At 39.0% G+C, this 72,089-nt stretch overlaps 1 protein-coding gene, 3 long non-coding RNA genes and 3 pseudogenes across 7 annotated transcripts; 4 read left to right on the top strand and 3 right to left on the bottom strand.

The window, feature by feature from the left end:
• Positions 1–1,956: 1,956 nt before the first annotated feature.
• On the top strand, positions 1,957–9,716 carry LOC137728160 (cysteine proteinase COT44-like; annotated as a pseudogene). Its single transcript, XR_015952439.1, has 4 exons — positions 1,957–2,586; positions 8,666–8,897; positions 8,987–9,130; positions 9,347–9,716. The product of XR_015952439.1 is annotated as a cysteine proteinase COT44-like (transcript).
• Positions 9,717–10,478: 762 nt separating this feature from the next.
• LOC148693544 (uncharacterized) lies at positions 10,479–12,651 on the bottom strand. The gene is made up of 4 exons (XR_015952765.1): positions 12,252–12,651; positions 11,770–12,140; positions 11,595–11,668; positions 10,479–10,667 (listed from the first exon to the last, which is right to left on the bottom strand). It is a non-coding gene; the product is annotated as an uncharacterized LOC148693544 (long non-coding RNA).
• A 4,448-nt stretch (positions 12,652–17,099) lies between these two features.
• On the bottom strand, positions 17,100–19,378 carry LOC148693545 (uncharacterized). Its single transcript, XR_015952709.1, has 4 exons — positions 18,979–19,378; positions 18,497–18,867; positions 18,322–18,395; positions 17,100–17,394 (listed from the first exon to the last, which is right to left on the bottom strand). It is a non-coding gene; the product is annotated as an uncharacterized LOC148693545 (long non-coding RNA).
• A 739-nt stretch (positions 19,379–20,117) lies between these two features.
• On the top strand, positions 20,118–22,704 carry LOC148693546 (phosphatidylinositol 3,4,5-trisphosphate 3-phosphatase and protein-tyrosine-phosphatase PTEN2A pseudogene; annotated as a pseudogene). The gene is made up of 3 exons (XR_015952440.1): positions 20,118–20,388; positions 21,844–22,365; positions 22,563–22,704. The product of XR_015952440.1 is annotated as a phosphatidylinositol 3,4,5-trisphosphate 3-phosphatase and protein-tyrosine-phosphatase PTEN2A pseudogene (transcript).
• Positions 22,705–23,386: 682 nt separating this feature from the next.
• LOC137729438 (phosphatidylinositol 3,4,5-trisphosphate 3-phosphatase and protein-tyrosine-phosphatase PTEN2A-like) lies at positions 23,387–43,145 on the top strand (annotated as a pseudogene). The gene is made up of 9 exons (XR_015952441.1): positions 23,387–23,485; positions 39,763–39,939; positions 40,063–40,149; positions 40,264–40,328; positions 40,409–40,485; positions 41,199–41,245; positions 41,367–41,497; positions 41,577–41,646; positions 42,361–43,145. The product of XR_015952441.1 is annotated as a phosphatidylinositol 3,4,5-trisphosphate 3-phosphatase and protein-tyrosine-phosphatase PTEN2A-like (transcript).
• An 11,766-nt stretch (positions 43,146–54,911) lies between these two features.
• Positions 54,912–57,986, top strand: LOC137728842 (uncharacterized). The gene is made up of 7 exons (XM_068467619.2): positions 54,912–55,326; positions 55,472–55,576; positions 55,717–55,843; positions 55,967–56,038; positions 57,051–57,096; positions 57,203–57,518; positions 57,621–57,986. The coding sequence occupies exons 1-7, from the start codon at positions 55,218–55,220 to the stop codon at positions 57,656–57,658; spliced, it is 813 nt and encodes a 270-aa protein (XP_068323720.2). The 5' UTR covers positions 54,912–55,217; the 3' UTR covers positions 57,659–57,986.
• Positions 57,987–66,574: 8,588 nt separating this feature from the next.
• LOC148693547 (uncharacterized) lies at positions 66,575–67,579 on the bottom strand. The gene is made up of 2 exons (XR_015952702.1): positions 67,370–67,579; positions 66,575–66,824 (listed from the first exon to the last, which is right to left on the bottom strand). It is a non-coding gene; the product is annotated as an uncharacterized LOC148693547 (long non-coding RNA).
• Between the last annotated feature and the right edge of the window lie 4,510 nt (positions 67,580–72,089).

Consider the following 72,089-nt stretch of genomic DNA (forward strand, 5'->3'; position numbering starts at 1 on the left):
TCGATTTGACTTCCTCGGTGCTCCAACGTCCCTCTAACCAGTTGGGTCTTGTTCCTGGGTCCAAGGGGAGTTGATTGATGGTGGGTGGTGAAACTCGCCGGATTAGAGGAATCATCGTGGAGCACCTCCGGTGCTCTGGTGGGGTTCTACACGAATTGGACCTTAAAAATCCTCAAATTTGGGTGGAGATAGAAGAGGGAAAGTTGAGGAAGAGGTTGTAGGAGATGAATGGTGATGAATTGACGGAAAGAATGGCGGAAACCGCCGGAAATGTAGTCGGGTTGGTGCACGGGTGCACGAGAAGCTGGGCTTTTTTCCTTCTTCTTTCTTTTTTTTTTTTTTTTGTGTTTTTCCTTTCCTTCCCCCCCCCCCCAACACACACACACATTTTCTGATTGGTTGCTCCTTCCTTTCTTTTTTTTGATTGGTCATTCCTTAATTTGATTGGTCCCTTATTCTTTGCTTAAAACTGATTGGGCTTTCTTTCCCACAAGGTGGGAGTTCAAATAATTTATAACTAAACTTTAAATAACCAATTTCAAATACCCGTAATTATACCGTTATAACCCGGACTCGCAAACAGCTTTTGCCTATGCGTTCGTGGCAATAATTACTATGCAAATACTCCAAAAGAATGACTCATACATCTCTCTAAACAATGCCCAACGGAAGTCAAAATCCTTCTCTAGGGCATTTTCGACAATTCATACTTTTAAAATTTATAAAACATAAAATTAGGGACGGGTGGTCACATAAATTATGCATCTTTGATACATTGAATCGGTTATTTGTTGTTATTGTGAATCTATGTTAGGAAACATTGTGGTTTATATGAATGATAAATGACAATCCTGGTCGTGAATTGGTTGCTTTAAGTAGTTTGAATCCAACAAATCATGCTCGTTGAGTTCCATTGAGTGATTCTAGAATTCTATATTTTTCTACTACATATTACTATGATAAATGTCAGAGTCTATTGAATGGAGAACTTCAATTGGCTTAATTCCGTTTGAATGTACGTAGGCAATCTAACACAAAGTTTAGTTGCAGCCATTAAGTAAACAAAAAGTTACTACACTATTGGACCTTAAGTTATGTTTTGTTCATATCTCAGAGGTGAGACATGATAGATGAACATGTACGTGGCGATGTCACGTGTTGATATTGGATGAATCTCGGGATCAGAATGTGACACCACTAATGGTCAAATACGATCCAAGAATCAAGATCGCTTAGGCGCCTGAGCAGTGCATGTGTTGAGATCATTGTGCAAGGGCTAAAAACACTTTCGATAGTAAAAATCACATATGATTGTGTTTGGAAGATAGAGTTATAAGTACTTTTGACTCATGAAAGCGTTTTCTAGAAACACATTTGACATAATTTTTATGAAAGTATTTGAATTTTTAATAAAATTTTCAACATTTAGAACAAACTTTTAGTAACAACGTTTATTAACAAGTGCTTTTCTAGAGAAAAAATCCAAACGAGCGGAAAAACATAAATTTCCAGAAAGTATACTAACCTAGTAGATAATTGTAACGTTTAGTAGTATTTTTTTTACTTTATATTGAAAAATTTTTAGTTCGAAACAAGTTAAATATCAATTAATTTTCACTTTTCTTAAGAAAAAAACCAAAATTTATAGGGGGTGGTCACCACCAAGTCTCCAACCCAACCAAAGCGCGACACGGCACAACATGACTCTCTCATTCCCAATTTAACACATGAGTAGGATTTTTTACCCTCTTAATCTCTTTGTCATTCTATCCCCTCCTATCTGAACGATCACGGTTAAGGCACATCAATATTTTATATTGATTTTTTTATAAAGATAATAAGATAAAAAGTAATGTTTTAGAGTGAAGAGATAAAAAGTAATGTTTTAGAGGAAGGGATGAAAATGAATAAGAACACCAAGGTAGAGAATTATCCTCCTTCAACGCAACTTCGGTATTCTGAACCTTTCATTCTGTTCAGACTTCTGTCATCATCCAGCCTTTCAAAATCCTCCTCCCTATCTCCCCTGTTTGTCCTCTTATACCCACCAACCCCAATTCAACCCATCCCATTCTCTCTCAAACCTTCGTCAAACAATGAAACGACAATCCTCAAGATCTTCTGGGGCCACGGCTTCATTGGCCGGCATGGCCCTCCTTGTCCTCCTCCCCCTCGCGGCCGCCATGGACCTGTCCATCATCGACTTCAATGACAAGCACGGCTTGACCGCGACCGAGACGGAGGCAAAAGCCATCTACGAGTCCTGGCTCATCAAGCATGGCAAAAATTACAACGCTTTGGGCGAGAAGGAGCGGAGATTCGAGATCTTTAAGGATAATCTGAGGTTCATCGACGAGCACAACATACAGAGCCGGACTTACAAGGTGGGTCTAAACTGGTTCGCCGATCTGACCAACGAGGAGTAACGGTCTGTTTACTTGGGCGCCAAGGTGGACCGGGGTTCCAGGCTTTCTGAGTCGAGGAAGAGCGACCGGTACACTTTCCGGGCTGGCGACGAGTTGCCGGAGTCCGTCGATTGGAGAGCTAAGGGCGCTGTTGCTGCGGTGAAGGATCAAGGCCAATGCGGTGAGATTTTGGTTTTCGTTTTTGTGGTTTTTATTTTGTGCGTATGCGTTTTGTTGTTAAGGATGTTTATGGGGTCGTATTATTGTCCGGTTGAACAGAATTTGACCCTGGAATGTAGTGAAACATCGTTATGGGTCGGTTTGTTTGGAGAGAAAAGTGATGCTGTTTTCCCGGAAAATATCTTTGGCCAAAGATCCTTAACTTATTTATTTTTCTTCTGATTTGTCGTTGTTATTATTGGAAGAACGTGCACAGACAGAACGTGCACAGCGTGCACAGACAGAACGTGCTCAGACAGCACAGCAAGAACATCACAGCAAGGTCATCACAGACAGAACGTGCTCAGACAGCACAGCAAGAACATCACAGCAAGGAAAGTGCAAGTGCATGTGTGCTGTCAGATTACAAGTGTGTAGGGTGTAAAGCTTTCAGCTTTCTTTGTATTATGTATAAATATGCCTTCCCATAAGGCTTTCAAAATATGAAATACATTACAATTAAAATCAGAAAAATCAATATGGTATCAGAGCAGGAAAAATAACCTGCTTCTGCATCATCTTATCCATGTCGTTCGCTCGGGTAGTATCCTTAGAGGCCTGGCTCCGTAGCTCGGGTTGTATCCTTCGTCAACCACTCTGTCTCTGAACCTCTCCGTCACTTGAAGCTCTATCTTCTTCTTCTTCAACCTTTCGAATATGGTTGAGCATTATATCTGCTATATCCTTTACCTTGGTATAGTATTGTTTTAGTTCCTCTGTCACCAAGCTCCGACACGACAGCCTCCGATTCCGAAGAACATCAGACAGAGCAGAATCCGAAAAAGGGTAACGAAAGCAAACGGCAGCAAGAGCAGGAACAGAGCAAAGGCGGGACCTTGGTGACCGTCGACGGCGCAAAGGAGCTAGAACTCGAGACGCTGCTCAAAGCCTCGGCGTACATGGGCATTCTGCAACTGCCAGATACAAACTAACTCCGTGGTGGTGTCGCAGCCGAACCGGTTCACCGTGTGCAGGAAACGGGTCGGGTTGACTGGGTTCAAGTGCAGGTGCGGGACCACGTTCTGCGGGGTTCACAGGTACCCCGAGAAGCACGCGTGCTTGTTCGATTTCAAGACCCTCGGGAGGGAGGAGAACGCCAGCCGAGAAGCTCGAGAAGATTTGATTCGGGCAGTTCATCGAGCACGCGTGGGAATTAAGCTGATATAAATATATTTTCTGTATATGGCGGAAGAGAATTCTTATTCGTTTGGAGATTCCCAGATACCTTCCTCCTCAACCGTGTCTGAGGTGGATGTCAATCCAAATCAAAGATTAAGCTCGGTCTTGTTAAATGAGTTTAATTACTTACCTTGGTCAAGAGCAGTGAGTCTTGCCCTAGGTGGAAGGTCCAAGCTAGGGTTCATAAATGGAAGCATCGAAGTTCCTGATGTTTCTTCACCAACTTATGAAATCTGGCTTTGCAAAGATCAGCTAGTTATGTTATGGCTCCTAAATTCCATGGAACGTAAACTAGCTGAAATATTCAGTTATTCTGAATCATCATTCAAACTATGGCAGACAGTCAAAGAAATGTATGGCAGCCAGAACAATGCTGCACGTGTGTTTCAATTGAAGAAGAACATTTCCAACATACAACAAGAAGGAAAGCCCTTTGTTCAACTTCTAGGCAGCATGAAGAGCATGTGGAATGAGCTGGAAATGTATCGGCCTCACACAACTGAGGCGTCTTTACTACTGAAAAGGGCAGAAGAAAACAAGATATTTCAACTCTTGTCAAGTCTCGATCCAGGATACGAAGGCCTACGAAGCCACATACTCATGAACCCCGAACTACCTTCCTTCACCAGCGTATGTGCAACAATCCAACGTGAAGAAGTACGAAGGAAAGTCATGAACACTGGCACAAAAACCAGTGTAACTGAAGCAAGGGCTTATCTAGCCAACGAAAAAAAATACAAAGTGAAGAATCCACACTTAAAGTGCCAACACTGCAACTATACTGGTCACGTTAAGGAGACATGCTGGATTTTACATCCAGAATTAAAGCCAGAGTTCATGAAGGATAACAAGGGCTCACAAAGACTGAACCGTGCACCACATAGAGCCAACAATGCAACTACCTCAACCTCTCATAGGTCTGATGCACTCAAGAGCTTCACTGCAAATCCAGCTGCACTTATAAATGAGTTTGCAGTGTATCTTCAAAGCAAGAAAGAAAGGATTAAGAGTGACCAAACGGTTGGCTTTGAAGATGGAAGTTCAAAAACTTTGCTAGGCAAGTTTGCTGGATTTCTGACAGAAACGCAACACATGGCCCAAGATGACATGCAAGGTATCATGACTGCTTTTAAAACTGCTCTTAATGTAAATATGATGCATGATTTGTGGATTGTTGATTCGGGTGCCACAGATCATATGACCAACCATGTTTCTAAGTTTCACAAGTTTGAAAAATTTTCAAAACCGTCTCAAGTCTCAACTGCCAATGGTGAGAGTTCTAAGGTTTTAGGGAAGGGAAATGTCAACTTAATATCGGACAAAATTGAGTCAGTAGCCTTATTTGTTCCTTCTTTTCCATTTCAACTTCTATCTGTGGGAAAAATCACCAATACCTTAAATTGTTTGGCCATTTTCTCTCCTCACAATGTCATTTTTCAGGATTGCCTCACCAAGAAGACGATTGGTGAAGGGTTTTACCTTGATGGCCTCTATTACATATCAAAAAACAGTCCCAGAGGATTTCAAGCCAAGTCCAGTCCATCCCAAGATAGTCAATTATGGCATCAACGTTTAGCTCATCCTTCCCAACCTGTTTTGTCTTCCTTGTTTCCAAACTTAGGTAATGATTTAATTTCGTGTGAAACATGTCATTTGTCTAAAGCCACCAGATTGTCTTTTACCTCATCCTTATCTAGGACTAGTAAAGTTTTCGAACTAGTTCACTCAGATGTATGGGGACCAACGTTTGAATCTTTTGATGGTTATAAGTATTATGTAACTTTTGTTGATGATTTCTCTAGAGCCACATGGTTGTACCTTTTAAAGTCTAAGAGTGAAGTGATTGAAGTTTTTAAGGATTTTCACAATCTTGTTAAGAACCATTTTTCCTCTCAAATTCAAACCTTAAGATCTGACAATGGCACCGAATATATGTCCCATATCATGTCATTATATTTGAGCAAACATGGTATCATGCATCAAACAAGTTGTGTCGGCACACCTCAACAAAATGGTGTAGCTGAAAGGAAAAATCGTGACATTCTAGAAAAAACAAGAGCATTAATGTTACAAATGAACGTACCAAAGAGATTTTGGTCACAAGGAGTCATGGCGGCTGTGTACATCATCAATAGACTTCCTAGCCGAGTCTTGGGTTTTAAATCTCCACTTGAAGTCATGAAAGGAAGAAAAATCGACCTTTCACATCTTAGAGTCTTTGGCTGTGTCTGTTTTGTTCATATACAGTCACACCATCGAGATAAGTTGGACCCTAGAGCTCTCAAATGTATTTTTCTTGGTTATTCATCAACACAAAAAGGATATAAGTGCTATGATCCTCAACTAAGAAAAATAATTGTATCTAAAGATGTACAATTCCATGAAGCTAACCCTTTTTTCAGCAAATCACATGAAGCCACAAGTCAGGGGGAGTGCATCTTAGACCTAATTCCTCTACCAAGAATCTGTACTTCTACACCTCCCATTGAAGTCAATAATGAAGGTACTCATCCTGATAATTCTGTGCATGATGATGACTCGGTGCATAATGATGACAACGGCAACATAGAAAATCCTCAAGGAGTGGATGACAATTTGAATGAGGATGAGACAAACCTCCTAGTACCTCGACGCAATCCTCAGCGTGATAGACAACCTCCCACAAGGTTTCAAGATTTTGTCACATATAAACCGAGGCATCCAATTTCAAATTGCGTGTCGTATCAAAAGGTAACTCCATCTCATGCTGCCTTTCTTAACAACATTTCAAGTCACAGTGAGCCTCAAAACTTTTATGAGGCTAATAATCAAGTTGTGTGGAAAGAAGCAATGAGAGAAGAACTTAAAGCACTAGACCAACACAAAACCTGGAGCATCACCAAACTTCCACAAGGAAAAAAGGCAGTGGGCTGTAAGTGGATCTATAAGATCAAGTTTAATTCTGATGGTTCGATTGAGAGGCATAAAGCCAGGCTGGTGGCTCAAGGATTCACTCAAACATTTGAGGTGGATTACAAGGAAACATTTGCTCCTGTTGCAAAAATGAACTCAGTAAGGGTTCTATTGTCTGTTGCCGTCAATAAAGGTTGGTCTATGTATCAAATGGACGTGAAGAACGCCTTTCTACATGGTGATCTTGAAGAAGAAGTCTATATGAGATTGCCACCAGGACACCCTCAAAGCCAAGAGCCTAATTTGGTGTGTAAGTTACATAAGTCAATTTATGGACTGAAGCAATCACCACGTGCTTGGTATGCAAAACTAAGTACCGTTCTTCATAGCATTGGTTTCAAAAGGAGTAATGCAGATTCATCATTATTTGTTCGCACAAGAGCTGCAAGCAAATTAGTTGTGTTGATATATGTGGATGACTTAATAATTACAGGTGATAATGCTGCTGAAATCACCACACTCAAACAGTCACTTCAACAACAATTTGCGATTAAAGATCTTGGGGTGTTGAAGTATTTTCTTGGAATCGAAATGGCATCTTCTTACAAGGGACTATTTCTTAATCAACGAAAGTACGTCATGGACCTACTTAAAGATGCCAATATGAGTGATGCCAAGCCTGCACTTACCCCTCTTGATAGCAAGCTCAAGCTTGACTTGGGAGGCACGCCACTCTCGGATATCAGCTTATATCAGAGGCTTGTCGGCAAGCTGATCTACCTAACGATCACCAGACCAGACATCTCACATTCAGTAAGTATTGCCAGTCAGTTCATGCACTCTCCCACCATCGAGCATCTGAATCTTGTCAAAAGAATCTTACGTTACTTAAAAGGGTCTGTTGGTCGTGGCATCCTCATGGCAAAGAATGACAACACTCAAATCATGGGGTACTGTGATGCTGATTGGGCAGGAAACGCAATCGATCGCAAGTCCACCACTGGTTATTGTACCTTTGTTGGTGGAAACCTGGTCACGTGGAAGAGCAAGAAACAAACTGTCATCGCAAGATCAAGTGCCGAAGCTGAATATCGTGCAATGGCCTCAACCGCGTGTGAGCTAATATGGCTAAAAGGACTTTTATGTGACTTAGGTGTGTTCACAGCTCAACCAATGACCTTATTTTGTGACAACCAGGCTGCCATGCACATAGCATCAAACCCTGTCTTTCACGAAAGGACGAAGCATATTGAAGTCGACTGTCATTATGTCCGTGAACAAGTACAGTCGCAGGTGATTCAGACACATTATGTAAAAAGCCTCGATCAGCTGGCTGATATATTCACCAAACCTCTGGCTTCTCATCAATTTCAAAGACTCCTCTCCAAGCTTGGATCCATCAACCTACTGGATCCAGCTTGAGGGGGAGTATTGGAAGAACGTGCACAGACAGAACGTGCACAGCGTGCACAGACAGAACGTGCTCAGACAGCACAGCAAGAACATCACAGCAAGGTCATCACAGACAGAACGTGCTCAGACAGCACAGCAAGAACATCACAGCAAGGAAAGTGCAAGTGCATGTGTGCTGTCAGATTACAAGTGTGTAGGGTGTAAAGCTTTCAACTTTCTTTGTATTATGTATAAATATGCCTTCCCATAAGGCTTTCAAAATATGAAATACATTACAATTAAAATCAGAAAAATCAATAGTTATGGAAGTATTCATGTCTGCATTGAGATTATATTATCGGAAAGTTAACATGATCGGTTAATTTTTCGTTGTGATGTTTGCTTTAGCTTCTTGTTTAATCTGTAGATAGAAATGTGTGAACTTATATTAGCATGATGAGATTTTTTTCATGTCTGCATGCATATTATCGTAGAATTCGGGATCCGATGTATTGTTGTGCTCATCTGCTGCTGCATTTAGTTTCTTACTAATAATTTTTATGTGTTTTGCATTGAAGGGAGTTGCTGGGCGTTCTCAACAGTCGGCACAGTGGAAGGAATAAACAAGATTGTGACTGGTGAGCTCATCTCTTTGTCTGAGCAAGAACTAGTGGATTGTGACAGATCATACAACCAGGGATGCAATGGAGGTCTTATGGACTATGCCTTCCAATTCATCATCAACAATGGCCGCATTGATGCTGAAGCAGATTACCCTTACCATGCTCGAGATGGTTTGTGTGATCCTAACAGGGTATGCATCCAGGTTCAACCTTTTTTGGCTTTCGTTTGTGTACGACATGTTTCATCATTGTGTGAATGTTTCTTTTTCTATTTTGTAGAAAAAATGCCCGGGCTGTGTCCATTGATGGGTATGAAGATGTTCCAGAAAATGATGAGAAATCATTGAAGAAGGCTGTGGCACATCAACCAGTTAGTGCTGCCATTGAAGCTGGTGGCAGGGAATTCCAGCTTTACCAATCGGTAATCCTTTCCTTCTATCTTACTTTAGATTTTCTACAACATAATATGAATGTGTACATGTCTTGGAAAGTCGGTGTCTTGGAAAACCGGTAGAGTTCTCTTTGTGGACAGTTTGGTATGCTACGTTGTTTAGCTATGAATATTAATCATTTGATTTTGGAACAATGTTCGCCCCAATTTATAGTCTGACAACATTGAAATTTTCTGTCCATTCGGGGTGTCTTCACTGTACGTTGTGGAACAGATCTAGATCACGGTGTGGTTGCTGTTGGTTATGGTACCGAAAATGGTGTAGACTACTGGATCGTGAGGAACTCATGGGGTCCCAGCTGGGGCGAGGCTGGTTACATCAGGTTGGAACGGAATGTGGCTAGCGCCAATACTGGCAAATGTGGTATTGCCTCAATTAATCTCACCATGACTTTATTTATTTCCTCTTCAATTCAAAATTCCTCTAATTCTAAGTACGAGTTAGCAAACGAGTCATTAGCTTCGTTTAAAATTGCTTTTGTAGGTAACACCTCCTACTCGTTTAAGTTATTTGCTTCACAACAAATTTTTATTAGAATTTCAAGTGATTTATGACATTAATTAAGAAAATGTGGGTGAGTATAAGTCGCAATGACCGACTGATCCAATGGCATACTACAGACACATAATGAAAATGAGAACTTTTTAAGGCAATGAGAATGACAATTTTAGATCCAATTTATTGTATTCAAACCCATTAATATATTCAAATTGAATACCAAACCCAACCCTCTAATGTTACTAATTAAAAGGAAAACGATGAAAAACCCCTTTGCCCAAAAAAAAAACAATGAAAAGAATGCTACGAGCATTACGAACCTTACCGTTTTAAGCCGCTACTCAACTTCCATGACATGCCCAACATCCTGACTCTAATTCCCACGAGATGACAATCAAACCGAAGATCTTCATCCTGTTCAAACGGTAAACCCATATCACCACCGTCAATCGCGTTGACCAAAATCCAAGCACGTGAAAAATGATAGCCCAAATGAATAAGCAATTATTATAATTGGTTTAGAGCTCGTTTGAATGTACTTTTAAAATGACTGAAAACGCCTTTGATGAAAATGTTTTTGGAACTAATTCTTAGTAAAAATGCAAGTAAATTCTGGAAAAGCACTTAAAGTGCTTCTTGGAACCCAAAAATATTTTCTTTAAAAACGCTTTCAGTCATTTTAAAAACACATTCGACAAGTCCTTAATGAATAGTGGCTGCTAGTTGCCCGAACAACAGGGTGATGTACTCGGACAATTATTATTCACAAAGGCAATAATAATTGTCCGAATGCATCTTCATCCCATAAATCAATTGACACACCCCGTCCCGAAGGAGGGCATGCTGGCCGTCACGTGAGAGTGACGTAACCATTTACACAGTACGGAAGCTTTAAAGATACAATTTCTAAGATGAAACACCCAAAGGTGAGTCCTAATTTTTTGGCCATTCTGTCAGAACACCGTTGAATTTCCTCGTAGTCACCACACCTTTGCATTTCCTTAAACCTGGAGGGGCGCAAAACAAAATTGAGTGGGTCAGCAAAACGAACGTATTCAAAACCTTCTTTTCTCTTTTGCATATACTAACCCCTCGCTGTAAAACAAGTATAGTTTCCCAGAAAATAACATATATACGTATGTATAGATATGCCAGTCATGCTCAAAGATATATCATTCATGCTCATAAATATGCCATTCATGCTCGAGAATATGCCACAACGGAAACTCATAATCAAATGTAAGTGCTCAAGCGTAATTCACATCAATAACATATAATCTGGCAGCCGGGAGTCACCTAACGTGACCTGTACGGCTGCAGATAGAGCTCCAATCTCAACTCAATATCTGAATCTGCACACGAGTCGGAACCACCTAATGTGGTCTGTACGACAGGACTGGGTGTAATATATACGCTCTAGTGCTACGATCACGTGAAGACTGTGCGAATAATCGCGGGTCACCTACGAGTCGGAACCACCTAATGTGGTCTGTACGACAAGGCTTGCACCTACTTGGATCCAAGGCGAGCGTGTGGTGCTGGTGAACATCACGTGAAGGACTGTGCCCTGGCCCTGGGCGGGAGCACTAACACCGGGGGTGCAGATTATGAGCTCTCTAAACATCTCAAACTACTACTGCATAACAACATGAATACCACTTACCTGGCACTTACCTGTGCGTCCACAACACCAAATACACATATATAAATGTATGCCACTACTAATGCATGTGATGATAGTATTTCAATCGTAGCTTACCTGGGCCTCCTCAGCACCATGCAACAGTATGCATAATTATGGTAATGCACATATTAAAATATGATGCATATATGACAAGATATTTAATTCGTATTTCTTTTAAAATACGTTTTCTGGGAAATACGTCAAGCATACGTATATATATATATATACTGAAAAATAACTGCCCACTCACTGATCACATCGGCGTCTCATAGGTTCCTGAACCTCCCCTAGCTTGGTTACATTCTTCCTCTGTATAATTTTCACCTATACAAAAAGTAACCAAATTGACGTTATTTAACGTGCATACACCAAACATTCGTCCATAACTTTCTCATACGTTGCTCAATTTGGGTGTATGAATATACCACGGTGATCTACACGACGTCACGAACGCGTGACAATTTTCAGAACTCAATTTGGAGCTCTCACGCGCCCCCACGCGCACTGTTCACGCGCTGCCCACGCGCGCATCTTCTTCCTCGCGTCGCCGGACTGGTTTCGCCGGAAATAGTGTTTTGCCGGAATTTCTGGGTAAATTTCAAAGTGTCATAACTTCTTCATTTCTTAACCATTTTCGACGTACTATATATCAAAATGAAGGTATTGATGAGACGAACACATCCATACCTACCTTGACCCCTAACTGGCCGTGGATTCGCCGGAAAAAGCCCCGAAAGCTCCGGCCAAACTTTGAACTTGTCATTCTCCTTGTTCTTTCGTCCATTTTTCACGTAATCTATACCAAAATGAAGCCCTAATCATAATCTACCACGTTGGACTAGTTTTAGGGCCTAAAAACAACGGAATCAAACTTTTCCAAAAATCACGAAAATTCGGCCGGACTTACAGTTCGTGATCCCGACGTCCAAATCCTTCAAACGAAGCACTCCGAGCTTCCTTAGGACCTCACCAAGCTTCCTACAAGCTTCAAAATCCCAAAAAACATCAATCTTTACGTGTGCATGAACAGTGCACACGCACAGTGAAATTGAAATCCATGTTTTCCGAAGTGAAACTCACCTGAAATTGGTACCATCGTGTTCGTGTGGTCTTCAGGAGTACGATGGTGGTCTTAGATCCTTCGTTGGCATAGTTTTGGGGTGGTTTGTGGGTGGTCTGTGTGAGTTCGAAGGAGAGAGAGAGAACTCTCAGAGAATGAGAGATTTGTGAGGGAGGAGAGAGAGAGAGACAAGGCACGGGAATGAGGGAGAGATTTGAGGGAGGTGGGATCCTACCCAATCCCTAAATCATCAAGTTACAACATATTTTACGCCCCTTAGTCCCGTTTAAGGGCATTTTCATAACTTCACATCCTCGGAATTAAAATTCCGGGACGGGTTGTGACAACCTTCCCTCCTTATAGAATTTCGTCCCCGAAATTCCAACAACCAACTTAATCATCTAAACTCATACAATAGCTTCGGATAAATCTCTCTCATCCGATTCTCTTTCTCCCACGTAATTTCTTCCACTGAATGCTTTCTTCACAAATTCTTTACCAATTACACTGTCTTAATTCTCAATACATTCTTTTTCCAATCCAAAATCGTCCTTGGTTCCTCAACCAGTTTAATCCAGATTAATTCTCAATAGTTGCACCAGAACTCCATGTGACGAATCTGCCACCTAGTGACAACGCATCGAAATATAATACATTATGCACCTTAGCCAATTTTGAAAACATCACCACTTGTATGCAACTTCATCGATTCCTTTAGTGGTCAAAAACGGTCTGATGTGTTTAAGTCTTATTTTGTCTCCTTTCCAAATCTCACTATTTCTTTTCGTGAAGAAATTTCTAAAAATGTTGAATCATGAAACACATCATGCTCTTACAAACTCTGGAAGTAAATCAAGCAACTTCACCTACTCTTCGATGATCACATAAAGTCCGAGATACTTAGGACTTAATTTGCTTTCCTTTCCAAGCCGTATCATACTTTTCTAAAGTGAAAACTTCAAAATTATAAGATCATCTACGTTAAACACTCGATTAGTGACATGTTCAACTATTAATCTCTTTTGCCATTCCTGGCTACTCTCTGGTTAAACTTAATTACCTGAATACTTTGAGAAGACTCATCCATAGTTTCAGGGCCTACCAAAACTCTTTCGTGATCGAATCTTCTCTATCCAGAAGCATTTCTTCCACAAATCAACAAAAATCGACACATTTCATGGTCCTTATGGCGTTACTTCGGAAACTGCGCAACTAACATACTTAAGAAACTCAGCAATTCCGTAACCCAAATCTCTTCTCCATAAAACATATAAGTACTGTTGCACTGTGGTTGTTACTCAACACTGGAGTAAATGTACTAACTTGGTACATTGATCAATTATCACTTCAAGTTCAATCATAACCATCCTATTCTCAAATTCAGCAATCTTTCTTTTTCCCTTCTTTCTTTACCTTGGTTAATTCTTAATTTTCTTTGTTAACCATTTGAGTCTTGAGTACGACCTTACTAAAAAGACTTAACTTGAAAATTAGCAATTACAACTTCTTCTCAAACTTCCATTCTCAACTTTACTTCAGTTGATTTCCAATCCACAAGAAGATAATCTTGGCAAGCGTGCCAGACATCAACTCCTACCACAGTCTTTTCACCAAGTGCATCAGCTAGAACAATTTTACGATCACCCTGGTCGTACAATTATGTTCATTAAACAATTCAATCCATCTTCGCTGTCTCATATCAAAATCCTTCCAAGTAATGGATATTGGAGACTTTTTGGATTCGTAAAAATCTTGCATTCTTACCAAATATAATGTCTTCATAACTTCACAGCAAGAATGGTAATCATGACTTCCAAATCACCAGTAGGGTAATTCATTTCATGAGGTTCCTTTTGTCGTGAAATGTATGTAATCACCCTAACATTTGCATCAACATGCATCCAATACCATTCAAGAAACATCACTAAAATTTATGATTACCACTAATCTCTGGGAATACTAAAATACGTGCATGAGTGAGGAAATACTTCAGTTGTTGAATTCTTTGCTCACAATTTCCTTCCCACTCATACATAACCTCTTTTCTCAACAATCTCATCAATGACAAAGCAATGACTGAAAAATCTTTCACGAACCGTCCATGATAGCTTGCTAAGCTAGGATAACTCCGAATCCCAATCACGATTCGTGATTGTTCTAAATTCTCAATTTCTGCTACCTTTTATGAATTAACTTGAATACCTGAAGCAGATATAACATATCTCAAAATGCTACTTGATTCATCCAACATTGGCATTTGCTAAACTTAGCATACAACCAACGTTCTAACAATCTTTACTTCACCGACTTAATATGTTTACATGCTCTGCTCTGGCTCAGAATGTACCAGAATATCGTCCATGAAAATGATAACAATTTATCAAGGCATTCCTGGAATACTTCATCCATCAAATTCATAAAGTAGTAGATGCATTCGTCACTCCGAATGGCATCACCAAAACTTGAAATGAACTTAACAAGTCCTGAAAGTTATCATAAGGGCATCCTCACCGATAATCTTCAACTAATAATATCCAGACCTCAAATCAAACTTAGAAAATATACAACCACCTAGAAGCTGATCAAACAACCATCAATGTGAGGTTACGAATAACGGTTTTCAATTGTTACTCGATTCAACTGCTTATAATCAAAGCACAGTCTTAACGTCCATTTTCTTTCTCACCAATAAACTGAGGTTCCCCCAACGTAATGTACTAGGTTGAATAAAAACCTTTATCAACCAATTTCCAATTCTCTTAGTTCAAAAGGTAACATTCTATAATATATGGTTTGTACCTGGAGACAAATCCATAGTGAACTCTACATCTTTAACTGGCGGCCATCCAGGTAAATTCTCAGGGAAAACGTCCGGTAAATGTTTGACTACTCCCACTTCTTCCACACTACTAAAAGTGACATCTCTTAGCACCACATGAGATAAGTATCCTTGGCAGCCTTTTGATAATAATCTCTTTGCTCTCACAGCATAATTAACGGTCTGCCTCACTTCACTTTGCATACTAACAAAAGTAATCTCTAGTCATCCAGACCGATGGAAAATAACATATAATCAATTCAACATTCGGCTATAAACATAGCTCATACTCTTTCATTCTAATCAACTCAGCCCTCGGCTGCATATATAACTCATCATATCATGTATATAACATAATATGCTCTAGAATAACATCGAAATCTACAATCTAATGAAACAAAAATAGCTGGCAACAATACATACTCTACTAATACTGAGCACTCTAAATAAGTACGATACTAACATAGGATAACCTATCGGTTTACTTGCTTAACGAATCCACGAATAAGTTATTAATATTACGGTCTGCAGCCCGCAATACTGATAAATCATCGTTGTCTCGATAAGTAAGCAACAACTCTCGAGGGTGTAGTATTACTATTTTGCCACTCATTGGGAAATACATACACACGTCTCAACCGCGTTTAATTAATACTTTCTAGGCAATAACATTAATAACGTAAAATTTCTACATTATTACCAAATAGACTCTAGCTAAGTCATTAAGAATAATTATCGTACTCCTAATCAAATCCAAATAATTCTGAGTATCTTGCAGTGATGTGTGGTTAACACATCCCTGGGCTTATTGTCGTCTCCCACAACCTTTATTAGTGTAAATACTTCGCTCGTGTACACCACGGCCTAACTGACCATAATTAATAGATCCAGGAACTTGCTGGATCGGCGCCAGTTATGGCAAAGAAAACTGCTAGGGCTTCTGTTGGTTTTGGACATAATTTGCAGTTCTATGTCCCATCTATCCACTTGTAAAGTGTCCACTGCTTTCTTGCCTACATTCTCAAAGGTGTCCATTATTGTACCTACAGCCCAAAGGTACATTTCCTTTACCAAAATCACCTTGTCTCTGAGATCTGGGATTACCAATACATCTATCACTTCGCTTCTGGTCAATGACATTAAAACCTTTGCCAAAAGAACTAGAATTAGCTTCACTTCTTTTGAAGCTCTGAATCTTTCTATATTCTTGATATGACGAATCATTAACTTTATCGTCCTCTTTTGATTCCCATTCTTTTATCATTCTTCTTTACTCTCGCTGAACATGTTCTCAGAGTCCTTAAGGCTCAACAACATCTTGTATACTCCTGGTAAGAATTACAATGGATAGTGGTCACCCAAAATACCATTGCCTTATGCCACCCAGCCTAAAACAATATAACACTTCAATCAAAATAGCGGCAATATTCGAATGGGACAAGGCAAGTCTGAGAACTTTTTATAATACTCATTGATCGTCAGCTTTCCTTGTCTCACATTTGCAAACTCTTGCTTTCTACCATCATAAGATGCCAAAGGAAATAATTCTTTTCTTTAAACAAGTCCTTAAACAATTCTCAATCGGCTGTTTCCTCAGGTGACAACGAATTATACTCCTGTTTCCACCCGGATACAAGTTCATAACTCAAACCAGGTAGTCGTCTCAACCCTTCTGTCAAAAGGAAGATTCCTTTGACTTGCATAATCTAAAACATCTTTTCCAATTGGTTAATCCATCACTTTGCTCCCTCAGGTTCATCATTTCATAAGGTGATTCAAATTCAACTCATAACCCATCTTAAAATATCCCTTTTAGATAATATACTGAATCACCAAAATAATAGTTTCCCTTAACAGCTAAATCAGGGAGACTAAATTCCTCTAACTACGTGGTTTGCTACGAGGCGGTGTAGTTCTGACAGAATTCACTAGAACTTCTCAAGATGTCCAAGATTGAAACTTAGGCTCTGATACCAACTTGACACACCCCGTCCCGAAGGAGGGCATGCTGGCCGTCACGTGAGAGTGACGTAACCATTTACACAGTACGGAAGCTTTAAAGATACAATTTCTAAGATGAAACACCCAAAGGTGAGTCCTAATTTTTTGGCCATTCTGTCAGAACACCGTTGAATTTCCTCGTAGTCACCACACCTTTGCATTTCCTTAAACCTGGAGGGGCGCAAAACAAAATTGAGTGGGTCAGCAAAACGAACGTATTCAAAACCTTCTTTTCTCTTTTGCATATACTAACCCCTCGCTGTAAAACAAGTATAGTTTCCCAGAAAATAACATATATACGTATGTATAGATATGCCAGTCATGCTCAAAGATATATCATTCATGCTCATAAATATGCCATTCATGCTCGAGAATATGCCACAACGGAAACTCATAATCAAATGTAAGTGCTCAAGCGTAATTCACATCAATAACATATAATCTGGCAGCCGGGAGTCACCTAACGTGACCTGTACGGCTGCAGATAGAGCTCCAATCTCAACTCAATATCTGAATCTGCACACGAGTCGGAACCACCTAATGTGGTCTGTACGACAGGACTGGGTGTAATATATACGCTCTAGTGCTACGATCACGTGAAGACTGTGCGAATAATCGCGGGTCACCTACGAGTCGGAACCACCTAATGTGGTCTGTACGACAAGGCTTGCACCTACTTGGATCCAAGGCGAGCGTGTGGTGCTGGTGAACATCACGTGAAGGACTGTGCCCTGGCCCTGGGCGGGAGCACTAACACCGGGGGTGCAGATTATGAGCTCTCTAAACATCTCAAACTACTACTGCATAACAACATGAATACCACTTACCTGGCACTTACCTGTGCGTCCACAACACCAAATACACATATATAAATGTATGCCACTACTAATGCATGTGATGATAGTATTTCAATCGTAGCTTACCTGGGCCTCCTCAGCACCATGCAACAGTATGCATAATTATGGTAATGCACATATTAAAATATGATGCATATATGACAAGATATTTAATTCGTATTTCTTTTAAAATACGTTTTCTGGGAAATACGTCAAGCATACGTATATATATATATATACTGAAAAATAACTGCCCACTCACTGATCACATCGGCGTCTCATAGGTTCCTGAACCTCCCCTAGCTTGGTTACATTCTTCCTCTGTATAATTTTCACCTATACAAAAAGTAACCAAATTGACGTTATTTAACGTGCATACACCAAACATTCGTCCATAACTTTCTCATACGTTGCTCAATTTGGGTGTATGAATATACCACGGTGATCTACACGACGTCACGAACGCGTGACAATTTTCAGAACTCAATTTGGAGCTCTCACGCGCCCCCACGCGCACTGTTCACGCGCTGCCCACGCGCGCATCTTCTTCCTCGCGTCGCCGGACTGGTTTCGCCGGAAATAGTGTTTTGCCGGAATTTCTGGGTAAATTTCAAAGTGTCATAACTTCTTCATTTCTTAACCATTTTCGACGTACTATATATCAAAATGAAGGTATTGATGAGACGAACACATCCATACCTACCTTGACCCCTAACTGGCCGTGGATTCGCCGGAAAAAGCCCCGAAAGCTCCGGCCAAACTTTGAACTTGTCATTCTCCTTGTTCTTTCGTCCATTTTTCACGTAATCTATACCAAAATGAAGCCCTAATCATAATCTACCACGTTGGACTAGTTTTAGGGCCTAAAAACAACGGAATCAAACTTTTCCAAAAATCACGAAAATTCGGCCGGACTTACAGTTCGTGATCCCGACGTCCAAATCCTTCAAACGAAGCACTCCGAGCTTCCTTAGGACCTCACCAAGCTTCCTACAAGCTTCAAAATCCCAAAAAACATCAATCTTTACGTGTGCATGAACAGTGCACACGCACAGTGAAATTGAAATCCATGTTTTCCGAAGTGAAACTCACCTGAAATTGGTACCATCGTGTTCGTGTGGTCTTCAGGAGTACGATGGTGGTCTTAGATCCTTCGTTGGCATAGTTTTGGGGTGGTTTGTGGGTGGTCTGTGTGAGTTCGAAGGAGAGAGAGAGAACTCTCAGAGAATGAGAGATTTGTGAGGGAGGAGAGAGAGAGAGACAAGGCACGGGAATGAGGGAGAGATTTGAGGGAGGTGGGATCCTACCCAATCCCTAAATCATCAAGTTACAACATATTTTACGCCCCTTAGTCCCGTTTAAGGGCATTTTCATAACTTCACATCCTCGGAATTAAAATTCCGGGACGGGTTGTGACATCAATTGTATGTACAACTAGCATTAGAAAGATTTTTTTTTAATTAATAAAAAGATAATATTATGTTTAATTTTAGATAGGATTTTTAACTAATATTATCACATCACATATCATTATACGAACTTACAATTTTAGTGAAAGAGTATGGTTGGGTAATTCGTAGGAATATTTAAATTTTTTTATTTTTTATTTTTTTGTAGTTTTCAATTTATAACATCACTTTCTAACCAAATTAATGTGTGCCCTTCAACATAATTATTTTGCAATCTAACAGTCCAAATTGTGGCACGTGGGTCTATATATATATTTTTTTTCTTTTTGAAAATTTTTATACCTAAAAAGGACGGATTAATATTGACAAATAGATTATAAAACAATTAGAAATTCAATAGTCCATGTCGAGCCACGTGTACAAGCTGTTGGATTAGAAATGAATTTTTTTTATTGTTGGAAATCCAACTATTCAAATATTTTACCGTTGAAAATCCAACGGACAAAAATGGGCCATATAGCCCCAAGCATATTGCGCTGCAAGCTGGGCCCCACTTACCTTTTATGATCGGCTGACATCTGACACTTGCGCGTGAAGTGCACAAGTCTGATGTAAAACAAAAAAAAAAAAAAAAAAAAAAAAACCTTGATTGACGACAGTCTTACGTCAAATGAACTCTGGCGGGCAAGAATTGCCTAATGACTTGGTCCTGAAACCTTGGGCCTGCCCGAGTCCTTGAGTCGGGTGATGGTTTTTTGGGTTTTGGAGGGTTGAATTGCCCAATTTCCTGGCAATTGGGTAGGGCTGGAGTTGCTCTAACTCGCCCGATGACCAAGCTCCTGTCTCTCCCCTCTCTCCTAAACCCTAGACAGGCTCTGAGGTCACTCGACGCTTCTAAATTCTCGGAGCTGTTCATCTCGGTAAGATTGGATCCTATTCGTCGATCTCAACCTCCTTAATAAGTCAATTATCTCTCGTTTTCTTGTTCCTAGTTAGCATGTTCAATTTATTTCATTTTTTTTTCCGATTCAATTTATATCTCTGTATTTTCTATTTTTGGTCTTTCAATTTAAATTAGTCGAAATAATCTGATTCTTTGGTAGTTTAAATTCTTCGAAATAATCTAAAATTGCGATGGATTTCGGAATTGTTGTGCTAGCATTGGCAACATTATCAGTGAGTGATGATAAGCTGAAATTTTGTTTCGATTCGGTTTAGTTTGCGAATTAGTCGAAATAATCTGATTATTTGGTAGTTTAAATTTTCGAAATTATCTAAAATTGCGATAGATTTTGGAATTGTGTGCTTGCATTGGCAACATTATCAGTGAGTGATGATAACCTGAAATTTTGTATCGATTCGGTTTAGTTTCCGATTTAGTTGAAATAATTTGATCATTTGGTAATGTAAATTCTCGAAATAATCTAAGATTGCGATAGATTTTGGAATTGCTGTGCTTGCATTGGCAACATAATCAGTGAGTGATGATAAGCTGAAATTTTGTTTCGATTCGGTTTAGTTTGCGAATTATTCGAAATAATTTGATCATTTGGTAGTTTAAATTCTCGAAATAATCTAAAATTGCTATAGGTTTTGGAATTGTTGTGCTTGCATTGGCAACATTATCAGTGAGTGATGATAAGCTGAAATTTTTTTTCGATTTGGTTTAGTTTGCGAAGGGCAATAGTGTTAGACAGTGATTATTCCTAGAAATAGAGCATTGGTTCTTATTTGAAGAAAATAGGCTTTCGTTTCGGTGGTTGGCTTAGGGAGGGCAAGAACTCTTGGAAATGTAGCAATTAATATTCAGTGTTGATAACCGGCCATGCAAGGAAAGCTATGGAAACAGTTTTTCAAATTTGGGGAAAAACCTGTTTATAAAACCTTTCTGTTTTAATTGTCAGATTGAAGTCTTTTAGATTTGATATTTGTTATGGTTTTTTTTTTTTTTTTTTTTTTTTTTTTTTTTTTTTTTTTTTTCTTTCCCTATTTGCAATCCCAATTTGTTATGACGTAGATTTATTTTACGTTTAGGATATTTTACATCTTCAGAGCAACCAGGGTTGTGTCTATTTTATCTTTTGGTCTCGCTTGTTATATCAATTTGTCGAGTGATACTGTGATAGTCGATCAGTTGACCATCAGTATGATAGCATTAAATCGTAAGCAGTTCAGCTTTATTATTCTACATTAACTTTTTCTCCTCTGTTTTATACCATGGACAGAATAGGAATAACTAGAAACTGAGGACGGGAAACACAGAATTATTGGCATATGTTGGTTTTTTTTTTTTCGTATATATTATTGATTTAAGGAAAACGCCCATGATTATTCATTTTTTTGTCTTTAAATAATTCTTATGTCTGTATTTGAAGCAGTTATTGCAATTCCAAGCTACAGAAGGTATATCGTATGTTGGGTTTGTGAACTATTTTCAATATCCCATTCTTCATCACGATCTCTGGGGTAATAGGATGGATGCAGAACCTGCTGATTCTTCAACTGCACCACCAGTTAAAGCTCCTCAACCACAACCTCCTCCTGCTTCAGACTCTGCATCAGATTCTCATGATGCCCCAGCTAAGCAATTTTCTTCTGGCTTGTCATCATGGGCCAAAAATCTGAAACTTCCTCAGCCATTAGCACCAACACAGGACAGCTCTCAGATTGGGAATGCTGAACAATCAAGTTTTTCATGCTTTACTAGTGGGTTAGGATTACGCTTGTCTCCAAAAGGTTGACCTGCAGATGATGTTTAAAATGAAAGTCCAACAATGCTGCAAGCGGGTTTCATTGGAACTATTACTAAAGGGATAGTTGACTCTTCTAAGAGTGCAGTGAAAGCTGTTCAGGTTAAGGCCAGGCATGTTGTCTCTCAAAACAAACGAAGATACCAGGTGAACTCCTGTGTTGATTTCTTGGCTCCTGCCGTCTAATTTAATTTATCTTCTTACAGTCAAGTAGAGGGTCATACACTGGTTTCCTTTTGCTTTATCTCCCTATGGTCTCTACCATTTCTAAACAAACAGGACGTCTTTGCTTGGTATGGTTTTATAAGCATTTGTATAACCTCAAGTTTCTGCATTGTATACAGGAAGGCGGATTTGATTTGGACATGACTTATATTACAGAGAACATAATTGCCATGGGATTCCCTGCTGGTGATATGAGCTCTGGGTTTCTACAGAAATCATATGGAAGAAGCGATTAACTTCTTTGAAACCCATCTAAGGTGATAATACATTTTGGTTGGTGGTATATACATTTGTAGTTGGATAGCATTGTTAAAATCCTCTTAATGCTTAATATTCATTTAGTATTCCACTTATTGCCTCATGACATGATCTCTCTCTCTCTCTCTCTCTCTCTCTCTCTCTCTCTACACTTATTGCCTCATGATGATCCCATGATAACATTTCTGAGGATAATCATGCATCTCTCTCTCTCTCGCTCTCTCTCTCTATACACTTATTGCCTCATGATGATCCCATGATAACATTGCTGAGGATAATCATGCCGTCTCCACTTGATCAGTTAGTATCTTTTCTAGATTTATTTGGAGTACCTACCTGAAATTTTTAAGAGATGGAAATATATTTTTATGTAAAATATATATGTTCCTTATGTCAGATGCATCAAATACAAGTGTACCAGAGCAAAACAATTTTGAGCTAAATTCACCTTTTGCTTTACTCTTAACTTTTTCCCACGAGACTCTCATGATGTTGTTGTTTGGTGGTAATAATGATTTTAATCACTCAACACTTAGGCACCCACATACAGCCAAAGCATAATGTTTTATTACTGCTCTGTGTTATTTCATATGGTTTAGACAGATGTTATATATTGTTTCCATAACTTTCTCATGTGGTGTGGCTGCATTGCACCCTTTCTTGATTTACTTTGCTGTTTAAAGAAATGTTCGAATATGTTATCCTGGGATATGTGCAGGACAAGTACAAAGTATATAACCTTTGTTCTGAAAGGCTGTATGACGCGTCTTTATTTCAAAGAAAGGTGAGTCATGATTTGTCACTCTGGTTGTGCTAATGATTTTTATTTAAACCATTCAAATTAGTGATCCGAACTGAGACAGGCTGGACATTCAAAGCATGGTTAGTTTATTATTGTGCTTGAAAAATTATTGTATTTAACTAGAACTCTCTCAAGCACCTTCTTATCGAAAACCATTGCACTTCCCTCTTGGTTGATCCTCCAAAGGAAAAACAATTTAACAAGAAATCTGACACACCCCGACCGAGATCAGGGAGTGCTGGCCGTCACACGAAGGTGACGTAGCCATGTGCGCGGGCGGAAGCTATTAAGATAGTAAGGTAAAAGTACGAATAATTAAAAACTAGCATACAAAGTACTAAAACAAGTGCTAGCGTATGTGAGACACAAATTCAGAGCATGTCTACAGCAGTCCAAAAGGAAAGATGCGACATAAATACACCCGAAGGTGACCCTACAATGGTGAGTGTCTGTCAAAAATGCCGGGACGCCCTCTGGGATAAACCACCGAACTTGCTAGACCACTAGAACCTGGAGGGGCGCAAAAACAAAAGCGTGAGTGGGCAAAAACAAAGCTCTTTGAAAACTCTTTAGCAAAATACATTCTAACCCCTCGCCGTAAAACCTGTATACTTCCCAGAAAATGAACATATATACGTATGTATAGATATGCCAATCATGCTTCAAAATATGCCATTCATGCTCGAGAATATGCCACAACGGAATCTCATAATCAAATGTAAATGCTCAAGCGTAATTCACATCAATAACATATAATCTGGCAGCCGGGAGTCACCTAACGTGACCTGTACGGCTGCATATAGAGCTCCAATCTCATCTCAATAACTGAATCTGCACACGAGTCGGAACCACCTAACGTGGTCTGTACGACAGGCTTGGTGTAATATATATATATGCTCTAGTGCTACGATCACGTGAAGCTGGGTGATAAATCGCGGGTCACCTACGAGTCGGAACCACCTAATGTGGTCTATACGACAGGCGAGCATGCGGTGCGGGAGGTGAACATACACGTGAAGGCTATGCCCCTAACTCTGGGCGGGAGCACTAACACCGGGGGTGCAAATTATGAGCTCTCTAAGCATCTCAAACTATTACTGTATACAAACATGAATACCACTTACCTGGCACTTACCTGTGCGTCCACAGCACCAATACACATATATAAATTTATGCCGCTACTAATGCATGTGATGATGCATAAGTGGTAATAATAAAGTGCATGGCATAAATCAATTAACTCTTTTTAATCTATTTCTGGGAATTTAAATGTATATAGGTATATACGGAAAACAAAAGCCCACTCACGGATAAGTGGAAGGGTCGTAGCCCCCCTGCCTCGAGTGCGTACGCTCGTCCTCGGAATACGTATCACCTATACGCGCAAAAGCTACGAAAACGTTAATTTAAAAGCACATAACCAACTTCTCGTAATAACTTCTCATACATTGCTCAAAATGGACAATTGAATATACCAACGTGCTCTACACAACCTCAGGATCACAACCATATTTTTAGAATATTTTTCCTCCGTCGCACGCGCCCCCACGCGCCGGCCAAGGCACGGCCCTACGCGCCCCCCACGCGCGGCCACGTGCCATGCACACTGACGGTGTCAATAGACGCCGTCAGGAATATTCCGTTAAACTGACGGAATATTCCGTTAAACCTAACTGACGCCGTCACTGCCGTTAGGAATATTCCGTTAAAACTTAACGGAATATTCTCCTTTCTTCTCCGTTTAGACTCCGGCGCTGGCGACGGCGCCGAAAAACTGGGAAAATTTCAAACTTAGTTTTCTCCTTCGTTTTTCAACCATTTTTCACGATCTTTATACCAAATGAAGCTTAGGACTAGTAGAATCACGATAGGCTAGTTTTAAGGCCTAAAAATCACACGATCATACCTGTCTTCAAATTCAAAAGTCGGCCAACTTTGAACAGGACGATCCCGACGTCCAAACTCGTCCAACGAAGTGCTCCGAGGTTCCTTGGGACCTCACTAAGACATCTACAAGCTTAGAAATTCCAAAAACAGGCTAGTTTAAGGTTTGCATGAACAGTAACTAAAACGGACATGGCGATATCGACGTGAAAACGTCGAAGTTCTTACCTGAAAATGGCACCACTGGACTCCTCTCAGCCTCACGAGCACGAGGGTGGTCTTGGTTTCTTGATTTGTGAAGGTTTGAGTATATTTGTGTGTGTGTCCGTATGTTGAAGAAAGAAGAAGAAGAAGAACTCAGGGAGAGAGAGAGAGAGAGAGACAGAGAAGAGACAATGGGAGAGGGAATCCCGGGAGAAAAAGAGAGGGTATGAGTGTGTGTGGTCCTACAACACCACACAACACAACACTAATGTGATAAAAATGAACTAAGGGGTAAAATTGTAAATTCACACGTACGTTTCGTTAGTTTCGGGACGGGATGTTACAACCTACCCACCTTAATAGAATTTCGTCCCGAAATTCAAAATAACCAAATACACCCCTAATGGTCAAAGAACAATCTAGGATACAAATCCCTCATCCTATTTTCTGTCTCCCATCTCGCTTCCTCGACTGAATGATTCCTCCACAGAACTTTCACTAAATTCACCGTCTTGTTCCTCAGAACCTTCTCTTTCCAATCTAAGATCGTTAACGGTTCCTCGTCATACATTAAATCTGGATTTATCTCCAACGGTTGAGGAGGTATCACATGCAACGGATCAGCAACATAATGTCGGAGCATAGACACGTGAAAAACATTATGCACTTTAGCCAACTCCGGAGGCAACTCCAACCTGTAAGCTACCTCACCAACTCGTTCTGTGACCATGTATGGTCAGATGTACCTGGGACTCAACTTCCCCTTCTTTCCAAACCGCACGACACCTCTCCACGGTGAAAGCTTCAAAAATACCCAATCTCTGACCTTATACACTCTATCCGTAGCATGCCAATCTGCTAAACTTTTCTGCCTGTCCTGAGCTGCTTTCAGGTTAGACCTAATTACCTGAACATTTTGAGTAGTCTCCTCGACAATCTCCGGACCTACTAAGACTCTTTCTCCAACCTCTGACCAACATAACGGAGTGCAACAAGATCTACCATACAAGGCTTCAAATGGCGCCATGCCAATACTCGAATGGAAACTGTTGTTATAAGCAAATTCCATCAAATCTAACCGCTGGTGCCAAGCATCACTAAATTGTAACACCGAAGCTCGCAGCATATCTTCCAAGGTCTGAATAGTTCTTTCTGACTGTCCGTCTGTCTGTGGATGATATGCTGTACTGTAAAGTAGTCTCGTACCCAAAGCTTCCTGAAAAGCTACCCAAAACTTCGATGTGAATCGTGGGTCACGATCCGAGACAATACTTACAGGGACACCATGATACTTCACAACCTTCGAGATAAACAATTCCGCTAACCGGCTCAAAGAGTACTTCTCTCACACTGGAATAAAATGTGCTGATTTAGTGAGCCGATCAACGATCACCCAAATGCCATCAAAGCCATTATGTGTACGCGGCAACTTGTACACAAAATCCATAGTGATATTTTCCCATTTCCACTCTGGAACGGGAAGCGGCTGTAACAATCCAAACGGTTTCTTTCTTTCTGCTTTAACCTGCTGACAAACAGCACAATTGCTCACATACTCGGCTATCTCCCTTTTTATACCCGGCCAATAATAAAATGGTCGAATGGTATGATACATTTTAGTCGCTCCTGGGTGCATGGCATAAGCCGAGATATGTGCTTCATCGAGAATTTCCTTCTTCAAATCCGCATTACTAGGCACGAACATTCTACCCTCTAACATCAACATGCCATCAGAGTCACGAACTCTGAGATCTCGCCTCCTTCCTTGATCTCGAGCTCGAATTAGTTCTTGAATCTGCTCATCAGCTACTTGAGCTTCAAGCACCCGATCAACTAAGATTGGCCTAACTTGAAAATTAGCAAGTAACGCCACTTCTCAATCTTCTGCTTCTAACCTTACTCCCGTAGCACGCAAGTCCACCAAAAGAGGAATACGACTAGCGTACAACGCATTGATACAGCCTTGTGACTTCCTGCTAAGTGCATCAGCCACTACGTTCGCACGACCAGGGTGATAATCAATCGTGCAATCGTAATCGCTGAGCAACTCCAACCACCTCCGTTGACGAAGATTAAGTTCCTTCTGAGTAAAGAGATACTGAAGACTTTTGTGATCTGTGAAGATCCTACACTTCTCTCTGTAAAGATAATGTCTCCACAACTTCAACGCAAAGATGATAGCAGCCAACTCCAAATCATGTGTAGGGTAATTCATCTCATGGGATTTCAACTGCCGCGAAGCATAAGCAATTACCCTACCATGCTGCATCAATACACATCCCATACCATTCAAGGAAGCATCGCTATAAACCTCGAAATCACCACTATCGTCCGGGAGTGCCAAAACAGGTGCATGAGTGAGACAATGCTTCAACTGCTGGAAACTTTGCTCACACTTATCATTCCACTCAAACTTAACATCCTTCCTCGTTAACCTCGCCAATGGTAAGGCAATCACCGAAAAATCCTTAACGAATCTCCGATAATATCCCGCCAAACCAATGAAACTTCTCACCTCAGTGACGGTTCGTGGTTGCTCCCAACTCTCCACAGCTGCAACCTTCTGAGGGTCAACCAGAATACCTTGAGCAGAAATGATGTGCCCCAAAAACGCGACTTGATCTAACCAGAACTGGCACTTATTAAACTTAGCATACAATTGGTGTTCCTTCAACCTCTTCAACACCAAAGTAAGATGTCGGACATGCTCCGCTTTGGACTTAGAATACACTAGAATATCGTCAATGAAGACAATAACAAATCTATCCAAGTAAGGCTGGAATACCCGGTTCATTAAATCCATAAAAGCTACTGGTGCATTCGTCAACCCAAACGGCATAACCAGAAACTCGTAATGACCGTAACGAGTCCTGAACGCCGTCTTAGGAACATCATCCCTACTAATCTTCAGCTGATAGTAGCCAGACCTCAAGTCTATCTTAGAAAATACACAAGCACCTCTCAGCTGATCAAACAAATCATCAATACGAGGCAATGGATAACGGTTTTTAATCGTCACCCGATTCAATTGTCTGTAGTCGATACACAGCCTCAAAGTCTCATCTTTCTTCCTCACAAACAACACTGGAGCGCCCCAAGGCGAAGTACTAGGCTGAATAAATCCCTTATCCACTAATTCCTGTAGCTGCACTTTCAATTCCCTTAACTCAGCGGGAGCCATACGATAAGGAGTTAACTAAATAGGATTAGTACCTGGAAGTAACTCAATAGTGAACTCCACATCTCGATCTGGGGGTAAACCAGGTAAATCCTCAGGAAAAACATCAGGGAAGCGTCTGACCACTCTCACATCCTCAACTCTGTTAGGAACGGTCTCATCTAACACCACATGCGCTAGATACCCCTGACAACCTTTAGCCAACAACTTCTTCGCTTCCAAAGCTGAAATAACGCCGTGTCTTACCCCACTCTGCTCACCCACAAAAGTAACCTCAGATAATCCAGGACGGTGAAAAGTAACTACTTTCCCGTAACAATCAATGTTGGCACGATAGAAGTGCAACCAATCTGTGCCCAAAATCACATCAAAATCGACAATATCTAACGGGATAAGATCAGCGGGCATAACAACACCCTCTACTATCACTGGACATCCTGGGTACATACAATCTACAACACATCTCTCTCCTCTAGGCATAACGAACTCTAAATCATACCCTAGAGGTGTGGGGCGAGGTTGCGTTACTTGAGCAAATGTATGAGAAATAACGGAATGTGTAGCTCCACAATCAATTAAGACTCTAGCAAAATAACCAAGAATGTTTAACGTACCCATAATCAAGTCCGGGTTGTTCTGAGCATCCTGCAGGGAAATATTGTGAATACGCCCCTGACCCTGCTGTCGTCCGCTGCGACTTCTGCTCGCTTGACTTCTGCTCGCTTGAACACCGCGACCTTGAGCTCCACGCCCCTGGCTGGATTGACCCATCTGTCTCGAAGACCCTGCACTACTAGTGGCAATCTCACCCTGCTGATATTGTCCTCCCTGGTACCATTGAGAACCACCTACCGGAGCTGGAGGATACGGCATGTAGTTGCTGGGACACGGGGGATAACTACCCTGTGAATACGGGTCCTGGGGTACTGATACTGTCCCTGAGCATAGGGAACAACATCACCCTGATAGTGATAGGCACCACCTCTACCTGCTTGACCATGATTACTAAGACCCTGGATTTGCCGAGTCGGTGCAGGTGGCGGCATAAAGGTCTGTTGCGGCTTCTGCTGCTGACCCTGGGGACAATTCACCGCTCTATGTCCCACCTGTCCACACGTGAAACAACCACCGCTGCCATGTCTGCACTCGCCGAAATGTCGGTTATTACACCTACGGCAAAATGGAACTCGGTTTCGGCCACCATCACCTTGTCTCTGGCCTCGAGCACCTCCATAAAACCTACTTCCTCGTCCTTGTCCAGAGGCACTGAAACCACCACTAGACGAACTTGAACTAATACCACCCCTCTTGAAGTTCTGAGTCTGGCGAGGCCCAAGCGACACTTGACCTTTTCCTTTGTCATCTTTCTTTTCATCACTGTCGCTCGACATATTCTCAGAGTCCTCTATCCTCAATAGTATCTCGTAAAAATCCTGGTAGGACTCACAGTGAGTAGTAGTCGCCATAGAACGCCATCTCTTCCTAGTGCCTAAGCGGAAACGACGAAGCATCTCCGCCGGATTACCAGCGACGTCAGGATAGTAACGAGACAGATCAGTGAACTTACGATAATACTCGTTAGCCGTCATCTTTCGCTGTTTCAACTCGGTGAATTCCTATTTCTTACGATCAATATACTCAGGGGGTACAAACCTCCTCTGAAACACATCCTTGAAAACATTCCAATCAGTCCTCTGAGTTGGAGTCAACCTACGAAGCTCCTGTTCCCACCAAGCTGCAGACTCCATCTCCAGAAACCATGAGGTTGTCTCAACCCACCTCTCCATAGGAAGGTTCCCCTGATTATGCAACACACGGAAAGTCTTCTCTATGTGTTCCAACCACCGTTTTGCGCCTTCGTGACCCTCACTACCTTTAAACTTATCCAACTTCAGATTATACATAGTCTCCAGAGGAGTCCTCTGGGGAGGGCGCATCACTGACTGAACGGCTGTAGCAATAACTTCCCCCAACTGAGCAACATCGGGGAAGCTAGACTCAAAAGAACGACGTGGTTCCCGACGAGGCGGCATGATTCTGACAGAAGACACCAACTATTAGAATACTCACAAGGACACACGACTGCCAAACCTAGGCTCTGATACCAAGCTGACACACCCCGACCGAGATCAGGGAGTGCTGGCCGTCACACGAAGGTGACGTAGCCATGTGCGCGTGCGGAAGCTATTAAGATAGTAAGGTAAAAGTACGAATAATTAAAAACTAGCATACAAAGTACTAAAACAAGTGCTAGCGTATGTGAGACACAAATTCAAAGCATGCCTACAACAGTCCAAAAGGAAAGATGCGACATAAATACACCCGAAGGTGACCCTACAATGGTGAGTGTCTGTCAAAAATGCCGGGACGCCCTCTGGGATAAACCACCGAACTTGCTAGACCACTAGAACCTAGAGGGGCGCAAAAACAAAAGCGTGAGTGGGCAAAAACAAAGCTCTTTGAAAACTCTTTAGCAAAATACATTCTAACCCCTCGCCGTAAAACCTGTATACTTCCCAGAAAATGAACATATATACGTATGTATAGATATGCCAATCATGCTCCAAAATATGCCATTCATACTCGAGAATATGCCACAACGGAATCTCATAATCAAATGTAAATGCTCAAGCGTAATTCACATCAATAACATATAATCTGGCAGTCGGGAGTCACCTAGCGTGACCTGTACGGCTGCATATAGAGCTCCAATCTCATCTCAATAACTGAATCTGCACACGAGTCGGAACCACCTAATGTGGTCTGTACGACAGGCTTGGTGTAATATATATATATATATGCTCTAGTGCTACGATCACGTGAAGCTGGGCGATAAATCGCGGGTCACCTACGAGTCGGAACCACCTAATGTGGTCTGTACGACAGGCTATGCACCTAACTTGGATCCAAGGCGACCATGCGATGCGGGAGGTGAACATACACGTGAAGGCTATGCCCCTAACTCTGGGCGGGAGCACTAACACCGGGGGTGCAGATTATGAGCTCTCTAAGCATCTGAAACTACTACTGTATACAAACATGAATACCACTTACCTGGCACTTACCTGTGCGTCCACAGCACCAATACACATATATAAATTTATGCCACTACTAATGCATGTGATGATGCATAAGTGATAATAATAAAGTGCATGGCATAAATCAATTAACTCTTTTTAATCTATTTCTGGGAATTTAAATGTATATAGGTATATACGGAAAACAAAAGCCCACTCACTGATAAGTGGAAGGGTCGTAGCCCCTTTGCCTCGAGTGCGTACGCTCGTCCTCGGAATACGTATCACCTATACGCGCAAAAGCTACGAAAACGTTAATTTAAAAGCACATAACCAACTTCTCGTAATAACTTCTCATACATTGCTCAAAATGGACAATTGAATATACCAACGTGCTCTACACAACCTCAGGATCACAACCATATTTTTAGAATATTTTTCCTCCGCCGCACGCGCCCCCACGCGCCAGCCAAGGCACGGCCCTACGCGCCCCCCACGCGCGGCCACGTGCTATGCACACTGACGGTGTCAATAGACGCCGTCAGGAATATTCCGTTAAATTGACGGAATATTCCGTTAAACCTAACTGACGCCGTCACTGCTGTTAGGAATATTCCGTTAAAACTTAACGGAATATTCTCCTTTCTTCTCCGGCGAGACTACGGCGCCGGCGACGACGCCGGAAAACTGGGAAAATTTCAAACTTAGTTTTCTCCTTCGTTTTTCAACCATTTTTCACGATCTTTAAACCAAAATGATGCTTAGGACTAGTACAATCACGATAAGCAAGTTTTAAGGCCTAAAAAATTAAGGAATTATACCTGCAACAACGATCCAAGTTCGGCCAACTTTGAACAGGACGATCCCAACGTCCAAACTCGTCCAACGAAGTGCTCCGAGGTTCCTTGGGACCTCACTAAGACATCTACAAGCTTAGAAATATACTCAAATATATTCTCTCTCCCTGAGTTCTTCTTCTTCTTCTTTCTTCAACATACGGAAACACACACAAATATACTCAAACCTTCACAAATCAAGAAACCAAGACCACCATCGTGCTCGTGAGGCTGAGAGGAGTCCAGTGGTGCCATTTTCAGGTAAGAACTTCGACGTTTTCACGTCGATATCGCCATGTCCGTTTTACTTACTGTTCATGCAAACCTTAAACTAGCCTGTTTTTGGAATTTCTAAGCTTGTAGATGTCTTAGTGAGGTCCCAAGGAACCTCGGAGCACTTCGTTGGACGAGTTTGGACGTCGGGATCGTCCTGTTCAAAGTTGGCCGAGTTTTGAATTTGAAGACAGGTATGATCGTGTGATTTTTAGGCCTTAAAACTAGCCTATCGTGATTCTACAAGTCCTAAGCTTCATTTTGGTATAAAGATCGTGAAAAATGGTTGAAAAAGGAAGGAGAAAACTAAGTTTGAAATTTTCCCAGTTTTCCGGCGCCGGAGTCTCGCCGGAGAAGAAAGGAGAATATTCCGTTAAGTTTTAACGGAATATTCCTAACGGCAGTGACGGCGTCAGTTAGGTTTAACGGAATATGCCGTCAGTTTAACGGAATATTCCTGAGGGCGTCAGTTGACACCGTCAGTGTGCATGGCACGTGGCCGCGTGTGGGGGCGCGTAGGGCCGTGCCTTGGCCGGCGCGTGGGGGCGCGTGCGGCGGAGGAAAAATATTCTAAAAATATGGTTGTGATCCTGAGGTTGTGTAGAGCACGTTGGTATATTCAATTGTCCATTTTGAGCAATGTATGAGAAGTTATTACGAGAAATTGGTTATGTGCTTTTAAATTAACGTTTTCGTAGCTTTTGCGCGTATAGGTGATACGTATTCCGAGGACGAGCGTACGCACTCGAGGTAGGGGGGCTACAACCCTTCCACTTATCAGTGAGTGGGCTTTTGTTTTCCGTATATACCTATATACATTTATATTCTCAGAAATAGATTAAAAAGGGTAATTGATTTATGCCATGCACTTTATTATTATCACTTATGCATCATCACATGCATTAGTAGCGGCATACATTTATATATGTGTATTGGTGCTGTGGACGCACAGGTAAGTGCCAGGTAAGTGGTATTCATGTTTGTACGCAATATAGTTTGAGATGCTTAGAGAGCTCATAATCCGCACCCCCGGTGTTAGTGCTCCCGCCCAGAGTTAGGGGCATAGCTTTCACGTGTATGTTCACCTCCTGCACCGCATGCTCGCCTTGGATCCAAGTTAGGTGCACAACCTGTCGTACAGACCACATTAGGTGGTTCCGACTTGTAGGTGACCCGCGATTTATCGCCCAGCTTCACGTGATCGTAGCACTAGAGCATATATATATATATATATATATATATTACACCAAGCCTGTCGTACAGACCACGTTAGGTGGTTCCGACTCGTGTGCAGATTCAGTTATTGAGATGAGATTGGAGCTCTATATGCAGCCGTACAGGTCACGTTAGGTGACTCCCGGCTGCCAGATTATATGTTATTGATGTGAATTACGCTTGAGCATTTACATTTGATTACGAGATTCCGTTGTGGCATATTCTCGAGCATGAATGGCATATTTTGGAGCATGATTGGCATATCTATACATACGTATATATGTTCATTTTCTGGGAAGTATACAGGTTTTACGGCGAGGGGTTAGAATGTATTTTTGCTAAAGAGTTTTCAAAGAGCTTTGTTTTTGCCCACTCACGCTTTTGTTTTTGCGCCCCTCTAGGTTCTAGTGGTCTAGCAAGTTCGGTGGTTTATCCCAGAGGGCGTCCCGGCATTTCTGATAGACACTCACCATTGTAGGGTCACCTTCGGGTGTATTTATGTCGTATCTTTCCTTTTGGACTGCTGTAGATTTGCTCTGAATTTGTGTCTCACATACGATAGCAATTGTTTTAGTACTTTGTATGCTAGTTTTTAATTATTCGTACTTTTACCTTACTATCTTAATAGCTTCCGCACGCGCACATGGCTACGTCACCTTCGTGTGACGGCCAACACTCCCTGATCTCGGTCGGGGTGTGTCAGCTTGGTATCAGAGCCTAGGTTTGGCAGTCCTGTGTCTTTGTAAGTATTCTAATAGTTGGTGTCTTCTGTCAGAATCATGCCGCCTCGTCGGGAACCACGTCGTTCTTCTGAGTCTAGCTTCCCCGATGTTGCTCAGTTGGGGGAAGTTATTGCTACAACCATTCAGTCAGTGATGCGCCCTCCCCAGAGGACTCCTCTGGAGACTATGTATAATCTGAAGTTGGATAAGTTTAAAGGTAGTGAGGGTCACGAAGGCGCAAAACGGTGGTTGGAACACATAGAGAAGACTTTCCGTGTGTTGCATAATCAGGGGAACCTTCCTATAGAGAGGTGGGTCGAGACAACCTCATGGTTTCTGGAGATGGAGTCTGCAGCCTGGTGGGAACAGGAGCTTCGTAGGTTGACTCCAGCTCAGAGGACTGATTGGAATGTTTTCAAGGATGTGTTTCAGAGGAGGTTTGTACCCCCTGAGTATATTGATCGTAGGAAACAGGAATTCACCGAGTTGAAACAGCGAAAGATGACGGCTAACGAGTATTATCGTAAGTTCACTGATCTGTCTCGTTACTATCTTGACGTCGCTGGTAATCCGGCGGAGATGCTTCGTCGTTTCCGCTTAGGCACTAGGAAGAGATGGCGTTCTTTGGCGACTACTACTCACTGTGAGTCCTACCAGGATTTTTACGAGATACTATTGAGGATAGAGGACTCTGAGAATATGTCGAGGGACAGTGATGAAAAGAAAGATGACAAAGGAAAAGGTCAAATGTCGCTTGGGCCTCGCCAGACTCAGAACTTCAAGAGGGGTGGTATTAGTTCAAGTTCGTCTAGTGGTGGTTTCAGTGCCTCTGGACAAGGACGAGGAGGTAGGTTTTATGGAGGTGCTCGAGGCCAGAGATAAGGTGATGGTGGCCGAAACCGAGTTCCATTTTGCCGTAGGTGTAATAACCGACATTTCGGCGAGTGCAGACATGGAAGCGGTGGTTGTTTCACGTGTGGACAGGTGGGACATAAAGCGATGAATTGTCCCCAGGGTCAGCAGCAGAAGCCGCAACAGACCTTTATGCCGCCACCTGCACCAATTCGGCAAATCCAGGGTCCGAGTAATCATGGGCAAGCAGGTAGAGATGGTGTCTATCACTATCAGGGTGATGTTGTTCCCTATGCTTCGGGACAGTATCAGTACCCCCAGGACCCGTATTCACAGGGTAGTTATCCCCCGTATCCCAGCAACTACATGCCGTATCCTCCAGCTCCGGTAGGTGGTTCTCAATGGTACCAGGGAGGACAATATCAACAGGGTGAGATTGCCACTAGTAGTGCAGGGTCTTCGAGACAGATGGGTCAGTCCAGCCAGGGGCGTGGAGCTCAAGGTCGCGGTGTTCAAGCGAGCAGAGGTCGCGGCGGACGACAGTAGGGCCAGGGGCGTATTCACAATATTTCCCTGCAGGATGCTCAGAACAACCCGGACTTGATTATGGGTACGTTAAACATTCTTGGTTATTTTGCTAGAGTCTTAATTGATTGTGGAGCTACACATTCCGTTATTTCTCATACATTTGCTCAAGTAACGCAACCTCGCCCCACACCTCTAGGGTATGATTTAGAGTTCGCTATGCCTAGAGGAGAGAGATGTGTTGTAGATTGTATGTACCCAGGATGTCCAGTGATAATAGAGGGTGTTGTTATGCCCGCTGATCTTATCCCGTTAGATATTGTCGATTTTGATGTGATTTCGGGCACAGATTGGTTGCATTTCTATCGTGCCAACATTGATTGTTACAGGAAAGTAGTTACGTTTCACCGTCCTAGATTACCTGAGGTTACTTTTGTGGGTGAGCAGAGTGGGGTAAGACACGGCGTTATTTCAGCTTTGCAAGCGAAGAAGTTGTTGGCTAAAGGTTGTCAGGGGTATCTAGCGCATGTGGTGTTAGATGAGACCGTTCCTAACAGAGTTGAGGATGTGAGAGTGGTCAGACACTTCCCTGATGTTTTTCCTGAGGATTTACCTGGTTTACCCCCAGATCGAGATGTGGAGTTCACTATTGAGTTACTTCCAGGTACTAATCCTATTTCGTTAACTCCTTATCGTATGGCTCCCGCTGAGTTAAGGGAATTGAAAGTGCAGCTACAGGAATTAGTGGATAAGGGATTTATTCAGCCTAGTACTTCGCCTTGGGGCGCTCCAGTGTTGTTTGTGAGGAAGAAAGATGGGACTTTGAGGCTGTGTATCGACTACAGACAATTGAATCGGGTGACGATTAAAAACCGTTATCCATGGTAGGGTGATTGCTTATGCTTCGCGGCAGTTGAAATCCCATGAGATGAATTACCCTACACATGATTTGGAGTTGGCTGCTATCATCTTTGCGTTGAAGTTGTGGAGACATTATCTTTACGGAGAGAAGTGTAGGATCTTCACAGATCACAAAAGTCTTCAGTATCTCTTTACTCAGAAGGAACTTAATCTTCGTCAACGGAGGTGGTTGGAGTTGCTCAGCGATTACGATTGCACGATTGATTATCAACCTGGTCGTGCGAACGTAGTGGCTGATGCACTTAGCAGGAAGTCACAGGGCCGTATCAATGCGTTGTACGCTAGTCGTATTCCTCTTTTGGTGGACTTGCGTACTACGGGAGTAAGGTTAGAAGCAGAAGATCGAGAAGTGGCGTTACTTGCTAATTTTCAAGTTAGGCCAATCTTGGTTGATCGGGTGCTTGAAGCTCAAGTAGCTGATGAGCAGATTCAAGAACTAATTCGAGCTCGAGATCAAGGAAGGAGGCGAGATCTCAGAGTTCGTGACTCTGATGGCATGTTGATGCTAGAGGGTAGAATGTTCATGCCTAGTAATGCGGATTCGAAGAAGGAAATTCTCGATGAAGCACATATCTCGGCTTATGCCATGCACCCAGGAGCGACTAAAATGTATCATACCATTCGACCATTTTATTATTGGTCAGGTATAAAAAGGGAGATAGCCGAGTATGTGAGCAATTGTGCTGTTTGTCAGCAGGTTAAAGCAGAAAGAAAGAAGCCGTTTGGATTGTTACAGCCGCTTCCCGTTCCAGAGTGGAAATGGGAAAATATCACTATGGATTTTGTGTACAAGTTGCCGCGTACACATAATGGCTTTGACGGCATTTGGGTGATCGTTGATCGGCTCACTAAATCAGCACATTTTATTCCAGTGAGAGAGAAGTACTCTTTGAGCCGGTTAGCGGAGTTGTTTATTTCGAAGGTTGTGAAGTATCATGGTGTCCCTGTAAGTATTGTCTCAGATCGTGACCCACGATTCACATCGAAGTTTTGGGTAGCTTTTCAGGAAGCTTTGGGTACGAGACTACTTTACAGTACAGCATATCATCCACAGACAGACGGACAGTCAGAAAGAACTATTCAGAACTAGCAATTGAATATACCAACGTGCTCTACACAACCTCAGGATCACAACCATATTTTTAGAATATTTTTCCTCCGCCGCACGCGCCCCCACGCGCGGGCCAAGGTACGGCCCTACGCGCCCCCCACGCGCGGCCACGTGCCATGCACACTGACGGTGTCAATAGACGCCGTCAGGAATATTTCGTTAAACTGACGGAATATTCCGTTAAACATAACTGACGCCGTCACTGCCGTTAGGAATATTCCGTTAAAGCTTAACGGAATATTCTCCTTTCTTCTCCGGCGAGACTCCGGCGCCGGCGACGGCGCCGGAAAATTGGGAAAATTTCAAACTTAGTTTTCTCCTTCGTTTTTCAACCATTTTTCACGATTTTTATACCAAAATGAAGCTTAGGACTAGTAGAATCACGATAGGCTAGTTTTAAGGCCTAAAAATCACACGATCATACCTGTCTTCAAATTCAAAACTCGGCCAACTTTGAACAGGACGATCCCGACGTCCAAACTCGTCCAACGAAGTGCTCCGAGGTTCCTTGGGACCTCACTAAGACATCTACAAGCTTAGAAATTCCAAAAACAGGCTAGTTTAAGGTTTGCATGAACGGTAACTAAAACGGACATGGCGATATCGACGTGAAAACGTCGAAGTTCTTACCTGAAAATGGCACCACTGGACTCCTCTCAGCCTCACGAGCACGAGGGTGGTCTTGGTTTCTTGATTTGTGAAGGTTTGAGTATATTTGTGTGTGTGTCCGTATGTTGAAGAAAGAAGAAGAAGAAGAACTCAGGGGGGGAGAGAGAGAGAGAGACAGAGAAGAGACAATGGGAGAGGGAATCCCGGGAGAAAAAGAGAGGGTATGAGTGTGTGTGGTCCTACAACACCACACAACACAACACTAATGTGATAAAAACGAACTAGGGGGTAAAATTGTAAATTCACACGTACGTTTCGTTAGTTTCGGGACGGGATGTTACAAATCAGCCTTGAATTAATGCTTTTGATTTTCAATCAATATATTTTCCAATTTGTTGAGTATTCAGACGTTAATCGTACGAAAAAGCCTCTTTTCCTGGGCTGCTCGAGATATTTTACATTGGATATACATGGTACAATTTGGAACTTAGTGCATATTAATAATAAATGTTTTTCTTCTCAAAAAAATAATAAATGTTTTGCGCTGAAGGAAATAAATGTTGATGGTATTGGAATATTGAGAACATAGGCTAGGTTTGTAGAAGTGACCCGCCCTTTATGGTTGTAACCTAACTCAATGATTTTATGGGACTCCACATTTACGTTATATTCTTACAGGTCTGTTATAGAAGTCTTAAAATTTTTAGCATCAACTCTATTTTCCTGGCAATAAAACTTAAGGAATGTTGCGTTATTACTTCCTCGAATATAACCTTTCCATTGAACAAGAATAAAATAAAATAAAAGGCTAAACATAGGTAATCACATGCATGTGCTGTTTCTGCAATTGTAATTATCCTTGCAATGGTTTTCCTACAGTTTTTTATTTTTGATTTATCATTTTGCCTGCAGGTGGCTAGTTTTCCATTTGATGACCATAACTGCCCACCAATTCATTTAATAACATTATTTTGTCGAAGCGCTTATGCATGGCTGAAAGAGGATGTTGAGAATGTTCTGGTTGTGCATTGCAAGACCGGAATGGAAAGAACAGGACTGATGATTTCCAGTCTTCTTCTATACTTAAAGGTAAGTTTCTTCATAGTATTGTTTTGGAAGATGTGAAGACGAATCTCATGGAAAAATAAGTTAGTGTATCAGTATCATATTGTATTTTGCTTAATTCTTTGGACTTAATTTCCTTCTCTGCAGTTCTTTCTGACCACTGAGGAGTCTATTGACTACTACAACCAGAAATGATGCTTTGATGGAAAAGGGCTTGTTCTGCCAAGTCAGATTGTTAGTAGTATTTGCTATATTTTCTTTGAGAACTACATATCTTGATATCTTACTTGTCTTTCTAACATCATGACTGTTGGGCTAAATTTTTCTTTTTTTTGGTTGTTTATTCAGAGGTACGTTAAATAATTTGAATGCATCTTAACATACTTCAACGGTGAAAACCCACCTGGGCGCAGGTATACTTCTGGCTATATATCTCTATTGTAGTATATTTTATATTACACATCGACACAGAAACTTTTTGTATCATATGCAGGTGCATGCTTAGGGGATTTCGGCTTCATAGGTGCCCGTACTGGATAAGACCCTCCATGACTGTATCTAATCATAATGGTGCGTTTCCATCCTTGGTCTGTCTGTTTGCAACCTTCACTTTCCTACTATGCTGTCCTAGGATGTTTCCACTATCAAAATACATCTGTTATATTTACCTTATTTACCTTTGTCTGCATAGGGTTATCTGCTAGAGAAATCTCTCGCTGCACTAGTTCTTTATTCCAAGTATTATTGCAATTGTTGAACATTGAAAGATGTCTTAACTCAACACCAGCAGATTCTTGACCCTTGTTTTTCTTTACTAAATAGTAAATTTTTCTTTTTTTTGTGTTTTTTTTTTTAAAAAAAAAATTATTGTAATTAAGGGGAAGGGGGAAGATTTGAAACCATTACAATAATTTAGGGGAGGGGGGAGTTTTGAACTCGGGACACATGGGTGGAAACCCAACACCGTATCCACTAGGATATTGGATAGTAAATAATATACCTCAAAACTCTGAAAATTTCATTATATGAATGTTGGACGTTTGAGAAAAAAAGTGAGAGTAAAAGAACCAAATAATCAATGAGCTCATTGCCATACTTGGAGCTGCCCTGGAGCTGATCTCAACATGCATCTATGATGCAAATTGAACAATGTCGTACTGATGCCTGCAGATGCTCATAAAAGCTTGAAACCCATGTTGGATAGAGTTTTAAGTCTGCATAGTTTGTATGTCATGTTTATTAGCTTATTACCATGCTGATGGTTTTCTTTGATACTCCCTCAGGTGTTCTCTTCTCCAGGAAAGATCATCCTAGAACAAAAGGTCTTTTGGTAGGTTTTTCTCTTGGATAACTATTAGATACAAGTTTTATCCATGGTTCTGCCTTAATTCCTTTCAGCTCTCTTCTGTCATTTTACTAATTTGGGTTTTGCATGTAAATTATATCTACAGCCAGAAGATTATTGGTTTTCTGCTCCAAAGAAGGGTGTAATGGTCTTTGCCCTGCCGGGGAAACTGGGTTTGACAGAATTAGTTGGGGAGTTCAAAATCCATTTTCACAACCATCAAGGAGATTTTTACTGGTTTGTTATTTTCCTCCCCGTTTATTTTGTGCCTTATTCTTTTATGTTTTCATATTGTAATTGTTATTTTTACTTCCAGCTGGCTGAACACAACGATGACGGAAAATAGAAAAGTTTTAACCAACAATGATCTGGATGGGTTTGACAAGGTACATCTCTTGTTACGGTGCAATTTATTTCAAGATGCAATGGTTTGCACTTACAAAATACAGAACGTTGGAAACGCATTGTTGTTGTTCCATAACTTGGTTTGAAATCAGGATCGTTGAAACATATTTGCATTGTATTTGCTTTATAATATGCCCAGAACCTGGATAAACTCAGGATCGATGATTAGTACCAAATATGCCCAGAACCTGGATAACATATTAAAGGTTGGTCTTAGATCAGAAGTTTTGAAGTGAAAAAAGTGCCTTGGCAAGTTTTTTAGTTTATTAATTTATATGTTGAATAGAAGCAAGACTTGTGGCTGAAACAAACGTAGCTGTTATATGTTGAGAAGGGTGCATGCACATTTCATTGTAACTACACTTTTGGTGCTAATCATCTCACCGCTTGTGAGTATCATGTGGCCCCTTGCGCATTGAGAGAAATAGCTGGGAGCTTTCAAATAGAGTGAACTCAGTGCGGTATTCTATGATGGAGTTAACTGCTCAGTGGTTGATTTGGTATCTCAAGGAGACTCCTAAGACTCCGTTTGCTTCTTCCCTATTCTTTAACAAATTCTGTTTTCTATGCTTGGTACCGAGGCACACGTGTTCACCCCCATTTTCTCATGCATTATTATTCAATTAAAAACCACTAATTGACTTATCCTGTTTTTGATCCATACTAGTTAACATATCTGTAATGGGCTTCTGCAGAGAAAACTTCCTTCCCCAGGATTTCAGGTTGAGGTGGTTTTAGTGGATTACAACGGCAATGGTCCTACGACGCCCAACACCGAACCTTCTACTAAGAAACCAGATGAAAGCTCAGGTACCAAACCATCCTCAGATGACGGGGGTGGAGTTGCTGCTCCACAAGAATGTAAGCCCCATAAATCAAGAAAAGGACGATGTGTTCTCAGATAGTGAGGCAGAGGAAAGTGGATCTGCAAAGAGCCGGCGAGCAGAAGCACCTGCAGGTGGACCCGTGGCCAGTAACACCGCCAGTTCCGAGTCTAACACCAAACCAGATCAAATTTCAAGTTTAACAAATGCGACCGAGCAAGTTTCTATTGGAAACACGGACTCCCAACAGGGGGCTGCTGCTAGTGAGCCAAAAACTTGTGTTAGTGGTGGAAATGCCCCAGGCCTTGAGGCTTGAAGCACCGAAAGTGACGTTTTCTCGTTTGGAGATGACGAGGACTACGGAAGTGAGTGAATCAGCGGGTCACCGTGTGCCCCCAGACTTGGAAAATCTTTACATAATATGGTTTTCAAGCTTTCTAAGTCCACCAGTTGCTGATGCTTGGTCATGTTCAATCCGCCCGTTCCGTTTGTAATTGAAAGTATATTTCTGGTTAGTAGATTAAGAAAGCAAAAGGCTTCTTGAAGATGCGAATAATTGGCATCCAACTGTGTTGGGGATTTGTAGGAATTCATTTTATTGTTTGTAAAGAAAGAAATAATAAAAATAAATAAAAATAAAAACCTGTAAAATATCATTTCGTGCTTTCTGGCCTAAACTCAGTTCCAATACTTCACCAATCCATTGGATGAGCTTTTGGGTATACTATAACATCTCAATCAAACGAAAATTACTAATTTATGCCACTAACACTGACAGCGGCCAAATTCTTGTATTTCCAATTAGGTCGGCCTCACGAATCGCTCATATGTCTCTTGCACTTCGTACATCACGTAACTCTGTGGAAGCAAACAGTTTTGTCTTTTACATTTGGATTCAAACGTTGTGTTGCAGTGTTTTCTTGTTTATCTTTTACATTTGGATTTAGACTTTGTGTTGCAGTCTTGTTTCTGGTTCTTTTTTTGACATTTGGATTAGGCTATGCAATGCAGTGCCTGTTTCTAGTTTTGCTTTGATATTTGGATTTAGACTCTGCAATGTGCAATAATGTCTATTTTTGCAAGGGGAAAGAGACATGAGAGAGTCATGAGAGAAGAGAGTAGATAAGGATAACAATGGTGGGTCTTTTTGTGACTTTTTTGCTTTATTTATTTTTTAATAAAATGATTTAGGGTCACAACTCTCTCTCACAAATAGAAAATTCACATAACTTCCTCTTGCATTTTATGTGCACCAAATGTGTGTAATAAAATTTTATATGGTGTAGAATGTGTTACATTATTTGGTACACAAACGTAGTGCACAAATTTGGTTTATGTAGCATTACCCTTTTAATAAATTTTAAAACAATTGTTGGATACATGGAGTTGGATGAACACATTATATGTTTGCTTTTCATGTTCTTAATATGTTCTAGTACTTACAATTTATTATTATTCTATGTTGCAATTTATGTTTCGCATATTATAAATACACTTAAATAAGAAAGCCGCCTAGACCCTGCCTAGTCCCCTAGGCGCTAGACCCCTACCTGCGCACTTGACTAGTGACTAGTGCTTTTGAGAATATTGATATTTAGGCCTTATTTTAGGACTAAGAATGGATTATTCACTAAATTCTACTTATTTCGAAGATTGAAATGGATGCTATTTTTTCAAATTTTTTCAAGTTGAAGGTAAATTAGTCCTGAAGACATTCATTTCAATCTCTACGATAGGGATAGAAGGGACAAGTTTACTAAACGACTATTTCTCACTTAACCCAAAAATAAAAAAATAAAAAATACTATTTTTTTAAGAAGAGTATGATAATTCATTCATTGAAAGAATGGCACTAAAAATACATATCATGAAGCACTCAGCCCCAAAAGGATCCTTCCAAACTAGATCTAAAAATATTACAAAAAAGCATCACTAAACATAAAGTAATGAGTAGACTTCAAGCACTCGTCCAAACGCATCAAGAACTACAAGATTACACAAATTAATAAAACCGTTAACCTCCAAGTTACATGGAGATCATGTGATAACAAAAAAATGATTATTTCTTCTTTTATCTTAGCTTGGACAAAATTAAAAGTTGGCATTCATCTCCCCATTCAACAGACATTAAATCTAGTCACATATCCAATCTTAGACACCGAATGAGGCATATGATTTACTTCCAACGAAGTGTATTGGGGCTTTTAGTTTGAGAGAGCAACTCACATAAATTGCGTTTATCGTCACACGACATCCGGTTCAATAGTTCAAAATCACATAAAGAAACTTATGTATGACATGGTCTTATGAGCAGGAGGCTAAGTACTCCCAATTTGGATGTTTCTTGCGAACTCGGCAATGATTTGATCTAACAGCTGACTTGTAAACTTACACAGATCATTTGGCTTGCTATTAAATCATTTTCTTTAACAAATGGACTCTCCAAGTTGGCAAGTTCCAACCACGACGAAGGGATGGCGAAATGACCAAATCTCTTACGTATAAGGTCAGCTTGACCATTTCCTTCACATCCCATTTTTATCTTATGATTCTTATCTCACTTTTATAATGCTAAGTCAATTCCAAGTCGATATGAAGTGGGGCCCTGTTGGAACAAACAATCAGAATACAACTTTATTGATAACAAATTATAATATACAATTAAAATAACTATAATCAAATATTGTATTACAATCAATTCGTAATTGAAATATTGTAAACTAAAAGAAACAAGAAAGTAGAGAAAATGACTTGATCGAAAAGATAGAGGCCTGCAGATTTTGCAGTGTCTTAAAGATAAAATTGCGCCCCTACTCTGTGCTTGTAGTTCAACCAGCGTCCGTTCCCCAGTATCCAACTATCTCTAATTCAAAGTTCCAACACCGGAACTTTGAATTCTGGTGAACCTTTGAATGCTTTCTCTTCCAAATGATATGTATATTATATGCAGTAGATGTATATAATTATTCTATATCTCATGTCTAACCTCTTTGCTATTATATAAGATATTAGGTATTCTTTCCCAACAGGTATTAGGAAGTTAAGAAATTGCCCGCATAAGTCAAATTCAAATTGAAGAGATAAGTATGAGATTTTGAATTTGGCTTATCCAAATACATGTTCGGTCTTTTACCATCAAACCCATATAATATATTCTTCGCACCAAATTACTATTAATATGAAGATTGTAATATCAAGTATCTTGATAATATTTACACTAACAATATGTGATAATTTGCATACAAACTCCAACAATAACCCACATTTGTATGGAAATTGTCACAAATGATATGCATGCAACCTTGGAATAGAAAAACAAAACAAAATATGCATAAGAAGAGGTGTCTTTTGGACTTGAACCTTTCTTAGTGAGTACTTATCGGGTCTACCTGATGACGCAATGGATATAGATGATCTTGAATTGTTCATCTTTTTTGTGATAAACCAATACAATAAGAATCACACATATTTCATTTCAACATACTTAGGTTCATACCCTTGTGTTTGTTTTGGTCCTAAACAACATCCTGGTTTCATAAGAGCTTTAGAGAATTTAGACAAAAAAAATTCTCATAAATGCGACCCCACATTTACTCTCATATAGGTGACCACCAATTAAGAATGTTCTGCTACATTCCTCTTATACAAAGATATCAGTGTCATTAAATGTAAAATACATAACCAAAACATACTGCAGACAACACAAATTCATCCTAGGAATGGTCAATTGTGTGTTCAATTATTGAGTCTTACCCAACCAGTTTGCCTATTGAACCTAGACCATGGGATCTCCAATCAGCTAGGTTAGGTTTCCATTTGGTTCAACTCATTATATTGGCTTTAGACCCATTCCGCTCGATGAAAATTTAATTTGCTCACATGGTAGGCCTTTTGTCAAAGGATCTGCTATATTTTCCTTTGACTTAACGTAATCAATGGTATAATTCCATTTTTGAGCAACTGTCTAATTGTATTATGTCTACGTCTTATATGTCTCGACGTCCCATTGTACATCTTATTTTTTGCTCTTGCAATTGCCACAATGCAATCATAATATATACAAATAGTTGTTACAAGCTTCAACACCAACGAAATATCTTCCATAAAATTTCGAAGCCACTCTGCTTCATTTGCGCTCATTTCTAAAGCTATGAACTCTGATTCCATGGTTGAACATGCTATACATGTTTGCTTGGAAGATTTCCATGCCACTGCTGCTCCTCCAAATGTGAAAACATATCCGCTTGTGGATTTAGTTTCCGAGCTATCTGAAACCTAGTTTGCATCACTATATCCTTCAAGTACTGGTGGATATTTTGAATAATGTAGTCCAAAGTTCATTGTGCCTTTTAAATAGTGTAGTACTCTAACCAAAGTGTTCCAATGGTCTTTCCCTAGATTGCTTGTATATCTACTAAGTCTACTTAAAGAATATGCCAAATTAGGCCTTGTAGAGCTCATTAGGTACATTGAACTTCCAATAACTCGTGCATATTCCAATTGAGAGACTGCATCTCCAACATGTTTTATTAATTTGCAACTGGGATCAAATGGGGTTACAACAGCATTGTCATTATAATGACCAAATTTTTTAAGTACTGATTCCACATAGTGAGATTGTGTCAATATATAACCTTCATCAATTCTTTTAATTCGAATTCCTAATATGATATCTGCAAGACCCAAGTCTTTCATGTCAAAATTAGAATTCAACATCTTTTTTTGTGGAATTAATAACGTCTTTATCACTTCCCAAAATGAGCATGTCATCTACGTACAAGCATACAATGACACACAAGGTTTTATAGCTCTTTACATACACACACTTATCACTTTCATTTATTTTAAATCCGTGTGTAATCATTGTATGATCAAATTTTGCATGCCAAATTTTTTGTGCTTGTTTTAGTCCATATAGGGACTTAACAAGTTTACAGACTTTATTCTCTTGTCCTTTCACTAGGAAACTTTCCAGTTGTTCCATGTATATTTCTTCTTCAAGTTCTCCATTTAAGAAAGCCATCTTAATGTCCATTTGGTGTATTTCCAAATTATATATGGTTGCAATAAAAATTAGCATCCTAATCAATGTAATTCTTGATACAAGCAAGTACGTATCAAAATAATCCAGCCCTTCTCTTTGTTGATAACCTTTGGCTACAAGACATGCTTTATATTTATCTATAGAGCCGTCCGGTTTTAATTTCTTTTTTATTATCCACTTGTAACCTATCAGTTTATTACTAGGTGGTAAATCAACCAATTCCCATGTGTTATTTTGCATTATCGACTCCATTTCATTACATATAGCCTCCTTCCAAAAAGGAGCCTCAGTAGAGGATTTGGTTTCCTTAAAATTTTGTGGTTCGACCTCTGACAAGAGAGCAATAAAGTCAGGTCCAAAGTTTTTTTGGGATTTTCATTCTAGTGCTTCTTCTTGGTTCCAATTCTGTAATTTGGACATCAAATGTTGGTGGAGCATCATCATGAATTTGTTCATGCGATCTCTTTTTACTAGAACTTAATTTATTCTCTTTATATGGAAAGATCTTCTCAAAGAATTCCGCATCAATAGATTCCAAAATTGTGTTCACATGCATATCCACAATTTCAGATTTTACAATTAAAAATCTGAACGCTGCACTGTTATTAGCATAGCCAATGAATGCACAATCGACAGTTTTTGGTCCAAGCTTAGTTCTCTTTGGCAAAGGAACTCAAACTTTAGCTAAACAACCCCATACTTTTAATATTTTATACGTGGGTATCCTTCCCTTCCACAATTCATAAGGAGATTGATTTGTTTTCTTATGTGGAATTTGATTTAAGATTTTATTTGCAGTAAACAAAGCTTCACCCCACATATTATGTGGAAGCCCAAAACTATTAAGCATCGAATTTATCTTATCTTTAAAAGTTCTATTTTTTTCTTTCCACTACACCATTTTGTTGAGGCGTATACGGCGCCATCGTTTGATGTACAATTCCATGTTCATTATAAAAATCTACAAAGGCAAAAGATTCATACTCGCCTCCTCTATTCGATCATAGAACTTTGATTTCCTTATTAAGTTGATTTTCAACTTCGGCTTTATATGTCTTAAACATATTCAAGGCTTCATCCTTGTTATGAACTAGATAAACATAGCAATACTTATTGCAATCGTCAATGAAAGAAATATAATAATTTTTTCCTCCTCGAGTTGGTGTTGATTTAAAGTTACATAGATCACTATGTATTAAATCAAGTAACTCACTTGACTTATTAAAAACTGATTTAAAAGTTTGTCTAGCAAACTTTGATTCAACGCATATTTCACATTTTTTTTTTTTTTGAAATCTGTAGCATGTTTTGGTATTAATCATAAATTAGCCATTCTATGCATTGATCGATAATTAATATGGCCTAATCTAGCATGCCAAAGTTCAACAGACTCAATAGTATAAATGGAAGCCTTATTTATATTATTAATAGAAACATCATCAATCACATTGAGTTTGAATAATCCCTCAGCCAAATAACCCTTGCCTGCAAACATTCCTCCCTTGCTAAGCAAGAATTTGTCGGATTCGAACACTAACTTAAAGCCCTTATTGCTTAACAAAGGCCCTGAAACTAGGTTTTTCCTAATTTCAAGAACATGGAGAACATTCAGAAAGGTAAGTTCCCTCCCAGAAGTGAACTTTAGTACAACTCTTCCTTTTCCAACAACTTCTGCATCATAGACATTCCCCATATAAAGTTTTTCACCACTTGAATTTGGTACATAGGTAGAGAACAAGTTTTAGTCCCCACACATATGCCTCGTTGCTCCGGTGTCAATCCACCAATCATTTGTGTCGGATACCACGTTGGTTTCTGAAACAACACCAACCAGTATATCTCCTTCAGTCACATTGGCTTCATTGGTCCTTCCATTGTTGGTGTTTGAATTGGTACGGTGTTTGAATTGGTACATTTCATATCTTTTTGGTAGCGACAATCTTGTGCCCTATGCCCCTGTTTTCCACACACCCAGCATGCTCCTTTGATTTTTTTTTGAAGTCCTTTGCTTTTGGTGCATCGATAGCAAAGTTGTATTTCTTTTTAGCATTCTTCTCCTTGTTTTTCTAGAAATGCTTTGGCCTTGGATTGCTTACCTCAACAAAGTTGGCCTCGGCTTCCATGGAAGATGCATCAACTTTGTTGCCTTTCTTGTGATCTTTTTCGACCTTTAGCCTGAGAATTAAATCTTCCAGAGACATCTCCCTGCACTTATGCTTCAGATAGATTTTAACGTCATTCCAAGATGAAGGCAGTTTTTCAATGATTGCCCCAACTTGGAAGTGTTCATTAATAGAGCATCCGTCAGCATGTAAATCATGGATTAAGCGTTGAGGTTCTTCAACTTGGCCATGACAGGTTTGGAATCCACCATGTTGAATGTCAGAAATTTACCAATGATAAACTTTTTTGATCCAGCATCTTCAGTGATATATTTATTGTTTAGTGAATGCCAAAGGTCCTTGGCAGTCTTGCATGATGAATATACATCATACATACAATCATCCAGTCCATTCAAAATGTAGTTTTTGCAAAGAAACTCAGAGTGAGTCCAAGCATCTATTGCAGACAACATGTCCTTATCCGCTGGCAGTTCAGTCGCCACATGAGCCTCCTCCTTCACAATATAGGCTAGGTTCATTGTGGTAAAAACGAACAACATCTTTTGTTGCCATCTTTTGAAGTCCACACCTTTGAATTTCTCTGGTTTCTCAAGGAGAGGATTCTTAACGCCTGTTGCGTTCACTGATGTTTGATCCATCACAAATTTTGTCTTTAGATTGTTGGAACAAACAATCAGAATACAACTTTATTGATAACAAATTATAATATACAACTGAAATAACTATAATCAATTCGTAATTGAAATATTGTAAACTAAAAGAAACAAGAAAGTAGAAAAATTGACTTGATCGAAAAGATAGAGGCTTGCAGATTTTGCAGTGTCCTAAAGACAGAATTGCACCCCTACTTTGTGCTTGTAGTTCGATGAGCGTCTGTCCCCCAGGATCCAACTATCTATAATTCAAAGTTCTAGCATCAGAACCTTGAATTCTGGCGAACCTTTGAATGTTTTCTCTTCCAAATGATATGTATATTATATGCAGTAGATGTATATAATTATTCTATATCTTGTGTCTGACCTCTTTGCTATTATATAAGATATTAGGTATCCTTTCCCAACAAGTATTAGGAAGTTAAGAAACTGCCCGCATATGTCAAATTCAAATTGAAGAGATAAGTATGAAATTTTGAATTTGGCTTATCCAAATACCTGTTCGGTCTTTTATCAACAGACCCATATAATATATTATTCGCACCAAATTACTATTAATATGAAGATTATAATATCAAGTATCTTGATAATATTTACACTAACGATATGTGACAATTTGCATACAAACTCCAACAGGCCCTAGCCTAACCTAAAAAGTACTTGGTTTTTATCTAAATCAAAGGGGGTGGATAACAATTTACGTAGAACGAATTTATCTTCACATTAGTGTTTCTGTCAAATACTATATTATTATGTAAGAAAACTTGCAAGTGTCAACACATTATTGGACTAAGACACTACATCAGGAGTGAAACCAAAAAATAATCAAAAAGAGACACTTCACACAATATAAAGAACTATTTTTTCTAGTAAAAAGAAAAATTTATTGAGACATAAAAAATCCACTAAGAACAAAACAAACTAGCAAGTAATACACTGTTAACACAATGATAGTACATAACAATATTAAGATTAAGTTCGGTTAAGGGATTTCCAAGTTCTAAAGGACTGAGATAGAGGAGATTTAGAAATGTCGTCCATGTGCATTACAAGGAATTGTGAGAGAAATGCAAATGACAGTTTTTAAGTATGAATTTATAAATTACTTACATGTCTTTGCAATGCTCATGAAGGGCATTTCTTATCCTCTCAATGTAACATTATGTAGCCATTTCTTAGCCAAACGTAGCCTAAATAACTTTAACCTCTTCTCCTTACAAAAATAAGGAAAAAAAGTGGATTTTTAAATGAGGAACCAAGTAAATTGAGCAAATGAAGAAAAAACCAAATAAATTTTTTAATGGTTTGGGATAATATGATTTGCTCTGTTAGAATTTTTGTCAAAATAAATCACGTATGAAAAATCAAATGGGAAAATTGTAGCAATATTCCCTCAACTTTAACCCAATTGACAAAAATGACCGTAGTTGTACGTTTTGATGATTTAAGAGACATTTGGTTACAGATTTTCAGTTGAGAGCCATTGCTCCAATTAAAATGAAGTTGAGAGACCATTGCTACAATTTTCTCTTTGTAATATATGTCCTTCAAAGGAAACAAGAGAATGACCAAATGGATGATAGCTTGAAAAGTATAAAATATAGGCAAATTGAGATTAAGTAGCAATTTGAGGAAAAACACTTAAATAAAAATGTTGGTGTGTTGATTTCTTTAAATTTTGTACAATGATGCAATAAAATAGGAGAGAGCGAAAGTCAATTATTACAATTTTTTTGTTCGTTACGGAAGTCAATAAATTAAATACTACACGATCAAAATACAAATTCCATTAATAACATGACTCAAACATATAATAGCATCAACTAAGAAGTTTTTTTTTTTTTTTTTTTTGAGTACATCGATATATTTTTACATTAAAAGGAGGGGAAGTTCGGTTAAGTCACACAATGAGCAACCTAATTTGGTATTGAATCGTCATCCACGAGATTCGAACCTAAAACCTCTCACTTTCAAGTGAAGAGGAATACCACCGGACCGTAATATTGATTGGCGCATCAATTAAGAAGTTGAGTTCATAAAAAATACGCGTGCAAGATACAAAGTAATAATAGTGAAACTTTTAGCTAAGAAATGACCATACCAAGTCTACATAAAATTGAGCAGCCACCAATGAATAATATTACAAGATGATGACTTTGTACTACGATTTAATGGTGTTTCTTTTCACTTGTAAGTGATAGATTTTAGGTTCGATTCATATTAAAGATGAATTTGAACCATATTATTGTTAGTCCATTATGAAGCTTAGCCCTATTCCCCACACCATCTCGATAATATTGTTTGTTAATATATATAAAGCTATCAACCATGAAATTGACCTAAAGCCACCACTTCAACAACATGTGGTTCACATTTTCCATGTTCAACTGATCAGTTAAGAAAATTTTCAGATGGGTTGTTCCTGCTAAAGTAATCCTATCATAAACTAATATGCATCGAAATCTGATGACGAAATTCTATTTCTCGTACACATTGTCGTTTCATTATTTGACTACTTTTTTGCATTGTTACGTATGGTTCTCAAAGACGGTAAGTGTTAGTCGGGCAACGGAATGAGACCTATTGTTTAAGCGAACTAAGTGGATTTGAGTAAACTTACAATAAATCTTTAATACTTTGGTTAATTTGATGGAATGAAATAAAATTCAAATGATACAAATCTTAGTACTTTAGGATATATTTCAATTAGCAATTTAATCAATTAGATAAAAAATCTTAGGAAAAAATAAAATATTTAATCAACAATTTAAAACAATTAAATAAAAAAAAAGAAAGGGAAGGAGGCTGAGACGCATAGAAGGGAGGGATGTGGGGCAAGTTTGTGCTAATTGTCCCATTCTTTATGCATATCAGTCAAATAGGATTGCTAGGTTTCCAATTTTAATTGGGTGGTAGTTTAAAATATATTAAATATGGAACATTGAGACCTGATAGTGGTCACGTGGAGTGAGAATCGAAGAGAGAGAAACTCAATTTTCTCTCTTCTTCTTCCTCTCATCTTCTTCGATGGAGTTCATAACCCAGAAAGTTTTGCATTTCTCATTCCTCACTTAAAAAAACAGAAAAAGGAATCAAAATGCTCAAACCGCCTTGGCCATCAAGTTGCCCGCCTAGGCCGCCCAAGTGCTGCCCAGACTGCCTCGACGCTTGCCTAATCCCTTCTCCGATTTTCTTCCTGACTAGAGGTCAATCCTAACGGCTGACCATTGCCTAATGCCTAGGAGCCTAGGCAGCTACCTATACTGATTTTTAGAACACTCACGTGACAAGAATAACCCAACCAACGCTTATGAGGAATTCTTTAGGATTAAGTTTCAAATCAAAGCTTCTCCTAATGAAAAGATTAATAACCGACAATGGTAATAAATTCCTTTGTCCTAAATCCTAAATTCCTAATTATAAGGGGTTTTGGCTTTCTTTGTGTCCTCCTAATCCTATGTCCTACGTGTCCGCCCGGTCTTCTTGTAGCAGTAAGTCAATCTTTTGCGAGTAAATTATGTCAACGTGTAAGCCATTTAGTACTACGATATATTGTATTTCTTCAATTGTAAGTGCGAGGTTTTAAGTTCGATTATTATAAAAAACGAACGAATATGAACCACATTATTATTAGTTTATTGTGAGGCTCAGTCTACCTTGAGTGTTTATCAAATATAGCCAAATATTAGCCCCTAATTTAAAAAATGTCAATTTTTATAAAAAAATTCAAATATATTCAAAATCTCCCTTAAATAGACACAAATAACCTTAATTCATACAAATAACTAGTTGTTGATTAAAATACTCTTGTGAGATAATCAAGTGGTGCTTTCCCTAATATTTTTCTCATTTCTTTTATTAGTACAATTAATTGAGAATTTGTAGACCAAAATAAGAAGAATAAAAACACAAAAAAAGAAAATTTTCTGTATCGTAAACTCTAATTTTTCTAATATGCACTAAATGGATTTCAATTAGCTTTCCTCTAATAGATCGGCAAATGGTATTAGGTTCGTCAATCTTCCCTTGACAAAAGAAACATAATTTTTCTAATATGTACGAGAAGAATTTCTATTCCGTAAACCTTAAAAATGTGCTTTTTGCACTTTCTAAGAACACAACAGATCTCTCAATTCACTACTACAATCAATGAAAACTTTCAAAATAGAATCTAGACAAGAAAAAAGCCCTTAATAAAACAAAGGTGTGGAAATTAAATACAAAGCACATATAATCCAAACGAAAATTGAGATAAATAATGTTACAAAAATTGACAGTTCATTATTCCATAAATATTCAATTGAAGGAAGAAACTGCAAAAGCAAAGAGAAAACGTAGACGATGAAAAATGCAAAACAAATTAACCATCTACACTCACCTTTGTTTAGGGGTGCACAAGTCTCCACCAACACTCGATGCTTTTACTAGGTCTCCACCATTTTTTAGGTTTAGTAGTGAGAACTCTTCATCTAATAGAGTTCGTTTTTTAATTTATTAGGTTTAAAGTTTAAGGGTATTTGTGTCTATTTTAATGATATTTTGATAAATGCCCGTTTACCTCACTTTTTATATATAATATCATTTGTTAAAAAAAAATGAAAAATATTAAGCTGACTGGAAACAAAATCCATTTAATCGTAGCACGGAAAGTCTTGCTATTCCACGCGCTTTCCGTCTCTGAAACTGAGATTTCATACAATGTTCGTTCCTTTCCTCCAAGTCACAGAAACTGGAAAAAAAGTTAAAAAACGAAACACGACAGAAACCCTCCGCCAATCACAAGTAATCGTGTCTATATTAATTTTACCCAACCATGCTTAAGAATTTAATAAAAAGTAATAAAAAATTCAAGAAATAAAAAACGCGGAATTGGATTTGTATAAAAAGTGCAACACCTTATGGAGAGACATGTCAAGATTTGAACTTTCATCATCTGCACCATACGACTCATCGTTGCCTCCTGACTATTCCTTCATGTCGATTTCTGGAATTCAAGGCCAGCTTCTTGAAGTCACTGGTATGATTTCAATTTCTTATTATTTTTTGTGTCAAATTATAAGATAACCCATCAAAATTTTCTTGTTTTTCTTCCGTTTTCTGTTTTTGTTTTCTCAAATTTTGAGTTTTTGTGATATGGGTTTTGATTATCTGGGGTGTTGCAGTTGTTGGTTGTAACAAATTGAGAGATACGGAATGGATTTCTCGGCAGGACCCATATGTCTGTCTTGAATATGCTCACAACAAGCACCGCACCAGAACATGCACAGGTAATTGCCGAATTAAACCCTGTTTACTTGGTTAATTTGGCTTAAATTTTAGTTTTTATTTCTGGGTTTATGTTGTTCTTGCAATCTGGAGATTTAGATCTGAATTTTGACTCAAACCCATGTTGTAATTATTGGTATAGATGGTGGTAAAAATCCCACATTCCAAGAGAAGTTCGTGTTTCCGCTGATTGAAGGTCTTAGGGAACTCAATGTTCTGGTCTGGAATAGCAATACTGTCACATTGGACGACTTCATTGGCGAGGGAAAGTATGAAATTCTCAACCAATATGCTTTGATATATTGATTTCGGCATAATTTTAGAGACCCTTTTGGTTATTCTGAAATTTTGAGTTTGCTGATTTCCGTTATTTGGTGTGTTACGAATTTTAGGGTTCAACTTCAGAAGGTTCTTACTCAGGGTTATGACGACAGCACATGGCAGCTTCAGACTAAACATGGCCGGTAACTACATAACTTTCATCTCATTTCTTTTTATTTGATCTATCTAATTCTAAATGGTTGGATTATAATATAGGTGTTATTTTTCTATAATGTTACTTTATTTTCCTTTTTCTTCCCGTCTGGATTGTATGTGTTAATCATGTATATAAAGCTGTAGATAATTTTTCTCTGCATCAACATCACATTACATCCCTTGATTTGGTTCTTCATATTTGTTTTTCATGATAATCGAAGATTAATTTTCGGTCTGCATTGCATTACCCGAAACAGCTATTCATTGTTGGCTTGTGAATAGACCATGCTAAGCACCCTGTGTTTTTGGAGCAAACATTCATTGAGTGAATTATGTGTAAGCACTCTGTGTTTATGCTGCAACATTAGTGATCATCAAGTGGCCTAAATGAGACACCCTCTAAGTAGATTGATGCCCCTAATATACAATACTATTTCTTTGTCATCTGATCGTGCAGTCTCCACTCAATACTCAGTCTCCAAGCACACAAATAGTATGATGTGAGAATACGAATTCACTCAAATGACTTTCATATGGTTTTGTGTTCCATCTATCTATTCTCACACAGCTCAAACACGGGCTGTGCAATCATTCACTATCGTATTCTTTATGTTCTGTAAAATACAAAGGCGAATAAAAAAAAGGAGGGAATTAATTTACCTTCCTTGTATGTAGTATTGAGAACCTTAGGAAGGGTAGGCTAGGATATGAGGTTATAAGTTGAGCGATATATATCCCTCGTATTAACTAGAGTAGTAATTTACAATCTGGGCTAAAGAAGGAAAAAGGGCTGGGAATTTGATTGAAGATCTTGCAATACATTTCATCCTTCTGAGTACCAGTTTTGTCTTTCCATCTTACAGATGTGGTTTGGTTTTTGCATCTAGAAAGTTAATTAAACAAACTGTCCTAGTAACTACATCTCTTTCCTATAATTAGATTTATTCTGTTGTGTTTTGAAATTGTTTGACTTCTGACACAAACTCTTTTTCATGGTAGATATGGAGGAGAAGTGCGGCTCATAATGCATTATTCGAAGACCAATGTAAGTTGCACCTTCTCTCACTATAATGGGGTGACTTTTGAACAGTCTTGTATATAGTCATGCTAATTATCTGTCCGGCTGACCTACTGTCTTTGGGTTGCTGCAGAAACCAGCATCAAGCTATGCTCCATCTGCACCACCATATGGAGCACCACATGCATCACAAGCTTATCTATATTCAACCCCCCCACCTGCAGGTCATTATGCACCACCGGCGCCTGGACCTTACCCACCAGCGCCAGCAGGGTACCCAGCTCCATCTCCCTATCCTTCGTACTCGCCTAATTCAGCAGGGTATCCACCATCTGCATATGGTCCCCCTCCGCCGGCATATGGCCATACTCCGTCTGCCTATCCTCCCCCACCATACCCACCAACTTCAACATATCCCCCACCCCCGCAATCCTCACCCTATCCTCCAAGTAAGCTCTTTCTTTTTTATTGTTTTTTTTTTCTGTTTCTTAGTTCTGGCTGCTAATATGATTCATCAAATACTAATTTTCTGTTGTACGCTTTTCGATCAGGACCTTTCCCTGGACTCTATCCTCCACCACCGTACTGAGATAGAGCTCCTCCAGTCGTACCAGCAAAAGAGATAGAGCTCCTCCAGACCCCGAATGAAGATGCGGTTGGTACTAATTGTGTTTAGTCTAATACTCGTAGTTTGGTGGTTGTCTTACCGCATGGACACTTTCTTTCTCCCCGATGTTTATAAAGCGCCTAGTGTTTTGAACCAGAATTTTGGTGAGCTAGATTTGAACTTGTTCCAATCATTTGTATATGTTGGTGAATAGGTCGCAATAATAATGTATGTGTTTTCTGCTGGATTTGTACTTGTTCAATAATCCTGAAGTTATAAAAGCAATTGGTAATCTGAATTTTCATCAGAACGGTAGAACAAGGATGCTTTATAATCGGCACCAGTCGGAACATGGTCTATTGCTATTGGTACTATGAATTTTCATCAGAACCGTGGAACAAGGACGCTTTATAATCGGCGCCGGTCGGAACATGGTCTATTGCTATTTCTTGGAGCCAATAAAATTTCGTTCTGCAGACTTGCAATCACTTTCAAGGAGTTCATGGAAACACCATATCTTATATATGTTTAAACCGGGTTTTGGGTCAGCACTAACCAATGGGATCGTTATTGGATCACTTGTTAAGAACTCATTGACGGGTAACTCGTGGGTAACCTGTTTCGATCTGTTAAAAAAAAAATTATGGAAAATACCCTAAAATTGGATAATTTCTTAATCTTTGGACAAAAATAGAACAAGCCGGCCATGCACACCAATGCACAAAATCGAAATTACCAAAATGCTCACATATAAATACTAAAAATCCTCAGTTCATTCCATCATTTTTGTCAATTGGAAGAGAGACATGCCAAGAGAGCTCTGGGTTTCTAGGCTGGGCTCGTATCTCTAAGCTCTAGTTTCATAGAGGAAAGTTGAGAGTGAGGCTTTGAAGTGAGAGTTTCTCGTTTGCATTAGTGTTCCATCCTTAAAGATATGATTTTTGTACCAAAGTTTGCGTTTTGGCCGGAAAGATCCATTCTTTCTGGCCAGTGAAGCTTCGTAGCTCTCTCTCTCATCTCTTTCTCTCTCTAACTCGGTCATTGTCTCCACTTGTGCAACTAATTACTTGTTTGTTCAATTATGTTTTTTGAATTTGCAGAGATGGGAAGTCGAACAAAAGAGGGATGTGGAAGAGAGGGCTTGAAATGTGTTCTGAAAATCTTTATTTGTTTATGGGTTTTGTTATTTTAGATTATGGGTTTCAATCTTAGAGTTTTGCGTTTTAATTTTTTTTTAGGGAATTGAAGATTCATGGAGTTGTGTTGGTGGATTTAGCTTGTGGGTTTGTTACAAAATGCTCAATATTTGTTAATTTTGTTATGAACTTGCAAATTTTTGTGGATTCGATCTGGAATGGGTGTTTGTTTGAAAAGATTTGTGAATTACAAGTCTTAGTTAAATGTGAAAGAAATTTTACACGATATACAAACGACATGCACACAATATGCACATGACATGCACATTTGTCATCTCCATAAGATTTTCCTTGTGCTTGTATATTGTTATCAGTATATACAAGTTGTTCTCGGTTTCAAAAGGTCCTTCAAATGATGAGTTAAACCATAACAATGGATTTAGAAAGAAAAACAAAGAAAAAGATGTAAAAACCTCAAGTTTTGAATCCATGTCTTGTTGAAACCATCAATGTGTAGTCCCCACCATCACAAAAATAGTTAGACATGCCTAGACCAACCCATGCACAACATGGTGTAGGGGATGAGATTTGATAACACACTAGCCTTTATGTTGGAAATGAAGTAACAACATTTGGACGCATCGTTCAAGTTGGAGAATGAAAAAGCAGTGGTGGGAATTCTTACAACTTTTGAAGGTCACATGCATCACATCCTCACCACATAAACACCTTCAACACATTCCTTCTTTTACCCAACTGATTTCATCCTCATGATGGTAGACTTGTGTATAAATATACTTCTCACACATAGTTGCAATAACCATTAATCCCCCCTCAAAGATTAGACTTCTCAGATAGCCAAAACAATTTACAACACAAATATGTCCAAGTTCCCACATGAAACTAAGGGCTTTAAAGCAGAGTTCCACGAGTGGTACAACATGGAATGTCCTCCACTTCCAGGGTCGTCAAAGACAAATCCTACGTCATTGTTTAGCTTTGTAGACTCGGAGACGTCGTTGAAAAGTATAGATCAGGTCTGTGGGAGACTTGAGTATGAGATGGGCATTGCCGAGTATTGGAACCATAAGCTAATGAAGGCAGAAAAAGAGCATGTGGATCTCAACGGTAAAGCCAACAAAGCACTCTACCGTGCAAGCAAGCAAAAAACGAAGGCTGATACATTTGGAGAAATGATAATATTCCTAAATTTTGAATTGTTCTAGAATTGTCAGGGCCATATTGAGTTGTGCGAGCGTTCTCAGGAGGGAAATATAAAAATGGAGGAGGAACGTAACAAAGGCTTTGAGGATTCTCATCGACTAGTGAAGAACCATAATGTGATTATATGACATTTTATTGTTATGCAATGTATTAGCTAAGTATTTTATGATAATAAAATGCATACTATGTATCCTTGTTATATGCACATACCATGCACTGATAGGAGCATATTCATGCGACTTAAATGGCTTGTTCTCGTGCATTTACGTTATGTTTCTTTAGTTATTTTAGTACTTTAAGCTATTTTCGTGTGTTTGTAGGTCCAAAGGGCTAAAGGAGCAAAAAGATGCATTTTGGAGACTTTTGGAGCACTTTTGGGCTAAGGATGGATAGCTTATGCTTGGAGCCAAAGTGTTGGACGAAATTGAAGACCTAATTGAAGACCAAAGTGTTGGAACCTTGTTCCCTTTAGTTTTAGGACATTTAAACCTTTCCTAATCCCATTCATCAACACATGCATCCACATGCATTCACCCTTTAAACCATTAAATCCACATGCTTTCCTATTCAATTAAATCAGCCACATGCATTCATCATCATAACCTAGCTGTCATTCCACTTCATTGCACATGCATCTTCAAATAAATCAGCCATTCCACATGCATATTCAACCTAGCTGTCATTGCACATGCATTCACTCTTTAATTCACATGCATTTACTCTTTAATTCACATGCAAAACATCCCATTCCATCTCCCATTTCAGATTGCATTCCATAATCATTCACTCACCTTTAATCCACATGCATCTTCCATAAATCAAATCAACCACATTCACCACCACATTCACTCATTGCCGTGCACATTCACTCACCACAAACATTCCACATGCATTCATCAACATATCTAGTTGTCACTCACATGCATTTCCTTCATCATTTCCAACCCACATGTCCCTTTAATCATTCAAACATACACCCATTCACCACCAGAAATCATCCTTGCCATGAGTTCCCATCAGATTTCCATCATATTCACATGCATTCCATCCTTTAAAACATTGCACATGCACTCCCTTTAATTAATTAAGCCACATGCACTCCCATCCATTTCATCATTGCAGCCAACACATGCTTTCACATGCATTTTCAGATTGTCCCCTTGCACATGCAGCCACATATTCATTGCACATGCAATTCCAACCCACATGCATCCTTTAATCATTCAAACATGCAGCCACATTCCCTCCTAGCTGTCATGTTCCCCCCATTTCACCTATAAATAAGCATCCATTGCATTCATTCTCATTCACTCTTTCATATTCCAGAAATTCGTCAAAACCTCTCCACACCCTTGCAGCAGCCACCAAAACACTTTTCTCCTCCATTGCAGCCACTCCAACCACTCCCCAAACCATTCACACCATCAAACTATCCTTAGACCTTGTGCTACAACGAAGAGGAAGATGAGAGTGCCTAAACGTTCATACAATTCAAGTTTGAGTTGTTGGAATGTTTAGGTGTTTCTTTGATTTCAATGTTTAATTTCAATACTCTTTGTTTTGTACGAATGAGGAATGGAAGAGAAGAGGGCCTAAACGTTCATACAATTCAAGTTTGAGTTGTTGGAATGTTTAGGTGTTTCTTTGATTCTCTTTGTTTTGTACGTATGAGGAACTAAAGCCCCCCTTGGCTAGGGGGGGATTCGAAATATATGTTTATGCTTGCATTTTGATTTGATTACTTCTAATTGCGTTTTATAAGTTGTGGATTCAATTTGTTTAACCGTTTGATTGATAACTTATTTATGTATGTTTATTGAGAATGCGCGCTTAATTTTCATGCATGAATATGACGCTAGAATATAAGTGAGTTTCACCTAATAGTTACGAACTTATATTCGCAAGTAGTGGAGGTTGCTTATAAACAATCGCGTTAAACGAATTCTTGGCATAAGTTTCATGCGTATTCCATAGTAACGAGTGCCTCGTCAACACTTATAGTTTTCAAAGAACTTAATGATTCTTGCTTGTATCTCTATTATGAAATTCATGTAGGGAACTTGTGGGGAATGCTTTGGGTTGTCGTATGCAATCATCCAATTCATTAACTTAAGGAAAACTTGACGGTTAATTTAAGCGGACCTAATTAACTTGGGGTGATGAGTTTCATGATTTATTGAAACGCAATTGGAAATCGTTTTATTATGCAAGTATAACATATGTGGAGATGAACCCCGTAGCTAACTTTCCATCCATTCTATTTCATCACATTCATATTTACATTTTGCTTTAAATTACAGTTTGTTCATTTAGTTTAATTTCGTCCAAATTTCAATCCCCCTTTACTTTATTGTCCAAATTAGTTAGAAAGTGTCTTAGTTTGTGTTTATAAGTGTTTTGATTCAATTTGTTGCACAAATTCGTCCAAATTCACCAAAGTGCTCAAAACTGCCCAGAAAGTGTTTTTAAGGCAGTTTTGAGTGTTTTGGGTGCTGTTTGAGTCTTTTGGTTTGTTTTAGTGTTTTAAGTGTTTAGTTTTGCATTCTTTGAGTCTAGTTTAGTGTTTTAAACTTTATTTTACGTTTTTGAGTCAGTTTCCAAGTGATTAACAATCCCTCCTAATCCCCGGTCCAGAACGATCCCTACTTACATACTTACTACAATTTGACAAAAAGAGGGTTTAATTTGTGTGCGTATAAATCTCGCATCATGCACATAGAATGCACATAATATGCATAGCACATGCATATAATATGCCATGCCTAAGAAATGCACACCTTATGCAAGAATCCTGTAGAACATATGCACATCGTATGCACACATCAAGAAAATTTTGTGAAATTTCTGCAATTGAACTTAAACACAAATTAGAACATAACTAGTATTGTACCATGTCAAAAATCAAAATTTTCCACACATTACTGTAACCCCAGTTGGAATTAGCATGTTGGCCTTGGGATTATGTTCAAGACTAGGCACCAAAAAGGATGAGACTTACCGCATTATTTTAGGGTTTCATGTATTTGAAAATGCACCATCCTCATATTTGTGAAATCCCAAACAAAAAAGTGCAAATTGGATACCAAATTTTGCCTTCCATGCTTTGTTTCTAAATGTATTGGTTGGCAACCTAGTTAGAAATTTGACAAGACAAGGTACATGCGGTGTAGATGTGGTGTACATGACCCTCATGTCTTGTCCTAGCCTACTTAAGGTGTGCATTGCATTCAATATGTGTAAAATGGGCTTTTTCCTCATGTCAACTCATGAATTTCTCAATGTTTAATAAGAATATATTACAAAAGTAGTGGGTTTTAATTAATGTTTTGTGTGGGTACTTAATTCATCCAAAAAGGTTTGGGAAAATGTTAATTTTCCCAATTCCAGATTATATGTTTTCAGTATTCAAGATGCACCATGCAGTGTGAATATCATGACCATAGGAGATCATTCAATGTGCTTAGTATGTGCATAGTCTGTGTACATAATGACCATGCGTTGTGCATATAATGCGCATGCCGTGTATATGTTGGGCAATTATCATTAGTTTACTTCTACAATGGTATTTGGTGGTTTATTTTTGAATTATTACGTATTTTTGTCATGGGAAGTTGCACCGTTTGAATGACCCTTATTCTCCATTTATTTAAGCTATCTTGTGGGTCTGTGTTTCATTACAAAACCACAAGTTCAACTTACATCCTCCCAAAAAAAAAAAAAAAAAAAAAAAAAAAAAAAAAAAAAAAAAACCCGAAGTTGAAAATGATGAACAAAGGCTGCACCATCTCTTGCTCAATGCAATCTGTTTTTGACGACCTTCTTCTCAAAATTCTCATCATCGTTGCTTCCCACTCATTAAGGGACCTCTTTTCGGCGAAGATAGTTTTGAAAAAGTTCAAAGAAATAGCCGAAGGCCCTCGCATTTACAAACACATCAATATTATAGACTTTGAGACCGTTAACCCCCTTAAATCATGTGGTGCGTCTTAGAAAATCTCAAACTTCATCAATCTCTGCATCCAGTGTTGCAACCTCGAGGCCTTCTACATGGTGGAGATGCAATACTTCTTCCGAGACAACAGGAAGAAGCCAGAATTTAGTGGCTTAAATGTGCAATCTTTGAGGGCCATCAAGTAGCAACGTACATGTACGGTGCGATGTTGGTGTGTCATGGGTGGGATTTCAAGCACGAAGGGCTCAAACTTCTCTATTCTCTCAACCGTCACAACTCGGGATGGTTTAGTGTAATGGAATGCTGAGAGAGGTTTCAGCTGTGTTTGTTGGGTTTTTGGGTGCATAGGGAAATAAGGTTCCGAATCCTAAAACTTTACCACGACAACACTGCCACCAAACCTTGCAACAACTGTGGAAGTCCACAGGATCTGGTCACACTCTAAATGCATTGGGATGCATTTGACCATGAAAAATTCACTACTTGTAATGCTTGTAGACGACATTAGGAAGAGAATATATTTTGTGATATATTATGTGGTAGAGATAGGTACTAAGTTTGTTTTTTTTGTTCATTTAATTTTGTTGTAATCGCAGTGTTTAAATTCCAACACAACCTTTTGTTTTCCTTTATGTCTCTCATGTACTACTAAATTTGTAATTCTATTGACTTTGTGCTTATAAATTTTTCTTCGTACAAATACACAAATAACAAGCCTTAAAAACTAGGCATAATTACAAAAAACTAGCCAAATGTGTGATCATTACCATGTCATCGATCTACCTTGCTGCCACTTTTTCCCACTCATCAATGCTTGCATATCTTTTTATTATTTTCTTTGAATATTGTGCATGAATGATTGACATGCAAACAAAATTTACCTTCCATGCGCCAAACATGCACAGTATATGCACACGACATCTTCATGTCCCCTAAACGAATAAAAAAATCACAAATAATAGTCAATGACTGGTTCTATAGCTTTCGTGTGTGGTTGGGTTCTCGAGGGTTATTTGAATTAAGAGTGATGACAGTTGGCTATTGTGCATACACAAATAAGAATCTTAAAAAAATAGGCATAATTAGGAAATTGTGATAATTAATTATGAAATTGTGCATGAATGACTTTTGGGTTGCATGATAGGTGGTGTATTTATTCATGCTTGTCCAAGCATAAACCACCTCAGTTGCAGAACGATGAAGAAAGGCAAACTATGAAGAAAGGCAGAGTGATGAAGAAAGGCACAACGACCCCAACTTTTATACAATCTATTCTAAATGAACTTCTTTTGGGAATACTCACAAGGTTGGTTCCTACTCCTTACATTCCTTATATTCAGCAAAATTGTTGTACAAGAAGTTTAACCAACTCGTCCAACATGACCTACATCTTCGAACACATCAGCATTCGAAGATTTGAAAGGGTCGACCTGTTGACTTCACAGAGGAAACATGAAGAAGTGTACAAGTTCTTGGAATGGTGCACATAGTGGAACAATCCCGAGGCCTTGTACACACAAGGGATGCAATGGTACTTCCGATACAATAATTCTGAACTTGGAATTGATTATCTGAAGACGGTGATCTCTAAGGGTCATCAAGCATCAACGTACGTCTACGGTGCAATCTTGCTATGCAAGGGAGGATGAAAAAGAAAGAGGCCTCAGCCTTATGCATTCTTTGAACCATCAGAAATTTGGTAAGCGTAATGGAGTATAAAGAAAGAGCTCGGCGATTTTTTTGGTCAATTTAGGTGGACAGGGAAGTTAAAGGTAGAATAATAAAACTTCACGAGGACAATGTTGCCGTCAATGCGTGCAACGAATATGGAAGTGCACAAGGTCCTTTCACAATTCGACCCATTAGGATTATTGGTGCCATGACAAATTCAGTAGCTACAATTCATGTAGATGGCATCAGGAAATGAACATTTTTAGTGATATGTTAAATGGTTTTAATAGGGACTAGATTTGTTTCTTTTCTTTTAATTTTCTCCAAATTTAGTTGTCATGTACTTTTTGTTAGTAAATGGAAAAGGGAGAAGTTTTTGGTAACATTAACAATGTTTGCTTTCTTAAATGAAAAGATGCACAACACAAAAGAATGAACAAAGCATGCTTAAGTCTCCAAAACTTGATGTCGTAGGTTCAAATCGTATAGGGCATGATTTTGTGTCGTTGTTAATCGCATTATGTCAAAATTAGGCTACAATCATTGAGCACAAACCCAAATTTGACCTCTTTTAATGCGTAGAACATGATCAAGCCATGCAAATAATATGCACATAGCATGTACACACCATGGTCACTGGATGCTTACAATATGCACATTTGAAATGTACCAAAAAAAAAAAACTTTGAATTATCAGTAATCCTAGCAGCATTCCTTATTTGTAAACTAGTCATAGGAGCTACAAAAGAGACACAAGAAGTCGAAATGGATAGGAACACCCCATAAAAGAATCGAGTAACAAATTTACAAGCGATATAAGAAAATAAACAAATACATTCATTTGGATACATATTGTACCAAGTTTCTTCAGTTTGCCCTGCACAAAAACCTTCAACAGAGGCTAAAACATTCATATTGTCAACAATGTTTCCATAAAATTGTCAAAAATTGTCAACATAACCTACATAACAAATCTATCTTGTACAATAATAAATGTGATTCCTGAAGCTCAAAAGCCTTACAAAGGCCATCAATAAGAGTATTGAAATTTACAACAGTAGCCACTATAACCCAACCTTTCTTACTCATCTTTCTCAAGAAGTTGAAAGCATCGTTAACTTTGACAGCATAAGATAATCCATTAAATCCAAGAACATAACCCTCCCTTTGAAATGACATGAGACCGCATAAGAAAAAGTATAGAAAAATTTAGAAGATATACTTTAAAAACTATAATGTATATCCTTCAAAACTATTCTTAGATCAAGAGTTTTGAACATTTCTATAATCCAATGTGAATCTCAAGATTAAAGAACCTATATATATGCTGCAAAGAATCATCCCAATTATCCACCAATACTAAGATGTAATTTTGGAAAATGAGAATCATAACAAACCATATAAACAAGTTTCAATTCACACAACTCCACAAAAGGTACCAACACTATTCCCAACTCTAATGACCTAGAATTCAATTCCGCATACCAACTAAAATCAACTTTCCCCTAACAAAATCATTTCTTCAAAAGTGCAACAAACAACAAATCACAATAAACTCAAGCTCATTTCTACAAATTAAAGCATCAAATTTCATACAAAAATACAACAAATTGTAGAATTTAAGCTAAACATAAAAAGAAGATGAAGAAAAAAAGAGTCATAAAGATCCTAAGAAGCAAAAACCAAGGAAAAATGAAAGATGGGTTTTACCTATGCCGTTGTTTATGTTCCAGGTCGCCGGTGGAGTATGAGAAAGTGGGGGAGGCGAGAAAGGTTTCCTCATGAAGATAAAAGAGTCATAAAGATGCTGAGAAGCCAAAACCAGGGGAAAATGGAAGATAGATTTTACCTATGAGTTGTTCATGTACCAGGTCGTCCACAGAATACGAGAAAGTGGGGGAGGTGAGAGAGGTTCCTCTTTCTCACCTCTTTGTTTCTCTCTCTACAAAATTAGAAATGAGTGTTTCAATTTTTTGAGTGACCCATTTATATGGGAAGGCAATTATGTTATTTCAAGGTGTAAGAAAATCCTATTTCTGTCAAGTGGCTGTACATGGCGTGTGCATTCTCTTTGCATATTAAAAAAAAAAAAAAATCATATTTATGTCCCAAGATTAAGATAGTCCCATTTTGGGATTTTTTTTCCAAAATTATTTTGATGATTTTAAAGTTAAACTACTATAAAAACTTACTATAAAGTACAATAGCCAAAGTGTATATATTGTATATTAAATTTGCCAGATTTTTAACTTTAGCTGATCAAGTTTCATGGTTTGAATGAACCTCCAGATGTAATATCTGATATTCTTTTTTAGGATAGTCTTACTACTTAATTTGGTAGGAAACGCTCTTTTTCCCTTCCACTAGGTTGAAATTCCTGACAAGGTTTTTATCGAGATCCATTGTTAGCATCGTATCCCCTTTCTTTGTACGTGTTCTACCTGGTTAATGAATATCGTACTTATTCTCAAATTTGCATTATTGTATTATTATTCTAAATAAGTTTAAAAAATTGTTTTTTATTTATTTAATTTTATTATGAGATTCTTTGACATACCCCGACCCAGAATGTCCACTAGGACCCCAAATCGAGCTGTGCTGGCCGACACCTGGAAGGTGACGAAGCCATAAAGTGTGATAGTGTATAAAATGTGAATAAATTAAAACCTAAAAGTGCTTAAGTACACGAGTGCGCGATGAACAGGTCTGGACCCATGTCACGCGTGATACAGAGCATAGGTATAGTACAGTAAGGTAAGATAATGATTATACCATCATAAGAAGACATCTGTACTGAAAAATGCCACGAATCCTCGTCGATACGGAACTCTGTTGCTAGAACCTGGAGGGGTGCAAAAATAGAAAATGTGAGTGAGCGAAACAAAACTTTTCAAATCAATTTCAATTACCAAAAGTAGTAACCCCTCGTTGTAACACCTGTATAATTTCCCAGAAAATAACAGGCGTGACTATAACTCAAAACCATAACCAAAATAACAATCTCACAGCTATGCCGTGTCAAATATCTCAACAAGAATAAGTAACCCAGGTGAAATAAATCAATATGAAATGGTATGTCAGCCGGATCTACCTACTGTGGCATGTACGGCTGAACCAATAGCTCATCAACATGCTAGTCGGATTCACCTCACGTGACCTGTATGGTTGAATCAATAGCTTATCAACATGCTAGCCAATAGCTCATCAACATGCTAGCCAATAACTCAATATCATGCTAGCCAATAACTCATCAACATGCTAGCCAATAGCTCAATAACATGCTAGCTAATAGCTCAATAACATGCTAGTCAATAGCTCATCAACATGCTAGATAATAGCTCAATAACATGCTAGTCAATAGCTCATCAACATGTTAGCCAATAGCGTAATAACATGCTAGCCAATAACTCATCAACATGCTAGCCAATAGCTTAATACCATGCTAGCCAATAGCTCAATAAGTATACCTGCACACGAGTCAGAACCACCTAAAGTGGGCTGTACGACAAGACTGGGTGTAAATAAATACGCTCAAGTGCTACGATCATGTGAAGATTGTGCGAATAATTACGGGTCACCTACCAGTCAAAACCACCTATTGTGGTCTGTACAATGGGATTGTGCACCTGCCTTGGATCCAAGATGAGCGTATGGTGTGGGAGGTGAACATCATGTGAATGACTGTGCCCTGGCCATGGGTGAGAGCACTAACACCGGGGTACAGGTTTATGAGCTCTAATGCATCTAATATAACATGTATAACTCATGGACAACCTGTACGACAATGTTGGAGTTTCCTAAAACATAAATGTAGTCATGCCATAACTCCATCATTTCAACTAATTCCATAAACTCACCTGAACTTACCTGAGTGTCCTGCGTTCACCTTTGCACTTCAAAGCATTCACAATAATTATGTGCAAATAATATACATATGGATATGCCATGATGCAATCTAATACTGAACCATAACATAGTGTTTCCAAATATATATACAACATGGCGTGATATGCATAATCTATAACGCCCCACTTCCAAACTATTTATTTTCAGGAATAATTATCGTTGATAAGCCCAACTAGACACTAGTTTTATTAACTATCATTACTTATATTTCCTTACTTTAATTTCTTGATTATTCACACATTGATTTATGACCAACATTTAACCACCAAATCATAAGGCTAAATCTCACATTTTCCACCAATGTCCCTCACATTGCTCAATTCCCCAAACAAGGCTATTGTCTCAATTATTTAGTCTCATTTATTATATGGATGCATCTAACGTCTCATTAGACTACCTATGTACCCTAAACAAGGATCAAGCCATTCGTAGTTCAAACTAGTACTTCAAAGCATTCACAGTAATTATATGTAGGTAATATGCATAAATCAATTTAAAAATGTTTGTGGAATTATCAATCATATATATATATATATATATATATATATATGAAATACACGATAGAAAGGAAAAGACCCACTCACCTGAGGTCCGTGCTACGACTCCCTAGCATGCATATTGAGACATTACGAACCAATGTTGCCTAGAACAATTATCAATTCACGTCTTAGAGTTTTTACCGATAGAATACATAATTTACCAAAAAACACATCCCTACATAATTCACTCCGGAAGATCTGCATCACGGATTTCCGATCCCTTACTTCCAAAGATTCACATTATGTTCCTAGAACCACATCCTAATATTTCATTATGATCCAACGGTCGAATCTCCGCCAATTGCCAAAACCAAGTGGCGGTCAACACTTTATTTTATGAACTAACAATTCCAATTCAGGAAGATCCGAACGTCGGATTCCCAAATTGTAAGTTCCTATAGTCCAAAAATATTACGTAAATGTTGATGCGAGATTTATACGCACACAAATTAACCCTCTTTTTATCATTTTGTAGTATAAGTATAAGTAGGGATCGTTCTGGACCGGGGATTAGGAGGGATTGTTAATCACTTGGATTTGACTCAAAAACGTAAAAACACAATATAAAACACTATACTAGACTTAAAGAATGCAAAACTAAACTTTAAAACACTAAAACAAACCAAAAGACTCAAACATCACCCAAAACACTCAAAACTGCCTTAAAAACACTTTCTGGGCAGTTTTGAGCACTTTGGTGAATTTGGACGAATTTGGGAAATAAATTGATTCAAAACATTTAGAAACACAAACTAATACATTTTCTAACTAAATTGGACAATAAAGTAAAGGGGGAATGAGTTTTGGACGAAAATTGAAATAACGAAACAAGTTAATAAACTAGGCAGAATATAAAACGAATTTGATTTAATGAATGGAATGAAGGCTAGCTAAGGGGTTCATCTCCATACATGTTACACTTGCATAATAAAATGATTTCCAATTGCATTTCAATAAACCATGAATTCTCAACGCTCCAAGTTAATTAGGTCCGCTTAAATTAACTTTCAAATCTTCCTAACGTTATTGAATTGGATGATTGCATACGACAACCCAAAACATTCCCCACAAGTCCCCTACATGATTGCATAATAGAGATACAAGCAAGAATCATTACGCTCTATGAAAATTATAAGTGTTGACGAGGCATTCGTTACTATGGAATACGCATGAAACTTATGCCAAGAATTCGTTTAACGCGATTGTTTATAAGCAACCTCCACTACTTGTGAATATAAGTTCATAACGATTAGGTGAAACTCACTTATATTCTAGCGTCATATTCATGCATGAAAATTAAGCGCGCATTCTCAATAAACATACATAAATAAGTTATCAATCAAACGGTTAAACAAATTGAATCCACAACTTATGAAACGCAATTAGAAGTAATCAAATCAAAATGCAAGCATAAACATATATTTCGAATCCCCCCCTAGCCAAGGGGGGGTTTAGTTCCTCATAACTTTGAAATCAAAGAAACACCTAAACATTCCAACAACTCAAACTTGAATTGTATGAACGTTTAGGCACTCTTCTCTTCCATTCCTCATACGTACAAAACAAAGAGAATTGAATTTAACCATTGAAATCAAAGAAACACCTAAACATTCCAACAACTCAAACTTGAATTGTATGAACGTTTAGGCACTCTTCTCTTCCTCGTTGTTGTATCACAAGGTCTAAGGATTTGTGAGGAGTGATAGGCACGGCAATGGATTGTTTTTGTGGTGTTTGGATTAGTAGGGAAGTGGTGGATTTGCACGGCAAAGGGGGAGGGGTTTTGGTGAATTTCTGAATATGGAAGAATGTCCTAAAATGAATGCAATGGATGCTTATTTATAGGTGAAATGGGGGGAACATGACAGCTAGGAGGGAATGTGCCTGCATGTTTGAATGATTAAAGGATGCATGTGGGTTGGAAATGCATGTGCAATAAATATGTGGCTGCATGTGCAAGGGGACAATCTGAAAATGCATGTGAA

The sequence above is a fragment of the Pyrus communis genome, chromosome 10 (genome assembly GCF_041283825.1).
Source record: "Pyrus communis isolate YQ-2024b chromosome 10, ASM4128382v1, whole genome shotgun sequence".
NCBI classification, from domain to species: Eukaryota; Viridiplantae; Streptophyta; class Magnoliopsida; order Rosales; family Rosaceae; genus Pyrus; species Pyrus communis.

Coding starts and splice junctions, on each gene's coding strand:
- LOC137728842 (XM_068467619.2), top strand. CDS start 55,218: ATGTCAAGATTTGAACTTTCATCATCTGCACCATACGACTCATCGTTG. Junction 55,327..55,471: donor CCAGCTTCTTGAAGTCACTG/GTATGATTTCAA, acceptor GGGGTGTTGCAG/TTGTTGGTTGTAACAAATTG. Junction 57,519..57,620: donor ATCCTCACCCTATCCTCCAA/GTAAGCTCTTTC, acceptor CTTTTCGATCAG/GACCTTTCCCTGGACTCTAT.